The sequence below is a fragment of the Hyaena hyaena genome, unplaced genomic scaffold (assembly GCF_003009895.1).
Source record: "Hyaena hyaena isolate Hyena2069 unplaced genomic scaffold, ASM300989v1 scaffold_110, whole genome shotgun sequence".
NCBI lineage: Eukaryota > Metazoa > Chordata > Mammalia > Carnivora > Hyaenidae > Hyaena > Hyaena hyaena.
Genome location: NW_024080742.1, coordinates 2,402,799 through 2,470,773, shown reverse-complemented (window position 1 = coordinate 2,470,773; position 67,975 = coordinate 2,402,799). Strand labels below are relative to the sequence as shown.

General features: G+C 44.9%; 1 protein-coding gene across 1 annotated transcript; it reads right to left on the bottom strand.

Annotated features, from left to right (window-relative positions):
• Positions 1–22,757: 22,757 nt before the first annotated feature.
• LOC120234525 (cytochrome b5) lies at positions 22,758–60,270 on the bottom strand. Its single transcript, XM_039236416.1, has 5 exons — positions 60,019–60,270; positions 31,230–31,358; positions 29,411–29,440; positions 24,857–24,891; positions 22,758–23,131 (listed from the first exon to the last, which is right to left on the bottom strand). The coding sequence occupies exons 1-5, from the start codon at positions 60,145–60,147 to the stop codon at positions 23,050–23,052; spliced, it is 405 nt and encodes a 134-aa protein (XP_039092347.1). The 5' UTR covers positions 60,148–60,270; the 3' UTR covers positions 22,758–23,049.
• Between the last annotated feature and the right edge of the window lie 7,705 nt (positions 60,271–67,975).

The window sequence follows — 67,975 nt, the reverse complement described above, 5'->3', positions numbered from 1 at the left end:
TGGGTTGCTGTCACCACGCCATTTCGTCCTGTCAGTCTGGATCTAGTGGTCGTTCCATTGTTGTATTCCTACCCCTCCCCGCAAGGACAGTATCCCCAGTTGCTGGCTCAGTATTTTTATGCCTTAAAAGTTAATCAGTTAAGAGGCGCCTGGGTGGCTCAGGCGGTTAAGCGTCCGACTTCGGCTCAGGTCATGATCTCACGGTTCATGGGTTCAAGCCCCACGTCGGGCTCTGTGCTGACAGCTCAGAGCCTGGAACTGCTTCTGATTCTGTGTCTCCCTCCCTCTCTGTCCCTCCCAGGCTCCTGCCCTGTCTCTGTCTTCCAAAAATAAATAAAAGTTAAAGAAATTGTTTAATTTAATCAATTAAAAGTGGGTCCTGGGCCACATTCTCCCTGAAATTCTGCTCCGATAGGAGGTTTCCTGACTCTTAGGGGTTGGACTTTTCCTCCCAAATTCATGTGTGGAAGTCCTGAGCCCCAACACCTCAGAGCAGGGCCTTACTTGGAAACTGGGTCACTGCAGATGTAGTGAGTTAAGAGGAAGTCACACTGCAGTGGGGTGGACCCTAATCCAGTTGTCCCTACACACCGTGAGCACAGACACAGAAGGGGGCACAGGCAGACTGGTGGCACGCGGCGGCAGCCACAGAACACCACGGACGCCAGCAAAGCCCCAGAAGCCAGGACACAGGTCTGAGGCCATCCTGCCTCCCAGCCTCAGGCGGAGCCAGCCCTGCTGACTCCTTGATCTGGGCCTTCCAGCTCCAGACCGGAGACAGATGACAAGTTCCTATTTAAATGGCCCTCCTGTGGCATTTTGTTAAGGCAGCCCTAGCACATGAGCACGTTTACTGACACTGATTTTTTAACTTAAATCTTGGCCACCTAATGAATTATAACCAACTATTCGTATGTAATATATAAAATCCATAAGGAGAGTCCCTTCTCATCACCGTAGATGCTGTGTTTACTTAGAAGGAATGGAAACGCTTCGTCTGTCAGAAACTCTACCTCTGGGTCCTGTGCATCGAAACCTGACTCTTTCTCAGGAGTATCCCTGGCAGTCGCAGGGGGCCCATTTGGTGTGTTTTGAGCCGAAATGACGAAGACGTGGCTCAGCAGACGTTGTGCTGGAGGATACACTGACCTCCAACTCTGCCCCAGGAAAACCAATGGGACAGAATATTTGCCAACTAACTCACGTCCAAATCAAACAGGTACAACATCAGATGCCTCCCTCCCACTCCTCCTCCGTTCTTGGACTCTTCCATGAAAGTGAACTGTAAGGTGGGTCAGCCTTGAATCTGCCCCCTAATAACCTGCCTCTGAACTCTTGGTTTGTAGTAGAGGTTTTGTTATCTACCAGTCGTTTGATTATCGTATGTTTTATTATACTAGTGACTCATGGTGATTAACAATTAGTTCCCAGTTGGCTCTTCCAACTTGCTCAATGATCTTAGAAAAGGTTTCCAGAAAGTTTTCCTGGTATGTTCCGTCAAAAAAGAGCTCAGTTATCTCCCGAAAAGTAAAAGCTGAAAGGTCTATGTCTCCTGAAATTATATAATTATAATTCAATGGTATCATGTGCAAAACTATAATATAAATCTTATTTATCATTTAATTGTTTGGCTGTACTTAAGACCGACTCTTAATGATAGGCATACATATAAGATAGTAAATATATCTTTGATTCTCTCCTGCCCACACAGAGTGAATGGCAGCTAGCACACTGCATGTTAGGCAAGGCACTGGTTTAGACTTTAGCCTCTACGGGAGAGTGGTTACAATGAGAATACCTTCCTCATCCAAATATCAAACACTGCCACAATTCTGGGGGCTCAAATCCCCAGATCAGAAGGGCAAATGCCAAGAGAAGCTTGGAAGCTGATTCTCACCATTAAAATCTCATGCATGGGGGCCTGGGTGGCTCAGTCAGTTGAGCATCCAACTCTTGATTTCAGCTCAGGTCATGATCCCAGGGTCATAGGATCAAGCCCCACATCAAGCTGAGCATGGAGACTGCTTGAGAGTCTCCCTCCCTCCTTCCCTCCGCCCCTCTGCCCTGCTCATGCTGTCTCTAAAATAAAATAAATACTTAATTAAGTCACACAAATTCTGATGCAATCCTTCACTTCACACCCCTTAGAAAGAAGGTGTATGGATTTAATAGCTGTCTGAACTTCAGCCCTGGCAGCGGATGAGAAGACCTCGCTGAGTGTACCAAAGGCTGAGCTGTCCTGCATACACTTAGGCTCAGTAAGGAGTGTGTCCCCCTGTGTCTGGGGACAGGGTTTGAAAGTGACAAATCAGGGGTTGGGGGGGACCATGTTTCACGAATAAACAGAGCTCAGTTAAATCTCCCTGCCTTAAGGGAAGAATTGGGCCTTTGATTTGATAGGTTTGGGCAATGTGTGCCTTCAGACCATGGCACTGAACTTCTCAGATGGCTGGGAAAACAGGACTTGCCAGAGGCACTTCCTTTGTTGAGCTGGGAAAAGCCAGCTCTGCCTTTTTTGGCTTATGAAGCAAGTGTTGTGCCTCCTGGGGTCCAGCTCCAATCCCAGTAGGGGCCCCCAGGGTGGCGGTGAGGCGGGGAGGCACAGGGCCCCACCCCAGGCACTTCGCACCTGCCCCAGGAGCTCTGGGGCCCTGGCACCGTCCCCTGCTCCGCATGATAAAGGTACAGATAGACACAGTTTATAGAAGACAAGGGCACAAACCATCTGACTGAGGACTGGTCTTCTCCCAAACAAGCAAATGCCCATTACCTGATGACACATAACGACTTAATGCTAATTAATCATGGCTTCTCACTAAGCCTGCGGTTCATCAGAGCAGCACTGGCATCAGCAGGAAGCCCCCTGGTCTATAGAATTCACAGTCTAACCTAGAACCTCTGCCTTAGGCCGGCAAAGGGGCCTGGCTCGGCCTCACCCCACCTCGCACAAATCCCTCCAGCTGTTCCCAAATATTCACTCAAAGTTAAAAGACTCAAGCACCCTGTGCACCCTGAGAGCCCCTTGTTTTGGGCCGTGCTAATGTTTTGAGGGGGCATCCATGATGGAGACAGCAGAGGTCCCCAAAGAAATGTGTCCACCCCCCCACCCCCCTGACTGCGGATGGTTCCCGCGAGAAGGGGGCTCCTGAGTGCTAACCTGAGCTGGGATTTGCTCTGAATGGTAACTCTTCCGGGCTGGGGCTGACGGATGTGGGGTTCAGGGAAGCCAAGGGTGCCCACACCTTTGCATCACTGGCACCACCCAGGTACCGGCAACAGCAGCGCAGAGACGGTTTTGAGCAATCAGCACCCGGGGCTCGGTGGGAGAGCTTCTCCTTCCTTAGGGCATGGTTCTAAGTTCCTTACATGTCTTTTGAGTAGCAAGTGAAATACACCTAAAAGTGACTTAGACAATCAAGGGGATTTATGAATTTCAACTCTTGGGCTGAATCGAAAGAAACTGCCATTCTGGTAGGTCAACACTTTGTCAAATTAACAGCAGTGTTCTGCGCTTCCAACCGTTATAAAAAGCCCCACGACAGATCACGGTAGCTTCAGGAGGGGCATGATCCAGCAGCTTAGCAAGTGTCTTCAGGGACTCAGATTCCCTATTCTTTCCAGTCTGCCTCCTTTGGGGACAGGTTGGTCAGACCTCATGAGTCCTCACCCCAGCAGGACCCCAGGTACCAGCCTCATGATGCCAAACGGCTGCGACACTCCAAACACACACATCTTTACACCCTATCGTCCAGGGGGGGAAACATGGTCTCTTCAGAAACACACACAGGGAGAGGGAGTCCACCTGCCCACAAACACCTTCCCCCTGGATGCTCACAGACTGATTTGTTTTTTCGGTACAGCCAGGGGATGGGAATTCTTTTAGCTCGAGCTAGTTAGGGGTCATCCTGGGATGAGGAGGAAGGTCAGTCCCACCCACATCACAGAGCTGAGAGGAAGGGGGCTGGCCTCCAGCCAGTCAAATCTGCTGCTGCGACCAGGTGGGGACGGACCAGGTGGGGAAAGGTTGCAGAGGAGATGCCCAGGACAGGAGGCTAGTGAGCTGTGGGCATGACAGAAGAAGCCTTTATGCTGAACAAGCACCCTCCCCGCCCCCAATAGCAGCCACCCCCAGAGGAAGGCCATGGGGCCAGAGGAACTCACTTCCTGCCACAGGGGGCCTGTGGGGACTCCAGCGGGTGTTCAAGCCGACACTGGATAGTGGCTCTGCCTCCTGGGGACACCAAGCCCGGCCACATGCAACGTCCAACCAGCAGGCATCTCGCACTGCCCAGGCACCTCCCCTCCCCTTCTCACCACATGCCTCCCTCTTCCCTTCCCCACCGCACAGCTCCCCCTCTCCTCCCCTCCCCCACCTCACAGCTCCCCCTCTCCTCCCCTCCCCCACCTCACAGCTCCCCCTCTCCTCCCCTCCCCACCTCACAGCTCCCCCTCTCCTCCCCTCCCCACCTCACAGCTCCCCCTCTCCTCCCCCACCTCCCCCTCACACAAGACAAGACTTGTGGGTTCCACTTTTCCTTTCTCTTCCTCTTTCAGACTCTTTGGGAACATTCTGGCTTCCTTGACCCTTTCAGCCCAGGGACCTATGGCCCCCAGTCAGGCCCCTTCTCCCAAGCCCTCCAGCCCCTGCCCACTGCTAACCCAGGGGAAGATTCCAGTCTCAGCAGGAGCACATGGGTTAGGAGCACAGACTTCAGAGCCAGCCTGATGGGATTTGGGTGACCTTGGATGAGTTCTCAGTGTCTCCCTCTGAGTCTGTTGCTTCATCTTCAACACAGAGATCATAGCATGTGCCACCTCCTGTCTGTGAGGAGGGTTAGATCAGGTAGGAGCGTGCCCCGTCCCCACGAAGCCTGCCAGTGCTCCTGGTTACCCTGGCCGCCCCCCACCCAGGGGCACTGCTGTGGCTCCGGGCCCTGTGCCCACCTGGCCTCGCCCCCACCTCAGTGCCCAGCCTCCCTCCCAGGCTTCCCCCTGCAGGGAGCTGAATGCTCCAGGCCTGTGTCTCCAACCCGGAAGACAGGGCACAGCCACCTCCCAGATACCCAAGCCAGCCTTCTGGAACTTCCCCCACTTGATCTATGTCTTGACTGGCTTTTTCTCCAGGGCTTTCTACAAAAACTGACATCCGGGAGCTTCTTAGTAGGCTGGCTGACTGGCTGGAAGGTCTCTGGGTAGGGGAGTCAGACTCAGAGTTTGGAGTCACAAACTCTCGCTGGTGTCTCGAGAGACCTCTATACTTGAGGTCGAAACAACGGACTTCCTGACCGTGATAGGAATAGAGGAGAGCAGATGGCACAGGGCAGAGCATCATTCAGGGTGTGTGGGGGCGCCTCCTCCATCTGCCCCTCACCGCTGAGATCAGTGCTTCTCCGACCTTCACCCTTCACCTAATAACCTCTCTGATGCTGCTGGTCTGCAGGACACACACAGAGCGCACAGGGTGTAGGCCTCGCTGATTTCCTTTAAAAGTGATTTCTCCAATATTTTACTGCAATAAAAACAGTAGGAGTTCATAATGGATTACATTCAGCAATGATGCAGCCTTTTGATTTTTGATGGAGACAGATCTCTGCGGTTTATTGTTACGGGAAAATCAGTCTCTCCATCTGATTCCTCCTTTCTAAAGGAATATGAGATTTATGGAAGAATACATATTGAAATGCTGATTGTTATTATTTTTAAGTGGCTACCACTGTATTTTCTCTTAATAGATTTCTGATTTTTTATGTCTTGTTTTCTTTTTTCTATAAATATGTGTAAAATAATAACTAACTTAAAAATTCCCACCTTGAAAAGTCTTATTACATAAAAACATATTTATAAAGACATGTATTATTTCTAAGCCTAGGTACCTTCTCTTGGCCACTCATGGTCTATAATCTGCAAACAGATCCCTCAAAATGCAAATCAGATCATGGCTGCTGAAGCCAGGCTGGCCTCCTCGTTCTTCTTCAGACATGCCAGGCACACCACTGCTGCCGTAGGGCCTCTGCCCTTGCTGTCCCCGCTCAGAAAATGCTTTCCAACAGACACCTGCATGACTCATTCCCTCACTTCACGCAGATCCACAGCCAGATGTCTCCAATTCACAGCGGACTTCCCAGTGTCCCTAGGATCACACCCTCTGCACTGCCTACCCCACTTGGCCCTTTTCATAACTGACTGGTTCACTGGCTGGTGCCCCACGCAGGTCTCTTTTACCTTCCCATGGGTTGCGGGTGCTGTGGCTGCAGCTTCCCGAGGGTGGGGACTATGGCATCGTGTTCAGGGCTGTGTCTCCAGGCCCAGATGGCTCCTGGCGATGGCTCCTGGCTCATCGCAGGCACTCACGGCACAGTTGGGGGATAAATTTTAGGGACAGCTGTGACCTGAAGAGGGATGACTTTTCGTTCATGCTTACACTTACAGCCTGTGGTTCTTGATCTTCAGGGAAGAACAGGCCTCCTAAAAATTTAAGGAAACTTACTAATACTTTTATCAGAAAAATACGCATATCAACAAAATGGTTTTGTTTCATGTAATTTCTGAGCCTCTAATGACCTTCTGGAGCTACATTATGACGCTGAAATCTGCTGCCCCAAACTGTGTCACTGATTTAAGCCTAATTTGTTATTCAGCTATAGCAAAAGTTACCAGAAAGATCTTCCTTTGGGGTTTCTTCTCCTGAGAGAGAGGAGGGAGCCAGCTGTTTACGGAGACTGCACAAAGACCAGCACGAATTATAAGCTTCCGTTTACAACGTGAAAAGCCTGAGACGGGTGAGAACAAAGCAGCCAGGTCAGCAGAATAAATTATAGTAGGAGCGCTATCGTCCATCTCCACTTGGTCTCACCACTGGGTGAGCTGTCTCCACGTCCTCTGAAATACATCACACCCAACGCCCACGACACACTGATATGCTCAGTTAAGAGCCTGCCTTCCTGAGTGCCTACATGCCTCACGCTGAGCAGTGGGGTGTTTCTCGGCCATATCTGTTCCCAGTCTATTTATATTAGCTGTATCTGTATCTGCAATCACACTATTTCATTCAATATGAAGCAACTTGAAAAAAATTATGGTGCAAAAGAAGAGATGTTTCTATAAAGACTAAGTTGGATGCATTTGAAAGCCTTTTTTTTTTTTTTTTTAATGTTTATTTCTGAAAGAGAGTGAACAAGGAGACACAGAATCTGAAGCAGCTCCAGGCTCTGAACTGTCAGCACAGAGCCCGATGTGAGGCTTGAACTCACGGACTAGAAGATCATGACCTGAGCTAAAGTCGGACACTTAACTGACTAAGCCACCCAGGCACCTCTTTGCCTCAGTGGGTTGTTAAAAGAGCTGGTTAAGCGTGGACAAGACACTATAGAGGCCGAGTAGAAAATTCTAAAACTCTAGGAAGGCTGTGGTACCACAAGAATGATAGAAACTCTCTCGGCAAGGACAAGGGAGATTTAAGTGATGCATCATTGATACAATTAGTGGACCCGCACATAAAGAAAAGCTCTTGACAAATAAAGAAACACTTGAGTAAACTTAAAATATGTTAGAATAAAGTGATTTTCCACTTTACTTGACTTTAAGTAATCAACCATCCAAACATAGTTAAAGGGGTTTCAACTATGTTCGAAAAATAGGGAAGTGGCCTCCTGAAATCTTTAAGAAATCCTATAAGCATAGTGGAATGAATTTCTGCAAGATGCAAGAACCAAGCAAGAAGGGAAGAACGGGCATAGTGCTCAGCAGGGAGGATTCTGAAAACGAATTAACAACGAAGAGCACTGGCGACAAGAGCAAAGATCTACTCCATGATTTCTCTGAAAGGATTTTGTTTTCTCTAATTTATGTTTCTCCATCACTACCTCCTTCGAGTTATTCCATGTCTGGGGGTAAACCAGTGAGCAAGCTCACACCAAGCGGAAAGAGAAATACGCTTTCTCTCGTTACTAAGCCTCAGTAGTGAGTCTTGGATGCTGAAATAATCACTGTTTTCTGGGTAGGAGAGCGTCACTTGGGGCCCCTCCAACCAACAGGTTTTAGTTAAAAGGAAGGCCTTTAGGTGCCGGGCTTGCTGTCAAGTAAACTTTACTAACCTGGCAGAGTCCACACACTGAGGTCTGGGGCACGTTTGCTGAAGTCACGAGATACTGCAGCTGGCAGAGATAAAGGTACTTTAGCACAAGCGAGTCAAATTCAGATCCAAGAGCACTGAACTTCCCTGACCCTCCGGTACACAGGCAGCCTCGCCCTCCCTCCTGTTTGCTACTGATAACCTTCCACCCTCCCCTCGTCCTTCATCTTTTGGGCAGGCTCCAAGATCTGGGCAGTCCGTAGGGTTTCACCAGCCAACAGGAGCCGTCCTGCAAGTGAAGACCATCAGAGCTTCGTCAGGTAACCTCTTTCTCTACCCCAGGGCCATGCTGAGACACTACCGGAGTCTGAATGCATCTGTGCTCCAATATACAACCCTCAGCCTTCTGGCTGTCCTTCTTAAAAATCACTATCTTTAAAGGCTGAGGAGGAGTGTGTCAAGTGCCTTCTGCACTGCCATGGACTTGGTGAATTGCCAAGGCTTTTGGGCATGAGTGATATCAAACTGGTGTTTTTGTATGAATCATCTGATGGTGACAGGGATAAGAGATTAGAAAAAGAAATGGGGTTGGGGTTGCAGCCAAGGGACTTCATTTATTAACTTAGTTATTCAGTCAACAAACACCTTCTATATTCCAGGAATTGGAAGAGGATCTAAGGATACAGCATGAAACAAAGTAATAGCATGTGATAGCAGGGTGAGACCCATGTGGGAGAAGCCAGTGAGCACTTACAGCAACAATTCAGAAGAGAAGAGCTGAAGCCTGAAACGAAGGTGGTGACAGGGGAGGCAGAGAAAGAAAATGGGTTATTCCAGCAGCTCAATCATTCCAGCTACTTCTTACTATCAATTGCAAAAGTCAAACATTTTCTTTCTTATTTACTTATTTATTTTCAAAGAGAGAGAGAACACACGCACATGAATAGGGGAGGTGGGGGAGGGACAGAGAGGGAGGGAGGGAGAGAGAGAGAGAGAGAGAGAGAGAGAGAATACTAAGCAGCCTCTGTGCTGTCAGTGCAGACCCAAACGCGGGGCTCGAACTCGCAAACCGTGAGATCATGACCCGAGCCAAAACCAAGAGTCGGTTGCTTAACCAACTGAGCAAGTCTCCCCGCAAAGTCAAACGTTTTCATTCAAACTATGTAACAGGACAAAACATAATGAGCCCCTCCTGTAGCTTCACATCCCATACGTTAAAGGAGGTCACTTTTAACAGATGGCTGATTTTAGGAAGAATGCCGAGGTGGGGACAGGATGTGACTTTCCATCTAGGACAGGACCTGGATAAATGCTTCTGAGATCACAAACGAGAGAACAACTATTTCTTAGAGAATGAGTTTACTGTGATCATGTTGAATTTCTTATGTAACAGTTTTACTGAAATGTAATTCCCAAACCATACAGTTCATGCATTTACACTGGACTATAATTCCATTGTTTTTTAGTACATTCACGGATATACACCATCACCACCATCAACTTTAGGACATTTTCATCACCCCAAAGAGAAACCCTGCACAAAGAGCCAGCCTCTCCCCATTTTCCCTTAACCCTCTTCCCCAGACCTAGGCAACTACACTCTGTCTTTACAGATTTGCCTATTGTGAACACTGCATATAAATGGGATTACACAGTATGTGGTCTTTTGTGACTGGGTTTTTTTCACTTACCATCCTGTTTTCAAGGTTCAGTCATGTTGCAGTGTACATAACACTTTTGGTTGTTAAATAATATTCCATTATCCACTCATCTGGTAATGGATGTCTGGGTGGTTTCCACTTTGTGGCTATTATAAATATTGCTATGAACATTCATGCACAAGTTTTTGGGCACCTGTTTTCAATTTTCTTATGCACGTATCTATCAGTGGAGTTGTTGGGCCATGTGTGATTCCATGTTTAACTTAGGGACTTGCCACACTGTTCTCCATAGTAGCTACATTTTACATTCCCACCGAGAGTGCGCAGTGGTTCAATTTCTCTACCTCTTTGTCAACAATTATCAACTGACTTTTTGATTACAGCCTCCTATTGGACGTGAAGTAGTATCTTATTGTGATTTTGATTTGCATTTCCTTAACAACCAATGATACTGAACATCAATTCATGTGCTCAATGGATGGTGTGTATCTTCTTTGGAGAATGTATAATCAGATCTTTTGCCCATTTTTCGACTGGGTTATATTTTATTGAATTCGAAGAGTTCTTTAAGGGTCCCTTACTAAGTTTATGATGTGTTAAGTTATTTTCTCCCATTCTGTGTCATTGTTCACTTACTTGATGGAGTCCTTTGACGTACAAAAGCCATGAACTTTGGTGAAGTTCAGTTTACCTATTCTTTTGTAGCTTGGGCTTTTGGCATCACTATCTAAGAAACCACTGCCTAATCCAAAATCAAACACTTAGGCCTATGTTTTCTTCCATTACAGATCTTTGTGTTCTTGAACTGGTGAACTAAGAAATGCATGGGAAGGTAATGCTCCTTTCCTTTGTAACAATATCAATTTTTTCTATCTGACAATTCTCAACTGATATCTTCCTAAAGAGCTACTGACATGACAAGCATTATCATGAAACCGAAATTCAGTTCAAAGAAACAGGATAAAGATATGAGAGCTTTCAAAATTACTGAGTGTTCACCATAGGACAAACGTCACTCAAAATTATGTGAAAGTCATATTCTTTCTTCTAGAACTTCTAAACGTTCAGTTATTTCCAGAATTCTCCATGGCTCCAAGAACATGAAAATAAACCAGATTTCCTCTCCTAAAGGGACAGCATACGGTTTGCAGGGTTCCTTGCATCCCTTGGTCTGAAGGGGAAACGTTTGCGATCGCACACGTTGGTTTCTCTGGGCGGCCTCAGGCGTGGGAACAAGCACGTTGGTTTCACTTGCTTCTTTCAGGAGAACGGTGCTGGCGGGGTGCACAACAGCCTCGCCCCAGGATGCGCGAGTTTCCAGCGAACTTCAGCCTGGCTCTAGAGGCTCCAAACACCACCAGATGCAGAAACCACGTGTGGGATCAAAAGGACCAACTGCCCCTGATCATCAGGACCTCTGCTCCTAAACCTCATGGAGACTTGGGTTCATACTGAATTTCCCGACTGAGCAGATTCCTTTTTTAAAATGTTTTTTTTTAAATTTATTTCTGAGAGAAAGAGAGAAAGAGAGAGAGAGAGAGAGAGAGAGAGACAATGTGAGCAGGGGAGTGTGAGAGAGAAGGAGACACAGAATCTGAAATAGGCTCCAGGCTGTGAGCTGGCAGTCAGCACAGAGCCTGACAAAGGGCTCAAACCCATGAACTGCGAGATCATGACCTGAGCCGAAGTCGGATGCTTAACCAACTGAACCACCCAGGCGCCCCGCAGATTCTTTGGGTCATCAGCCTCAGCAGGAGAAAGCATGTGGCCAGGAAGCCACCTGGAAGGCTGAGGCAAGGGTAGAGAGAAGCCGGGAAAGCAGCAGTACTCAGCTCTCCATGTGTAGGACTTTCCCAGCCAGATGCATCGTTCCCACCCACGAGCGGGGACTTGGTTTTGATCTCGATGGAAACATTCACATTTGACAATCAGAAAATAACCCTCACTTATGTTTCAGAATTCATGTAATGATTTCATCTCTTTCAATTCTTAAACATTTGTCCATTGCAGGATATGCTTCCTGGTAGAATCCTCTCCTCTTCATCCACCATGGGGGGAAATACCTCGTATCCTTTCCTAGGGTTCTGAGGACTGACGTCCAGGTTTCCTGCCTGAAGAGTCATCCTCGCTTGCTGGGCCTCCCCCAGTGTGTCCCTGCTGAACACGGCAGGTACAGAAGCCTAGCCATGTCTGCCACCGTGCCTTCACTCCCCCCAAGAAGACCGCAGGGCTGGCTGAGGGCAAGGACCGTCTCGCTCCCCTTCTGCTTATAGGAAAGCTCATGTTGCAAAGGCTGACGGCCCAGGAGTGGACCCTGACCTCTCCGGGGGGTGGGGGTGGGGGGGGACTCTGCTATCCTGAGTTCCAGAGCTCCCCACCCCAAAGTGGGGCCAGACCGACCTGTACCTCCAAATAAGGTAACAGTGAACACAAATGTCGTCAGAGAGGATCAGAAAGAGGAGCTGACAGCCTGGGTCGGTCAGCCCAGCCTCACAGATTCTGTCCATGGACACGTTGTGGCTGTTTACTGTGAACATCGCAATTACAATTTGTTCTGCTCAGGTTTTGTGCCAAATACCTCATCCTAATTTAAAGCAATCATTTGTCTAAGAGATCCAGACGGGGGAAGTGCAAACATTCACTGTATGTGTGCACCGGGGAGAGGAGTGCAAATGTGCTCATTTCATCGCGATCCTCACAATACCAGACAGTCTGCTCATATCTGTGGGGCAGGGGAAGTACAAGCAGAGCACACATCGTAGGTCTGAGTATTCTCAGGTTACCAGTTCTGCTAACATCTGCCAATGGCCTAAGAGGCTAGGTGTGAATTTAGGACGCTGAGACCCCTCAAATTTCCACGGCAGGTGGCGGCCCCAGGAGAGCCAGCCCCAGCCCTGGTGAGGCACCTGCCACGTCCACACTCACAGCCCAAGGAGAACGGTGACCGCCCCAAAGATAAACCCAGCCAGGGCACAAGCCATTCCCGCGAAGGTGGCACTGATAATGGATTCAGTCGTAAGGACGGTCCTTTTGCCCATTCACACCAGGGGGCATTGCGGCACATCTGGAAAGTAAATCTCCAAGCCTGAAATAAAGAGTCGTTCTAAATTCCTTGCAAAGATGGACACGGCTGGTGAGATCTTTTCCTGACTGGTCGCAGATCAGAGCAGATAATCATAAGAACATGGGGTGCGTAGGTATCTGGAAAGTATACTTGCAATTGGAGAAAGGCAAAGACAAGGCATTGGATGTTCTGGCCATAAAAGTCAGAGTCTGTGATTTCTGGAAGGCGGGAGTGACTGTAGTGTATGGTGGCATTGGGAACAGAAGAGAAACTGGTTCAGGGAAGACCAAGGTCTCCAGCATCATGGTCAGATCAGAGTTGTTGATGGTCTGCAAGGTCACCTCCCCCGCTCCATGGCAATGGCCTGAGAGATACAGATGGTGGCGTTATCTTTCCAGGCCAATAGCAGAGTGAAGGAAAGACAGGGGAGAGGGTTGCATGTTTAGGTAAAGTGTGAGGTCTTGATCTGGCACGTTGTGTGGGAGCAGCCTACTTTGACATCGACTACTTCTTCTGGCAATCTGACTTTGAGGTCTCGGGGTTTGCACAGGACCACATGTCTGGTGGAGCCCTCTTCAGTTGTGACACACTCACCCCAGAATTGATACTCGGTACTTTGGCAACAGTGTCAGGGACCAAGAGTCCTTAGTGGGTCCTCTCCAACCAACTCATTTTTGTAAAAGCAACAGAATAAAACAGTAACTGTTCATAAATGACAAAAGACTCTAAGATGTCCATTGTTAAATCTGATGAGAGTTCACTTAAAAGGGAAATGTAGTTACTCTGTGATGTATCACATTTTAAGATAATAACCGAAATTATAACTGACAACATAGCAGGACATATCAGATTTCTAGGAACTTTATACAATTTTCTAGAATACTTACAACACATACCTACATAACACAAAGAACATTCACTATTACTTATTTGACATAATACCTCCCTTGGAACTAACATATCAAAAAGACTAATTAGTTACTTTAACACCTCTCTAAAAATGTAAGGAGAGAGAACACACCTTCTGAGACACTACAGGGACTCTAGAAAATTCCCAAGTTATCTCCTACTCCAAAAGACATCAATTAGAATTTGGCTTGGGGGGGGTGGGTGCCTCTGGGGGGTTTAGTGGGTTAAATCCGACTTTTTCACTTAGGCCATGATCTCGCGGTTCGTGGGTTAGGGCCTCTCCTTTCAGAGTGTTTTTTGAATGGTGTCCCGTGGTCTCTCTTGTTGGGACCTTGGTTATTTTATTTTCCTATCTGTGCCTGGGTGGCTTAGTCGGTTAAGTGTCCAACTTTCGCTTAGGTCATGATCTCGCGGTTCGTGAGTTTGAGCCCTGCGTCGGGCTCTGTGCTGACTGCCAACTCAGAACCTGGAGCCTGTTTCAGTCTGTGACTCCCTCTCTCTCTGATCCTCCCCTGCTCACGCTGTCTCTCTCTCTCTCTCTCTCTCTCTCTCTCTCTCTCTCCTAGAAATAAAATATTAAAAAAAAAAAAAGAATTTGGCTTGGGGGAAGCTTGTCAAAAACATCAAAAGGTCCTAAAACACTTGGTCAAACAGGACCACAGGTCACTGAAACACTACTTAGTTATCTATTTAATCATAATGACAAAGACTGCAGGCAAATACGGAAAGTTAAAACAGTTGTGTAAAAAACCTTAGCTCCCTGAACAGAGAAGATTCAGTTCTCTTTAGTCTTTGATTATTAAAGATTTAGTTTGATAAACCCACCATGAAACACAGGAAACTATTTTGATAAAATATAGAATCTTTGGTCTCTAGGCAGATTACTTAAAAAGATAAGGAAAAACTCTTGAGGCACCTGGGGTGGCTCAGTCAATTAAGTGTCCGACTCTTGGTTTCAGTTCAGGTCATGATCTCATGGTTTATGAGTTCGAGCCCCACATCTGGCTCCATGCTGACAGGGCAGACATTCTCTTTCTTGCTCTCTGCCCCTCCCCCGCTCACTCTCTCTGTTTTCTCTCAAAAATAAATAAACTTAAAAGAATTTTTCTTAACAAGAAAAACTCTTTTACGACCTCTTGCCAAAAGTAGACCAAAAGTCCAAGAAAACTTTGTCCTTTTTAACAGAGAGAACAGGAAACATTAATTTTGCAGATTTTGATATTAAACCCATTCATTTAAAAACTAAAACTTCTGATCTTAGCCAGCTTGACCACACATAATATTGTTTTGCAAAGATTCATTATCCACAAACTTCTACAACTTTTTAAACATCCCTTCAGATTTTGTCCTGTTTTTCCTCTTTCTCGTTCTGAAGTAACCAGCCTCACTTTAGGAAAAAAAAATCACGTTTTTCTTTTCCTCAACAAAAATGCATCTTCACTCCTCTTACCTTCTCTTACCACAAACACACATCTCACTTATTGTGTCCCTTACTTACTTGTGTCCCTTATTATTTCTAACACTTTACATAGGTTAAAACTGTTAATGCCTAAAATATTTTAATTTCTACATGACTTTTTTAAGGTTTATTATTTTGAGAGAGCAAGCATGTGTGAGCACGAGGGAGGGGCAGAGAGAAAGTGAGCGAGAGAGAATTCCAAGCAGGCTTCACGCTATCAGCGCAGAGCCTGACGTGGGGCTCGATCTCATGAACTGTTGAGACCATGACCTGAGCCGAGATCAAGAGTCAGACGCTTAACTAACTGAGCCACCTAGGCACACCTAAAATATCTTAGTTTCTGATGAAAATAAGAAGTTAATAATTGTGAGCTGTTTTTGACTTTAGCATTCTATGGCTTGGCAAATTTATAAATACATTTTATATTTTCTAGAAACACGTGCTTTCTCCATGTGGCATAAAACACGTTTACTTGTAGCCTCAAATAATCACTCTGCAAAAATAAGCCAGAAAGTAGATAAACCTATTCATCTTCAGTAATTATGTTTTGATATTTTATTTAGAGATGATCTAGACAGTCAATAACTAATTTAACTTAATAAAACTTTAAGGTTTCAGGTTACCAAAAAGATTCAGGGTAACTATTTTAAAAGTTCACCTAAAAATTTCTGTCCCCACTTAGATGTATTTAGTTCACTTGGTCCCAACAATTGTTTACTTATGTGTCTTGATTAAACCAACAAACTTTCATCAGCTTTTATTTAAAAAAATAATCAGCTTTTATTTTTTAAAAAATGTTTTAATATTTTATTTATTTCTGAGAGAGAGAGACACAGTGTGAGCAGGGGAGGATCAGAGAGAGAGGGAGACACATAATCTGAAACAGGCTCCAGGCTCTGAACTAGCTGTCAGCACAGAGCCCAATGCGGGGCTCGAACCCACAAACTGTGAGATTATTAGCTGAGCCAAAGTCAGACACTTAACCGACTGAGTTACCCAGGTGCCCCAAAAGGTTTTTTGTTGTTGTTTTTCAAGTTTATTTTTTTTTACTGATCTTTGCACCCAGTGTGGTGCTCAAACTCATGACCCCAAGACCAAGAGTTGGAAACTTTACCCACTGAGCCAACCAGGTGCCCCTTCATCAGCTTTAAAAAAATTTTTTTTAATGTTTATTTTTGAGAGACAGAGCATAAGTGGGGGAGGGGCAGTGAGAGAGGGAGACACAGAATTCAAAGCAGACTCCAGACTCTGAGCTGTCAGCTCAAAGCCCGACGCAGGGCTCGAACCCACAAACTGTGAGATCATGACCTGAGCCGAAGTCGAGCACTTACTGACTGAGCCACCAAGGGGCCCCTCATCAGCTTTAATACTGGATATTTTCTCAGATCACATGAACCTGAGAAGCATTTAGGCCTCTACTACATTTTTTAGAATTTTATGAATACTTTATTCATATAGGTGCTTTTCTTTAAACCAATTGAATAGAGCTCTTTTAAAAATTAATTCTGGCAATACTATCTGGAGGTGGAAAATACCACACATGCACAACATATATATAAACATACATATAGACAGAAGTAAACAGAGACCTTATTGCTTTTGTTTTCAATTTTAGCCATGAGACGGGTGTGATAATGCAAAACTCATTGGTTTAAGAAAGAGTAGTTAGATCCAAATTATGTCTCTGGAAGATGAAATAAGTAAAGGTCACCTGCTCAGGTGACTAAAGCCTTTTACTAATATTTGTTTTTCATTTGCCTAAGTTTCAAATAACCTTTTCTGCTTTTGTTTTCCTTCTGATAAGAATTATCTCCCTGAAGTTTTTATTTCAAAGACATGGCCTAGCTAAGAGTCCTGGGAGACCAGGTAGAACATTTACATTCCGAAGGTGCAGGAGGAAAAATCCAAGTACCTCCCAGAAGGAACTCTGTTTTCTAAGGTCAGAAGTTTTACAACACTGGGGGCGCCTGGGTGGCTCAGTTGGTTAAGCATCCAACTTCAGCTCAGGTCATGATCTTGTGGTTCCTGAGTTCAAGCCCCCGTGTCGGGCTCAGTGCTGACAGGTCAGAGCCTGGAGCCTGTTTGGATTCGTGTCTCCCTCTCTCTTTCCCCCTCTCCTGCTCACACTCTGTCTCTCTTTCAAAAATAAACAAACATTTTAAAAAAAAGAATTTTTACAATACTTACAAGTCTTTTGAGATAAATAGAGGTGATTTTAGGATTGGAGACAATAGGTGAACTTTGACTTATTCCCAGAGCTGAATTTCTGGTTTTGCTAAGATTTATAAAATAAGAACAGTTGTTTTTAACTCCTCAAAGAATTAGATTACACCCTAATGATACCAAGGGGCTGATCTGTCCATCTAACCAAATTACCTTCAATTTATATCAGAAGAGAGTTCCAACTAACATCAAAATCAAAGATTTCTATGTTCTGGATTTAGACCAGTTTGTCTTTGGGATGTTTTAGAAATTCCTTTCACAGACTTCAGAAGATTTGGATGTGTGGTTTATTTTAGCTTAGGGGAAAATGACTATATCAGGCATTGAATATCAGCTTCCAATTTGACCAACTTTTGACTGAGCTACTTCACAAAAATCCTTTAAATATTTTGTCAGTTTTCAGCTGAGATGAACAATAAATTATTTTTGGTGATACTGAACAACCCCACTTGGGTATAAGAGGGGTTCCCAAAGTGGAGGCAAAGAATCCTACTTTCCCAAGATCTAGAGTCACTCTGAAATACAGCCAGAAGGAGGAACTGACAACTCTTGTGTCCAAAACCAGCAGAAAGCCAAGCCAAGTTCTCAGGACACAAAACAAGCAAGAAGACAAGAACTCTCCCTGGGGGAGACAGAAAGAGTCGAGAATCAGTGGGTTGGTTCGGAAAGGAAGAGACAACCAGAAGTTTTATTTTCCCCTCTTGACTGGGCCCTGCAGACAGAGATCCTGAAGAGCTGACTGGTAGGAACCCTCACCTTTCACCAGCCTCTGCCAGTCTTCCCAAAACCTCATCCATAGGCTGAGAGTGTAGCTTCAGTATCTACCAGAATCTGGCAAGGTTTTCTGTTCATTTATAGTTTCCCTTGGCTGTTTAAGGGAGTGACAGCCATTTACTAGAAAATTCCTCAGAGTCCCATCAACTATGGGTGGGGCCCATATGGGAGCTCTCCTTTGAGGGTAGATACGGAGGCAACCGTAAGGCCACTCACTTGGCAAACTTTGCAGACGGTGTTGTTCCCAAGTCCTTTCAAAGCAGTTGGCTGCAGTCCTGAGTTCTATCAGATGGATGGGGGCTCAGTTCCATTTTGGTTTGTTTTGTTTTGTTTTTTAATTTCTAATCAGTCTACTAATCTCAGAGGCTGATCCATTTACAAACAGGGCAGCTAGAGCAGGTTGGGTGACCTCATTTTTTGTATGGGACCTGAATGCCATTGGAAGAATGCTTCCAGAAGGGCTTCAACATCCACGACAAAAACAACATGCGTCATTTTTGTTTGCCTGTTTGAACAATAAACCAAATGGTGCATGCACAGAAAACTCCTCCAAAGGATGTCTTTCAAGAGATCAATAGCTATTTTGCGAACTTTTTCTGGCCCACGAGGGAAGTCTGTTTAAGATCAAGGACCCTAACTATCTTTGGTTTTACACGGACCTGTTTCCTGAATCCATTTTTGGGCTTCATCAGGGCCAACCAGCATGTGCAAAAGCTCATAGAGATCTGGAAGCCTGGAGTCTTAGGCCCTGGCAATGACTAAGTTCTTCAGGAAACTTCTCGAGATCCTTCCTGGGTGTTGGAAATTCTGTTACTATGGTGGTTCACTCTTTAATCAAGGAGTTTAAGATTTCTTTAAAAAAATTTTTTTTAATGTTTATTTTTGAGAGGGGGAGAGAGAGTGAGCACAAGCAGGGGAGAAGCAGAGAGAGGGGGACACAGAATCCGAAGCAGGGTCCAGGCTCTGAGCTGTCAGCACAGAGCCCGACATGGGGCTCGAAATCACGAACCAAGAGACCGTGATGTGAGCCAAAGATGGATGCTTAACTGACTGAGCCACCCAGGCACCTCAGGAGTTTAAGGTATCTGAGGAGGATCTCCTGCAACCTAGGGTAACCCATTCTGTTTGTTTGGTTTGGGAGCTGTTGCTTTCAAAATCGTGTCTAACAGCAATGTTTCTTATAATGGCCACTGTAATTCTAGGTTGTTTTTAGTAAGACTTTGTCATTGTTGTAAATATCTACAGCTTCTGGGACCACAGTTCTTAGACCTCAAATAAGTAGTTGTGCCAAAAGATGGTATGCTCAACTCTTTGAGCTAAGGCTTTGGGTCTTTTGTGTGATGTCTGTACCTTACCACTTGGAGACTTTCTTGAGGTTGGCAGGTAACCTACTGTCAGTCTAACCTGTTCTGTGACCAGCCAATGGATGAAGTTAGGTGGCAAGCGTTCTAACAGTTTTTAAGTGCTCAACCCATGCACAGCAATTATGCAGCTTTCGGCTTCCAAGATTTCCATTAGCAACAGCCTTTACATACATGAAACACACTGGGCCCAGGCCACACCTAGTTTGACCCCAGATGACAACCACCAGCAATTCCCAGCATGGGACTGGGCTAGGACTAAGCCAGCCGACCCCAAACAAACAGAGAACTGGGGAGTGAACCACCAGCAGTATGGAATCTGAGATTTGAGCAAGGGTAAGGACTCTGACCATATGCGGACTGCAGACCGGACTCCCAGCAGTTCTCAACATGGTGTCAGGCACGGGAACAAACGAAAGCTCGGAGAGCCAACTAGGTCAGGAGCTTGACACAGAGCAGAGCTCAGAACCAAGAGGAACTTACCCATGGCCCTCGGAAACAGCGAGAAAGACAGAGGGTTTGTGGGTACCATGCCTGCGTGTCTCACCCCCAAAGCCATGAGACTTCCTTCGGATCCCATCACTGCCACCAAATCTGTTAAAATCCCAAATTCATCAGAGTAAAATTTAAAGATCTTATTAGTTTTATTCAACAACTCACAAATGGGGTGGTACCTCATCTGGCAAATAGAAAGAAGCGCCCAGGGGCTGTAGAGAATGTTAGAGTTATGGGCATAAAGGGGTGGGAGAGGGAAGTGATTTTGGCAGAGCCATCTTCCTTTAAGGGGACCGCAGCGGGGAAGGGGGACCTATCAGGGATTACCTCACTAGTGCTGACCAGATAATTCCAGACTGACTGGCATTAGGACTGGGAGAGGCTGACGCTGCAATCAGTTTAGGTATTAAGCCTTTGTTTGGTGATATGGGCTTAGCACAATCTGGGGCCTGTTGCCTCTTTTTAAATAATACTCTCTCATTTAAAAATCCCTTTCCAGAAAAGATAGTTGCATATGATACATCAGATAAAGGGCTAGTATCCAAAATCTATAAGGAACTCACCAAACTCCATACCCGAAAAACAAACAATCCAGTAAAGAAATGGGCAGAACACATGAACAGACACTTCTCCAAAGAGGACATCCAGATGGGCAACAGACACGTGAAACGATGCTCAGCATCCCTCCTCATCAGGGAAATACAAATCAAAACCACACTGAGATACCACCTCACACCAGTCAGAGTGGCTAAAATGAGCAAATCGGAGAACTCTAGATGCTGGCGAGGATGCGGAGAAATGGGCACCCTCCTATACTGTTGTTGGGAATGTAAACTGGTGAAGCCCCTCTGGAAAACAGTGTGGAGCTTCCTCAAAAAATTAACAATAGAACTCCCCTATGACCCAGCAATAGCACTGCTAGGAATTTACCCAAGGGATACAGGAGTGCTGAGGCATAGGGGAACATGTACCCCAATGTTCATAGCAACACTCTCAACAATAGCCAAATCATAGAAAGAGCCTACGTGTTCATCAACGGACGAATGGATCAAGAAGATGTGGTTTATCTATACCATGGAATACTACATGGCAATGGGAAAGAATGAAATCTGGCCACATGTAGCAACATGGATGGACCTTGAGGGTGTTATGCTGAGGGAAATAAGTCAGGCAGAGAAGGACAGATACCATATGCTTGCACATATAGGAGGATTAGGAGGAACTTAACGGAGGACCATGGGGGAGAAGGGGAAAAATAGTGGGGGGGAGGGAGGCAAACCATGAGAGACTCTTGAATGCCGAGAACAAACTGAGGGCTGGGGGGGAAGAGGGGGGTGATGGGTATGGAGGGGGGCACTTGTGGGGATGAGCACTGGGTGTTATATGGAAACCAACTTGACAATAAACTATTTTAAAATAAATAATTTAAAAAAATCCCTTTCCAGGGGCGCCTGAGTGGCTCAGTAGGTTGGGCATCCAACTTCAGCTCAAGTCATGATCTCACGGATCTTGAGTTCGAGCCCTGCATCTGGCTCTGTGCTGACAGCTAGCTCAGAGCCTGGAGCCTGCTTTGGATTCTGTGTCTCCCTCTCTCTCTGCCCCTCCCCTGCTCATGCTGTCTCTATAGCTCTCTCTCAAAAATAAAGAAAAACATTAAAAAAAATTTAAAAATCCCTTTCCAATGTATTTTAGTTATTTCTGAAGAACTCCACCGCTTATCAGTTGGTTAGCATGCCGACGGAAACTCGCAGTCACACAAAACTACAAAGTACTTGGACTCTAATCCATCCTTCCAGTTTCCACATTCAAAAGAAAAATAGCATGAAGCTGAGAATAATAAACAAAGATGGCAGAATTAGTCTACTGGAACTCCAATAAGAAAATGAACAGCGCCATACCAGAGTTCCTCATGGCCCAGCACCCCCAGCTCACTTCCTTAGGAAATCAGATTCCAAATGTCCCATATCTCTTTCAAGTTTTGTTTTTGCAAAGTAGAGAATCAACATTTTCTTACATGAGTACATAAATGGTTTTTGTCTCTGAATGGAGAATTTTTTTTTAACTTTAGAACCTATATGAACTGTGAGCCTCTTCAGAATATTTTCAGTCTGCAAGAAGGGAAGGTGAAAATGTCCTCTTGCGGTTCACAGGTTTTATGTTTTATAGTTCACAGGTTTCTTTCTTTCAATCAAACAAGAGATAGAGTCTTTTTTATAGGCCCTGTAAGCTACTTCTCTTTTTATCATCTATTTCAAGTAGAATACCTAGAAATCTTACATTCTGGGGGCACCTAGGTGGCTCAGTCAGTTAGGCATCCAACTTTCAGTTGAGGTCATGATCTCGTGGTCCCTGAGTTCAAGCCCTGCAAGGGGCTCTATGCTGGTAGCTCAGAGCCTGAGCCTACTTTGGATTCTGTGTCTCCCTCTCTCTCTGTCCCTCTCCCACTTGCATTCTCTCTCTCTCAAAACTACAGAAACATTTACAAAATTAAAGAAAGAAAGAAATCTTTCATTTTTTGAGCCTTTCTTAATTTCCCTCAAAAGGGAAGCTCTGCTGGAAGAGGCAGAACTGCTCATTCAGCGAGCTACAAAGCACAAGGAGAGATCCAAGGACACTCCCCTTCTCACACCAGAGACACAACTTGGGTTTGAACAATTAGTGCATTAAATGACTTAGCTGAATCATCAGATTCTACAGGTTAAAGACAATTATATACCAAATAGACAGGCAAACGTGGTGGTATATTTTAAAAGCCAGATATATTTTTAAAAGATCACACCTACAATAAGTAAATTACGTAGTGATGGGACATCAAACAAAAGTTGATGAACAAAAAGGCACATTCTAAGAGTTCAAGAGTAGAAAGACCAGAAGAGTTCTTTTTGGTTTGGTTCTAAGGTAAGAGAAAAGAGCAATAGGTATACTAAAATTATTGGTCAGGTGAAGGCTTCTGTCAGTTGTCGCAATTAGCACTGGCTTCTTTCTCCCTCGTCCAAAGCAGTCTTTTCTTTCGTTGGCTTCTGAGAATGTGTTTAATCTTCCTTTGTGTAGAGGTGGTACATGAGGGCCACCAGCAGAGCCGAGATGGCCGGGATCACCCAGTTGGTCCACCAGCTGGAAAGAAAGGGCAATGACGTTTGTATGGTGTTCAACACAGGACTCAAAACCTTGCTCCTCTGATCACCATGAGAACCACTGGGGCATGTTTTTCTTACCTCACACACCTGGATGAAAAGTCAGCTAACTTGTTATCAGTGACATGAACACATCACGTGCCCTAACATACCAGCACCTGCTCTACTTTCTAATAAACCCCACCCCTGTTCCACTTAAATCTATTCCTATAAACTTATGCAAAGAGCTATGAACCGCTCACCCCCGCCCCCCGCCCCCTCAGTAGATGCTACCTATGACTAGTGACTTATCTAAGGACATGAACTCTGAGTTACAGATCACAAGTTCACAAAAGCAAATACTCCTTACAGGTTTTATTCTACTTATATACATTAAGAATTTAAAACAGAATGTAAACCAAGAACCAGAAAACTAAACTTCTCATTTTGGGAGAGCCATCCACAGGTCTATAACCAGGAGACAGGCACACCACTTGGACTGTGAAGGTAAGGAGGTTGGATCACAGGGTTATTAGGGTTGCCATAACCACAACTTTACATTCTGTGGTTCTGTTCTGAAAATCTAATCTGTACAAATGTACAGTAGATTTAATGCATGAATAAAGAGCATGCCCAAACTACTTTCTCTGTGGTCCACAGGTGTAAAACTCAGAAAAATCCCTAACTTAGACTCTTTCATTCCTGGTACATACAACATCTGATCTATTATAAATGACAGATTAGAAATCAAATCAGGGATAAAGCTAGAATGATCTTCAATTTAGAGATGAACCTTTAATTTCTTAGAGAACAAAATATGCAGGTTGTAGAATGTGAATTAGGCCAGATAACACCTATGAAGACAGACATTTTCTGACAAAAACTTTCTATCCTGTAAAACTCTTCACACATCAACTCATACAAAATGGAGTTCAGTAATAAGATTTAAACTGCAAGAGGATTACAAATGCAACTTCCATCTTGGTGGGGTTTTCAGTTTTCATTTAGAAGGAAACTGCCCTGTCCATGAAACATAGGAAGAGGTAAGTAGTAACCACCACCTGAAGGCAGGAAATGTACCAGAACACCGACAGAGACTGGGGCAGTTACATTTGACAGGGTGAAGGAAAGTAGGCATAAATGTGTGGCTTTGCGCTTGGGACCAAATATCTCCATCTACCAGATACACAGATACACAGAGTCCCAATGACACAAGTCACTATGGTAGAGATGCCAAAAATGTTAGTAAGATGCTGGACTGTAACACAGAAATCCTGTCCCTACCACAAGGGACTCATGCTACACTTGGGGGGACACAGGACCACGCCTAGGGAGACGTAATCACGACAATGTTAAAAACGGATCATGTACTGCATGAGAAAGGAAAGGAGAGGTTTGTCTGGGGAGTAAAAGATCGTGCGGCCTCAGGACTGCCCTGGAGAAAAGGAGACCATTTGTTCTGTCCCATAGAGCAGGTACAGCTAGGGGGCGATATTCGGGGTTGTTCTCAAGAGGGTCCTGAGTCTGAGCTGACAGCTGAGGAGTGAGTGTCCTGAGTGGTGTGGATGCCAAGTGGGAACAACCATGGGATGTCTACTGGGGGGGGGGGGGGGGGGGGGGGGGGGGGGGGGGAGTCGGTGGGAGCCTGTGCCTCAAATGGGGGAGGGCCCCTCATCCCACCCTGACTCTCCAAGCCTTCTTACTTTAAAAGAAAACTACCACGTACCTGGAATTAGACTCAACAGTAGTAATGAGGGTTTCCTGAAACACGAGAGAAAAAGTAAACATAAAGGGAACATCTGAACATTTATTCAATTGACTAAGAACTTCCTTTAAAATAAGATCACAGTATTTTACTGAGGACATTCTTCAACACACATTGAAAGGGAAAATTACATCATAAACTTTTCACTAAAACACCCAATTTTGCCACTTTTTTCAGAAGAAAAAAATTTTAAGAATCGTCTGTGTTTAAATTACTTACAAACATAACCTAGATAATTTGAAAGAATGTTAAAAATAGGCTATATATAAAATATCCTGTATGCAGTACACATCTGACTACTTTAATGTAGAAACTGAAAACAGGTATCATGTACACATAACCCCACCACTACCTTTGGGAAGAGCAGTTTAATTCTTTAAAAGCACTAATGAATCATTCAATAAAATCCTTAGTTATTTCATTCAAGTAAAGTTACCCAAATTGTATTAAAAGACATGTCAACCAAAAAGAGAAAAGTAAAAACAGTCATTTAAATTATAACATTCTGGGGGCACCTGGGGGCGCAGTCAGTTAAGCATCTGACTCTTGATTTCAGCTCAAATCAAGATCTGAGTCGTGAGATCAAGTCCCCCGTCGGACTATGTGCAGACAGTACAGGGCCTACTTGGGATTTTCTCTCTCTCCCTCTCTCTCTCTCTGCCCCTCCCCAACTACGTGTGCATACTCTCTCTCAAAATCAAGAAGTAAACTTAAAAAATTTTTTAATTAACTAATTAATCATAACACTCTGGGCCACCCTCTTTCCTGGCCTCTAACTCGGACAAGACGGCTCTATAAAGACACTGGGGGCCGTAGGGACTGACTTCCCACACTGTCACTAGCCAAGACCTCTCTAAAAATAAGGATGCCCCTGTGTGTGTATGTGCTGGGGTCTTTCACAGTTGCGGCCTAATTTACCTTCCAGAACTTTCTGAGAGAAGTTCTTCTTGTCAGTACCATGAAAGTGAACTAATTTTGGCTCTGGAAAAATACATACTTCCCTCAACAGCTGAATAACTAAGACCTAAGAAAAAATACACTTTTCTGGGTTTGAAAACTTAAGAAGCATTCTTTTGAAATTTCACACCAGCAGAAGTATTAGTGCCTCAAAGGAAGGTAAGTACGGCAGCTTCCTCAGAGGGTTCACCTCCTCGGTCTCCCAAAGCACAAGAGATAAGCCCTTAGCAAAACAAGCAGCAGTCTGTGGGGAGGCAAAGCCCCACGCAGCAGGGCGCGTTACAGAAAGCCCGCGAAAAGGCAGAAGACTTTTAGGGAAAGGCAAGCAAAGCAGTTAGGAGACCCACAAACCTGGAAACATGGCCTTTAAGATTCCTGACACAATAGGAGGGAAAAAAACAAGTCATTCAAACAGAAAACGTCACACATTTATTATCTTTTTAAGCAATGTTAAATCTTAGCGACTACAAAAAGTATGCACGACTACAGCCAGGTTTTTCAAATTCTGTACATATGAATACAATTAACAAGAATTACCAGAAGTCAGAGGACTATGCGAAACTATTATTCAGCTATTAGAAGACGTAATGCGTTCTGAAAACCGGAGCGCGAGCGTTCATTAAACGGTTCATTAAAGGTAAAATATTATTGTCGCAATAGAAAGTGAAGCCTGGAAGAGTAACACAGAACGTAACACAGATCTGTTATTTTGTTATACCGAGCACGTGCATTTTAGGAAACATGCTGACAAGTCTATGGAAACAAGGTTGGCCTGTCCTTGTGGCTCCAAATACTGCACTGAGCGCTCCACTCTGCTAAAACAGCTTGGGTGTTCGATTCTCTAACTAGCCATACTTGAAAGGACTATATATATATCCAAGTGTTTATTTTCTGGTAGGGTCTTAAAGCAGAGGTGTCTGGGAGTTACAGCAAAAGTTTGAATTACCACTTACCGCAGTGCTGAAAAAGGAAACTGAAACAGCCTTATCCACCGAGTGGTGTGAGGGACCTAAGCTGGGTTTCTATGTGTAACTAACAAATATATCAATGACCAACAGGCAGAAAAGACTATGCCTTTTATTACAGGCTCTGCCACCTGCTCACTCTGTGGCCCTGAGGAGTTCAAGTTCACATAGGCAAGGTCAACAATTCCATCAGTACATGACCTCTATATAAAACCATGCAAAGCAAGGTGCCTGGGTGGGTCCGTCGGTTAAGCATCCGACTTCGGCTCAGGTCATGATCTCACGGTTTGTGGGTTCGAGCCCCGCGTCAGGCTCTGTGCTGACTGCCAGCTCAGAGCCTGGAGCCTATTTCCGATTCTCTATCTCCCTCTCTCTCTGACCCTCCCCTGCTCATGCTGTCTCTCTCTCTCTCTCAAAAATAAACATTTAAAAAATTTTTTTAAATAAATAAATAAATAAAACCAGGCAAAGCACATCAATTCTTTGCAAATCAAAGTCCTCATATTTATACAGTCATCTACCTTAGCCTGTCCCCTAATTGGGAGGTTTTCCTAACCGATGCCTTTCCAGTACAGAGCCCACACAAGAAGCTTAAAGAGGCTGCACCTGCCAAGCTGGAGATGGATGCTAGCCGTGGCTCAGCAGTGTGCGACCTTGAACAAAGTCAACACTTTGAAGGAGGTCTGAGCTTCACTGTTTTCACCCTCCCTGGCAAGGATATCACAAGAACCAAATAAAATCATTTAAACAGCAATGATGTGAAAATCACAACCAAGAAGAAGTATTGACACTACTGATATCTTCCATGGATAGATACCAATTTGTTTAAAACCGCATCATTTCTGTCTACAAATATCTCACTTTGGCAACTAAACACCGTGTTTTCCTTTGGGCAGGTTTAAGCTACTAACCTTTGTTGCATCTTATTTCACAAAAACAACTAGGTATTTTAAGCAGGCAACACTGAAAAAATTCAGAGCACAGCTTCCATTTATCAGTCTGGAGACAGTTACACAGAGGCACAGCCACAGAAATATCTAAGGATTCTCTCCTGGCAAACTAGAAGCACAAGAAAGACAAATCCAGAAATGCGGTCACGAAGTTTCCTTCACAGAATCTGCCTGTGGCCTCTAAGGAAGATGGCAAGTTCTCGGCCGCTTCCTCCACTTCTGCTGATAGAAGCAAAGTCACCTGTGTTCTCAGAGAGGAAAGCGTCTCTTTCAGAAATGCGGCAGGACACCTGCCGACCACTTCAGCCCTGATTTGTCTGTAGGCATCATGGTTTGGGATATGGCTGGACCTACATTAAATCCAAGTTAATGTAACGAGCCTCCTCTAATCCTTGTTTTATTACAGCTGAATGATCTGCACCAAGGCTGTTAACATACCGAACACCTAACAGGAAAAAAAGTATATTTGTTCCCTGAGAGACTGTGGAGAAGAAGCAAAACCTACATGCATCCCAGGATTTCAGCTGTCCCAAAAGTAGCCCCCCAAAAAGCTGCTAATGCTGTATGAAAGAACAGCAGGGACCGAGCGACTGGGACACAGGCAATTCAGTTCTGAAGTCCATTTCTTATCTTCCTCAAGTACGCAGATCACCACTGAACTTAAGCCTTTTGGAATAGGCAAAGATGAGGATATAAATGAAGGTGCTCTGTACAAAAGAGCATGATGCAAGACTTTTACTGTACTACCTGGGGTGTAAAGGTAAGCATGGCCTTCATGCTCTACTGGATTTATTGCTTTGATTTTGCTGTTGATTAAAGACAATGCTTTGTCAACAGCAGCTAGTGTGAATGAGTTCACCAGCTCTTCATACAAGCCCCATGGAGTCTCTCTGTTGTCCTTAATAAAAGCAAGAGCAGAAACCAAAATGGAAAAACTATCCTTTCTTTCTGTGGCTTAAGCAAAACTTTCCTCCAGAGTCCGATAACTCCAGTCCAGCAGTTATACTGTCTGCTTATACTTGTCAGGGATTCTGACTGTTGGCATCGATTCTTACTATGAATTTATCTTCAGACGTGTGAGATGATCAGCTCAGAGAGAAGGGCTAGTGAACCAGGACATAAAATTAGTATCCCTAGAATTGTTTTCCTTCCCTAAGGAAAAAATGCATCAAAAAGTTGCATTTAATTATGTAACTAACATTAAATTCATCCAACCAATATTTATTTAATATAAATAAATAAACATCTACTATGTGTCCCAGGGACACAGAGATGAGGCGACGTGGGTAGTGATCTCCAAGGTTCAAGTACTAAGATCTCTCCTCAATCAGACTTTATGTTCTCTGAAAATCAGATTTGTGTCAAATCTTTCATATTAGAAGCACGGCACTACTTACAAAAAGATTATAATTATAAGAAAAAATATGGATTGAGCATCTTACAGAGAACACACGAGCTGTTATAACGACAATGGCTGGTCGATACACGAATTATTTTCCTGAGCCAACAGGTTACATATTCATCTCATCTACAGAGACCTGTGCTGGCCTCCAAAAGGTACAAGACCTCTGTCCCCCAATGTGACAAATATTAAATACAGTGAAGACATATATGGCCCGAGGAACTTGAGGTGATGCACTTACCGAAGGCTTCATTATCTTTGATCTGTCATCCTGCAATGTAAAAAAAGGCACATTATGGAATGAAAGAACATTTACAAAAGTACCATGTCCAAAGCACTCGCTTTTACTGAGATTTTTTTTTAATTACTATTCAATAATTATTACCATTTTAGGTTCATCTACCTAGGTCGTTATTCACATAGTTTGATCCATCTGAGTTGACTGCAAAAATTAACTGATTAAGTGATTAATTTTCAATCTAGAGCTCCAAGGCTTGAACATTATCCATGATAATATTTCTATGTTGATGTGCATATATATTTATTAGACTTGGATTTTGATCTTCAATTCAAAGAGCAGTGAGGTCTAATTAGATTCTTCCTTTCTATCCTCTAGAATGAGTCTGTGTGTGTGCGTGCGTGTGTGTCTATGTGTGTGTGTATGCATGCAATTCTGTGTGATACCCTTAGTGAATTCCTGCAATCTCCCAATTGCAGTGTCATAATTTTCTTAAACCTCTGGTTGAGGGAGTCCAAATTAAGGGGCATCTAAAGGTGACACAGAGGAGCCCAGGAGGTAGGTAAGGCAGAAATGCTATAGTCACAGACTGAAAACCCATCTGCTCTAAAGCCACAAGTTTTGGAAAGGACAGAATAAGTAAAAAGCATTTTAAGGGAAGGCCCCTCCCATTACCATGAAACTTCCTCACTTCGGTGAAGTATGAAAATGAAGATGATAAAACTATGGGGGTGAATAAACTCTCCGGTTAACAGGAATACTTTCAGAGTACCACCTCCCACCCAGACAACAAACATCACACCCCACCTCTCCATTCAATGGAAATTGCTCTAAGACACATTTCTGACCTCCAGGCCTTCCATAAAAAGCCTGCTTTAAGCTTTCCTTCATCCATGATCTTCGTAAGAAACATCACCCAACAAAACTTTTCATATGGGTTTTCATTTGTCAGGGGTCTCTCACAGTGCCTGCCCGGCCTGACGCTGCTTCTCACAGCCCTCAGCCCCCTCTGGTTGGCTCTGGGGAGGCAGCAGGAGCTAGGAAGCAGCTCAGACCGTGCTGAGAGTGCTCCCCGGAGTGGGAACAGCTGGCTGCCCGCACAGCGCAGGAGCCACTGTGTGTTTGCACAGCTCCACTGCTTCTTCCCAAGTGCTCAGCTATATTCAGATTAGCAGAGTTTCCCGTGGGCATTTACAATCGCCACAGAAGGGCCCAAGTTCACATTATACCCCAGGTTTATATAAAAGCTGAAGTAGGCCAACATTTTCCCAAAATCAGTGCATGGACTGACACCAAAGGTAATATTCTCAAAGTTCTGGGGTAAAGTGAGAAAAAAGGAGGAAAATGTGTTGGTTTTATACAAGGTAGAGTTCATTCATTTAACAGAGGTGAGTTAAAACTTTTTTAAAAATTTTTTTAGAATTAAAATATCCCCAAACTAATGAAAGTAAAAGGGAGTTTCTTAAGTAAAATATTTTAGTCAAAAAAAAAAACAACAAACCCAAAAACTCCAACAAAGTTTGGATCAATGACCCCCACCTTCTAAAATCTGTTGCTCCGAGACACTTCATAGTCAGAGGCCAGTCATGTCCCCAGGCCATGGCCTTGGGGTAGAGTGTCCAGACTTTAAGTGCCAGTGACAGTTACAGCCAGGTGAATACAAAGAAATTTCCAGTTAATTTATGACAAAAATAGTGTCCTAAAATCAGGAGGAATTGTTTTCGCTTTATTCCTTCAATTTCGTAATATGCAAGTCTACAGTTTTGAGCAAGGTCAACGCACAACCTTAAAGAAAAGGAAGGGCCCCCAGAAAGGTACTTACCGGATGAAGCTCCCCAATGATGTATGTTTTGGACAACTCTCTGGCGTCCGTAGAGTGCCCCACATCCTCAAAGTTTTCCGTTGCATCCCCTCCAGCTTGTTCCCTTAACACTTCTTCCCCTCCAGGGTGCTGTTTGAAAGAGATACAAAAAAACAAGGTTTTTCCAAGCAAATGAGTTAAAAGGAAGCAGATAGTTTATTTAACCAAATAGGCTACTTTAGAAGTCGCAGATGACATTGGGTGAGCGCAACTCATCCATAATGTGGGTGAAAACAGCATACTCTTTTGTATTCAATCTCCTTCTTGAAGTGCATAAGAATCTTTCTCCAACAGTCAGGATGTCCATTTCCCCAGGTATTTGTAAGGCAATACAAGCATTCGACACATATTTTTAATCCTTGGGGAATGTCCTCTTTGCTTTTCCAGAAAGCTCTCAAAACTGTTCTTTTTTTTAAATATTTTTTTATTTATTTCTGAGAGAGAGCGAGCGAGCGAGCGCGAGCCTGAGCAGGGGAGGGTCAGAAAGAGAGGGAGACACAGAATCTGAAGCAGGCTCTAGGCTCTTAGCTGGCTGTCTGCACAGAGCCCGACGCAGGCTCAAACCCACTAACAGTGAGATCATGACCTGAGCCTAAGTCAGATGCTTAACCGACTGAGCCACCCAGGCACCCCTCAAAATTGTTCTTCTTAATCTTTACCCAACCTACTTTACTTTAATCTTTACCCCGACCTTTGCCTTCTTCGGTCTAAGTGTAGACTTAACGCCTTAGATGATGAACAGTGATAATTCATCTTTGAAAAGCATCCCGTCTACCCGCCTAACACAGGCAGAGTATAGCCTGTTGGACAGGCAAGACCGTCCCCCGCCTCTTGCAGAACTTAACTTTCTAGGAGAAAGGAAAAGGAAAGCAAGCAGCGGGGGCAGGGACTTGCTGAAGCTGCCGCCGGAGGGACTGATTACAGACGGGGACTGCGGAGACAAGGAAGAAAGAGGACCACCCCACGTGAGGGTCGGGGATCTCTATGGAATGGAAGCATTTCAGTGCTCCTGGTTGGCTGCTTCAAATGGGAAAACAAAGGACGGTAACAATGCAGGGAGGGGACTGACAGAAGTGACAGAGACACAGATGAAGTCCAGAGACATCAGTCAAGAAAGTTCTCATTCAAGTAATAAGAAAGTGCTTGGTCATTAGCATCCTAAATACTTTCACGGGGAAAAAAGTCTTCTTCAACTGAGACTCAGTATTACCTTAGATCAAATTTACCCCACCCTTGAGCAAATCATCTCTAAGTACGTGTCGGATAACTAAATAATTATTTGCATAACTGACTGCAGCCTGTTCTTAATTTCTCCTGGTGATGGAAAACAGAGGCACATAACAAAGAAGGGTACACATTACTCTGTTTTGAAATCCATCTCTCCCCCTACTTTGTGTAAATATATCTACTGCAATACAAATCTACCTGGTTTTTCCCCCTCTACTATAGTAAAAGTTATCTGCCTACATTATAGAAAATTTGGAAAACACAAAGAAATAAATAAAAATCACCCAAATCCCCTATGGTCTTGCCACATCATTAGGGCTGGATATACATACGTGTATATGTGTGAATAATTTTTACAAGAACACTGATCACTATCTTATCCCTACTGTTTTTTAGATAAAAAGCAGATTACAATACACGGCACTGAGGGTACTGCCCAGTGGTTACTTACTACTACTATGTAAACTTAGGAAAATAATGGTATTTATCTCATATAGTTTCTGAAGATTAAACGTGTTGATATATGTATCTGGCACATAACACACGACCAATAAACATTTTTTAAATGTTTTTAAATTTTTAAAAACAGAATTTTTATTAAATATTCTCCAATGACAGCAAGCATCTTTCCTCAACGTGACTTTTTCAACAGCTACATAATACTACATACTGCAGAGATTTCCATAGTTAAGTGTCTTCTATGGAAAGTAAGATCAGAAGTCCACTTTAAATAAACTCGAGAAGCCACACCAGGGTCCGGGCAGCTGACTGGCTCGCTCGGAAAGCCAATCTGAAGCTTCCTGACACACCTCTAAGGCTGTGGCAATGAACACCATGATCTGCTGATTCTCTAACAATCTGTTTACTGTTGGGCAGGGACTGAGGGGTACAGAAGCAAAACAGGAGAGCTATAAAGTGACAAATGTAACTCAGTACGTACAAATTATGTAAGTTCACACACTGTTCTTTCCATGTGGGTGGCTGAACTCATGAGTTCCTTAACTTTTGGTTCCTATTAAGGATATGTGAATATAGACAATCTCCCAGAGGAAGCCATTATGTTCCAGGTACAGCCTATTATCTTCAAAGGAAATTTGCAAATGAGGTTAAAAAACATAGGTTGGCCTTTTAGAAAGCATCATAAAACTACACAAAATTTTAAAATAGAGAATTTGAGGGCGTCTGTATAGCTCAGTCGGTTGAGCATCCAACTCTTGATTTCAGCTCAGGTCGCGTTCACTGGGTCATGGGATCAAGCCTGGCATCGGGTTTCACACTGAGACTGGAGCCTGCTTAAGATTTTCTCTCTCTCTCTCTCTCTTTCTCCCTCCTCCCCACCCCTCCCAGGCTCACTCGCACAAATTCTTAGAGGAACACAACAGTCCTAACCCCCCAAAAAAGGGCAACTTCTCAACTTAATTTCTGACCAAGCAAGGGACCAGGAGGTATGTCTGCCTAGCTTCTACCTAAACCATCTCTGTGAGGTAGCATTTTTAGGGGAAAAAAAAACCCAAAAACATCTTGGGTTACACTGGTTCCTGTGATCACTATTTAAGAAAAATTATAGAATCAATGAACAGACACTAAAATACCTTTGCCCAGGGCGCCTGGGTGGCTCAGTTGGCTAAGCTTCTGCCTCTTGATTTTGGCTTGATTTGATGATCTCAGGGTTCATGAGTTTGACCCCCACATCAGGCTCTGCACTGACAGCATGGAGTCTCCTTGGGAGTCTCCCTTTCTCTGGCCCTCTCCTGCTTGCACGAGTGCTCTCTCTCTCAGAATAATTAAAAATAAACTTTAAAAAAAGTCTAGAAGTTGATTTTTTTAAATGTTTATTTTTGAGAGAGAAACAGAGCACAAGCAGGGGAGGGGCAGACAGGGAGACACAGAATCAGAAACAGGCTCCAGGCTCTGAGCTGTCAGCACAGAGCCCCACAAAGGGCTCAAACCCACAAACTGTGAGATCATGACATGAGCCAAAAGTCAGAGGCCCAACCGACTGAGCCACCCAGGAGCCCCAAAAGTTAATTTTTTTTAACAAAATAACTCAAGTTTTGGTAAGACAGCAAAATATAAAGGACTGGCTTATTGTAATATCAACCATTTTCCCTGAAATATATTTATGATGTGGGAAGAGACGGAGACACATACTTTGTAGAGCAAATCAAGTCTAATCACGACGGTCTGAAACTTGGTGATGCACCGTGTCAGTCTCTTCACTCCTGCGAGCAGATTCATGCTGCAGGCTTAACACACACACATCTCACTGCACACAGCTCCTTTTCAGACCATCGGCATTCTTAAGCGACAGCCCCGGGGACTCTGGCGTTGGTGCCGTCCTGGGTACTCACAGGGATGGTGCATGTCTACAGTTTCGGCCCGGAAACTCGAGAAAACCTACTGCGATCTGCTGGGCAGCGTCTAGAATTGTAAAGTGACTCAAAGAAAAGGCAAGGCTTCGAAAGAGGGAAGCAGTAGAGCAACAGGTGATGAAAATTATCTGACGATTTTCTGAAACACTTAAGGAAAAGACCCAAGTACCTAGTCACACACAGGCAGGATTAGAGGTGACAAAAGAGGTGAGCCTCTCCTGAAGACTGAGCCAAACACTGGTGAATTCTGTACCAAAAATCCGTCCTCACAAAAGCAGCACTCACTGGGGCCCCCACTCATCCACCATGTGGTGGTGGTCGGCAGCTGGAGAGCCCAAAGACAGAGGGATGGGGGGGGGCATCCGGGTAAGGAGGACCCAGGAAGGACAGAACTGGGCGCAGCTATGGAAAAATCAGCCATTTCCACCAGAACTGTGTCCCTCTAACATAAAGTCTCCCATTTTTCCGGAGGAGGATTTCGTTTTCCATTGTGTTATTACGTGCCAAAGTCAACTCACTCAACACACACACAACAAATGTCTCTATGTGACAGACGCCAAGGTGTGCCAGACACGGGGAGCAGAGAAGGTCCCAGCTCCTGCCTGGGGAATTTATAAATTAATATTGACCCCACAGGAATCATCCACAACTGTACAATGTAGGAGAGAATCGATGTTCTGAAACGAAAGAGCACAACACGGACTCAGGAGTGGCTTTGCTGAGCTGAGACACAAAGCAGGGGTCAGGGTCGAGGAGGGGCAGAGACAGAGGGGATGAATGTCCCATGGGAGAGGGAGCACAGTGAGCTTGAGGCTGGCACCGGGGAGGGCAGGCCACATGGGGCTCTAGATCCTTCTCCTACAAGTGACGAGAAGCCATTGAGAAGATCTAACAAGGGAAGGTGACGAAAGCAGATTTAGTTTTAAAAATACAACCTAGGCTTCAGGGTGAACCACAGATATAAGGGCAGAAGAGGACTCGGGAAGGCAGTTCGCTAAGGACATACAGTGATCTAGGAAGAAACAGCTTACAGAAGGCTGGCGGAAGCCATGGGCAGGGACAGGTATAGAAGAGACAGAACGCAAGAGAGGAAGGACGTCTCGGTGGAATGACGACGATGGTGGATGCGGGACGAGATGCCACACGAGGACACAGATTTGGGGCTTCAAAATCGAATGGATGATGACGATGCCAACCTCTCACTGGGAATGGGACCCTGGAGGCAGACCAGCTTCGGTGGGTAGCCTGGCTCCGTCAGCGCCTCTGCGCACAGAATGTGCCCACAAGCCCAGGGAGCCAATCACCCCCTCGTCTGCCTCTGCAAAATCTCCATTACACAAGTTGTCCACATACACCTCGCTCTGACGGCATATGAAGACCCCAGGTACGAAGCAGGGAATACCCTTCAAATAACTGGAACTGGCTTGTGCTCTTGGCATCCATAGCTCAAGGGTTCTTTACAGGCAAATATATTGGAAAAGATACAAGACTAGCACAGTCATAAGTCAGTAGACATTAACGGCCAGAGTCCCACCCCATTCCCAAGGACACTTTTCAGGAAGACACGGTGGATTTCTGTGGTATCGACAGTAACGCTGGCAACCAGGGCCTGAAGTGACATCTACTGCTCACGGCATAAAAGCCCTCGGCGACCCTGGCACAGTGGATCTCTTCTTGAAATGCTGGCTTCTCATGGCTGCGGGGACAGCAGGGCCCCCTGGTTTCCCTTCAACCTCAATGGCCACTACTTTCTAATCTGTTCATCTCCAAGTCTCAACACAGAGCACTCCAGGGCTCAAGGCCTTGGCACCACCCACCCTCTCCCTGGACCACCTTTCCCGGGGATTATCTGGTCTCCAGCCCAGGAAATCACTGTCCTCTGGTGACTGCCACTGCGTATTACCCGACTTCCCGAGCTCCAGAGTCCTCCCCCCTGCAGCCGCCCACACCTCACTCGTCCACTCAGCGTCTGATGCGCGTCCAGCCACAATGTGACAAAAACAAATGTGCTGCTTTACAGAAGTCCCGCTCTCAGCATACAGCGCCGCCACCAGCACACACCCAACTGCTGCCGTCCCAAACTAGAAGTCAAACGTTAATCCTCTTTCGTTCCCGCCCCAACCCACCAGCAAATCCAGGTGGCTTCTCTTCAAAATGTACTCAGGATCCAACACTTCTTCCCACTTCCCACTGCTCCCAGCCTAGACCGAGCCACCACCACCAGGCATGGACATCTACAACGGTCCCCTAACTGGTCTGCTTCCCTTTGCCCCTTCTACAATTAGCTCCCTCGCACTGTCACACCGTGAGGGCTTTTAGAAGACAAGTGAGTCGGGGCGCCTGGGTGGCTCAGTCGGTTAAGCGTCCAACTTCGGCTCAGGTCGTGATCACATGGTTTGTGGGTTCGAGCCCCGCGTCGGGCTCTGTGCTGACAGCTAGTTCAGAGCCTGGAGCCTGCTTCCGATTCTGTGTCTCCCTCTCTCTCTGACCCTCACCTGTTCACGCTGTTTCTCTCTCTCTCTCTCTCTCTCTCTCTCTCAGAAATAAATAAAAAATATTTAAAAAAATAAAAAATAAAAGAAGACAAGTGAGTCCAGGGCGGCTAATCACAGTGGAGGTAAGGAGAGGTAAAAGGGCAGCAGAAAACAGACTTGTTTCAGTGACAGACTGAAGGCAGTGGATTCTGCCCACACTTGCAAATATCCCGAGTCTTTCCAGCTTCCTGGAGAGGGTGAGGGTGAAGGGAGCCAGCCCTCCCTCCGTGCTCAGTCCTGGCCTGTCTGGGGGCAGCTCCCCAGACTGGCCAAACTCGTTCTCCATGTCAGATCCGTCCCATCTGCCTCCGCTTGGAATGTTCCTCTCCCAACTCACATGTGAGTCCTTCTACCCTCATTCATAGTCAAGTCGGCCTTGCAGACCCTTCCAGGATTTCCCCATCTAAAGAGCCCTCCCATACACCACGTTCTCTACCCACTTCCTGTTTTATTTGCCTTCACACCACTTATTACTACCTATACTTATACCAATTTCCTTGAAAGACACAACTGAGGACAGAGACTTCTGTCGATCTTGCTCATCCCACTGCCCTAAAACCCTAGTCCAATGCCTGGCACATGGCAGATATGGAGAAACATTTATACGTCACTATTGGATAAACAGAGAAGATAATCACAAGTCATTACACACCAACACACTGGTTTTGGAACCATTACATAGAACTGGTTATGTGGTTGATGACAACTTTCTCATTTCAACCACTCTGGTTCACACCACTCCCCTTTTCCTGAACTGTAATAGCTCTTACCATTGAGAAACCATATAATTTCATATTTAATTGCTGTCAAATTTATTTCATTGAAATATTTACTGTCTACTCTGAGCAAGACATTGTGTGGGACACCAAAGGTACATGAAAAATCAATGTGACTTGATCCTAAACAATCATGCACTTAAGTTGAGGTTAAAGAAATAAAATAACAGAGGAAAAACCCTTGGTCTTTACAGACACCTCATGGTTCTGACTAATCATGAAGGACCCAACAGGCGCTAAACATTTAGTAATACGCAACACCGCTAACCACGGATTTGAATCACTCTCCTGGAGGGTCAGAAGCAAATGAGGCACTTAGCTACTGTCCAGCATCCACAGCACAGTGCAGCTCCATGATTTTCAACTTCTTTTCAATGCTGCGATTTGTGCCATGTGATAAAAGCTTTCTTCATAACAGATGGCTCTGAAAAAAAGTCACTGGTTACTAATAGTGATGAAAGTGAAGAGAAAATTAGGAAGAGTATAATAAAGCAAGGGGTTTGTTTGCCAGGCTTCAGCAATTTGGACTAAGACGTGAATTCAGAAATGGCTTCAAATTAGGATGCAAATGGCTCCACCAAATACACCATCTACACGGTGACAAAGTGGCTCACACAGCTGCTTTAGCAAGTGTTCGAGACAAGTACCGCCCAAAAGAACTTTTTGCAACGATGGCCATATTCTAGATCTAAACTGTCCAAGACAGTAGCCACTAGTCACAAACGGATACTGATGCGAAATGGGGGTGAGAAACTGAAGGGAAATTTTACTTATTTAAATGTAAATAGCCACGTATGCCCATTAACTACCCTACTGGACTCTGTAGCTACAGAAAACACAAACCTTTTCCCAGATGTAGAGACAACGTAGGTGAAAACTGACAAGGTGTTTCATTTGCAGTGAAAGATATGTGTTTTTATTATATATACACACGGTAGTACACTTCCTCTCAAGGTAAGAAGGCTCACAGGTAAGAGCCACTGGGCAAGAACCAGAGCCCAGCACAAACTAAACTCTTCGGAAGAAAAAGCTTTTGTCAACTGACTCATCCAAGAAGGAGAAGCCAAGATAAAAGCTGATGTTGACCAAGGACCCAACAACTCTTCTCTGTGGTTTTGGCAGGCCGTAGAATTAAGCCTGACTTATTTTACCAACCCCAGGGCACTACAGGATAAGAATACTGAAGTTCTTGTTTGTGTAATGACAACTCAGTAAAGACGAGGATGACATGGAGTACTTTATCACATATTAATTTCACATAAATTACTAGTTTATTGGCTTTAGTCCTTTTATAATCACTAAGGGTCCCAATCCTTTCAGTTACATTTTATTTAACATAAGAAATACAGTTGTAATTGTACTTGTGAATTTGAGGATTTAAAAGGGACTCACAAATATATATAAAAATGAGAGGAAAAAGGCAGAAAACACAAAGTGTTAAATGAGTATCAAAATGCAAGGAAAGAATGGATTATTCCAGGTGGAAGACAGGCAACAACAGAACCTTCCACCTGCCAAATGGCAAATGGGGAGGGTGAGGTCACCCCTCCCTCATTAACGGCATTTGCTGAGCCTATATGGTACTCAATGATCTAATAGGTATATTATCCATTTTCTTAAAAATTTAAGAGCTCAAAAAAGGAAGAAAATATTACAAACATGATCAATATTTCTTCCCTGGACACCAAACATCAATACTAAGTTAATGAGTATTTACAATCCTTTGCACAATACTAACAAATAGAAACAAGGTCAGATTTTCATTTCATCTTCAATGAATGGTGCCATGCTAGTATTATCAGGTAAACACTGCTGAGTCATGTGCTGTAAAAAATCCACACACCCTGGGGCACCTGGCCGGCTCAGTCCATATAGCATGTGACTCCTGATCTAGAGATTCCTGTGTTCGAGTCCCATGTTGTGGGTAGAGTTTATTTAAAACAAGAGGAGGTGGGGGAATGTGGGTGGTTCAGTCCGATGAACATCTGACCCTTGATTTTGGCTCAGGTTCAAGCCCCGTGTCAGGCTCCATACTTGCTTGGGATTCTTTCTCTCTCAAAATAAATAAATAAACCTTAAAGAAAAAAAAGAAAGAAAAATCCATACACTTAAAACCAATGACCAACGTGTCCCTCTTCACCTACAGAGCCAGCATAGCCATGATCCCACCCACCTCCTTTCCAAATATATCCTACTGATAAGAATTTGCTTTAATCTGGAAAACACTCAGGGAAGGTGGAGCTCAAGTACTCTTGCAACTGCTTTGCTCAGGAGGGGATACCAAGGTTATCAGGCTTCACCCCACATTCACAGCCTCCCCTCAGAAACCATGTGATGAGCTTCATTCATAACCCAAGTCTCCATAATCTCACTGAGAAGACATGTGTTCTATTTAACACTAAGGAGTCAATGGTCTCCACCCCAGGTCATGACAAAAAAGAACATGACCCAACCCTGATGGCAAGACTCCCATGAGCCACTGATATCACAGCAGCACCGTACAAGGGGTGAAGGCCAGTCCTAGGAGAGCTTCTCCTTACCCCTTATCCCCTCACCCCTGGATCTTCTTCACTTCAGTAATAACCAGTCACGAGAGATGCCACATACAACATGTAACTTTGTTTATTTTCAAATGAAAATAAGTCTAATTTCCCACACACAGGAGGAAAAAAAAAAAAAAAAAAAAGAGTATCAGAGTAAACTACAAGGTGCTTTCCCAGAGCTCAACAGGACACATATATCCGGGGTCAGGTACAGAGCAAGTGTAGTCAGTGAAGGCAAAGTCTTGGATTATTTCTGTGTTAAGGGGCCGCGAATTCTAGTATCGACATAACGAAAGTGAAGAGCCTCAAGTCCTTTTAAGAATGAGGCCAAAGAGAAATGCTAAAGAAAGGTATACATGCCTAATTAGAGGATTTTTTAAACTGCAGTAAAATTTTATTTCCTATTTAGTAACACACTAAATAATAATAATTATAATAACATGCTAAAAAAAAAAGGGACCTGTAAAAAATGGCAAGATAAAAAAGATAAACTTAGGTGCCTCTCCTGATGCAGATGTTTTCAATAAGTAATAAATTCTTATTACGAAGGCAATAATCTTTTTTTAAGGAATTCTTTTTCTATTTTTTTTCAAGAGTACTTTTTTAAAATTTGAATTTCTACTTTTACCACATGCAATAGAAACGTTTTTAGAAACAGCTTAATATTCTTCAAATGATTATTGTTACTAGTCTTTCTTTTGTTGTTATTTAAACTCCATTAAGTTGGAAAGATCTGTAATATCCTTACTATGCCATAGTGTGACTTGTGAGGTTTTTTTTTTTTTAGTTTTTATGTAAATCCTAGTTAGTAAACATACAGTGTAATATTAGTTTCAAGAATACAACACAGTGATTCAACACTTCCATAAAACACCCAGTGCTCATCTTAAGTGCCCTCCTTAATCTCCACCTATTTAATTAATGCCCCCACAATCCATCTCCCCTGGGAAGGTAATAATCTTAATGAGAAAGATATAAAATCAAAGTCATTCCAGATTCAAATATGCAGCTTGCAATTACTATTAATTCCAAAACAAATTACTGGTGCAAATACTCTCCAGGCCCAATCTGCATGCCTACTACTTGTTTCCACGGCTGTTTCTAGAGTTCCTTGGATTCTCTCTCCTCCCAGAAAATTAAGATGGGTACAAATTATATTTTTAGAATTATTTTTGCTAGTTATATTCCCCTTGAATAAAAACAATTTCATAAATGGGACAGTCTTAGGCTTGATACAGAATAACATTTTTGCTTAGTCTTTGACCTTAACTCCTGGAATTCCTACATTTTAGTGACTCTGGAAAAACACACTGTACAACTTTGTAGTCAAAAGTTAGGTCTTGTTCACCCAACAGGAAAACCTTGCCTTCTTGTAAATAAAACCAGGAATAGTGTCTCACCAAGTTCATGGCTCCGGCCACCAAACCGGTCCTCCTCTCCCTAATCCCTCTCCCATTCTTTTTTTTTAATTTCTTAATGTTTATTTATTTTTGAGAGAGACAGAGCGTGAGCAGGGAAGGGGCAGAGGGAGAAGGAGACACAGAACCTGAAGCCCCCTCTCCCATTCTTACCCATCTTCAGCATCACTGCTAGAATCCTCATCCTCAAATATCGACCGTTTCACATATCCCACTCCAAAATCTACTGTGGTGAATTTGTGCAGGCCACTCAAATGCCTTCTGAACATCCACACCTGTCCAGCACGGGGGGCGGGGAGGGGGGGGAGGCCTCGGCTGCACAAGCACATGTGGGGCCAAAGGCTGCTCACTGTGTCTCTCCCCCCACCCCAACAACATTTAAACTTTTCACTGGGAGACAGCCACCTAGAAGAGAGACTCCCCTCAAGCCTCCCTTATAGCTGCATATACCATGTGATTCAATTCTGGCAGACGGGAGTGTAAGTGGGAGTGTCAGAACCACCTTCAAGAATCTTCTCTTTAGAAGGGTGTGTCCTTTTGCCCTTTCTCTTCATCCTGCTTTCTGGAATGGGAATGCCTCCTGTGAACTGGAAGAGGAGAACCAGACCCCTGGGGACTAGAGGTCTAGTGCCCTGAGGCCTTGACAGAACACAGCCAGCACACCCGGCCTGGACTGCAAAGCTTGCTCCCTGATGACAGATGAATAAATTTCTGATTGAAGCACAGTTATTTGTGGAGTTCTTCTGAGGTTAATTCTAACCACTACATCCATCATTGTGTCAATACCATGTGCCAGGCACTAAAGTCCTAAAGCATATAAAAGATGTGAATAAACATTATTCCCAGTGTCTAGAAACATAAAACCAAGTTAGGACAATGAGCTTCACATACGGTAAACAATTAGAGCAATATTAAGAGATTAACAATATTAACTGTTGACTGAACAGAGAAGTCTAATAAGGCAGGGGCTTTTAAAAAATAATCTAGGCAAGAGTTAGAATCTGGATAAACAGTGGATAAAGATGAATAAGCTCAACAAGAGTATGAATCCCAATGAACGTTTACTGGCTGAAATGTGCATGGCACCCTCGGGTTTGTGAAGAGATAATTCTGAATAAAGCAAAACGTGTAGGGCTGTGTGATGGCTCATTTCATGTGTCAGCGTGACTCGGTCCAGGGACACCCAGAGTTAATAGTGTTTCTGGGTGTGTCTGAGAGGGTGTTTCTGGATGAGATGAGCACTGGTATCAGCGGACTCTAGAGCAGGCTGCCTTCCCTAATGTGGGGGTGGGTCATCCATACACGTAGGGCTTGAACAAAACAAAAAACAGAGGAAGGAGGAATCTGCCCCCTTCTTCCACCTCACAGATCGGGCTGGGACAGGTCATCTTATCTCGGGCCGTCAGACTCGGGCCTTTCCAGGCTCCCACTTCCCCTCAATCCATCCCAGCTCTAGCCTCTCTCAGCTTTCCTGAGAGTCCTCACCCATAGGGGAGCCTGGCATCGAAAGCATAAAACTGAGCTGAAGATCTGGACTCAAAACAGTAGACTGAAGGCTAAAATCGCCGAAGTTCAGAGTCCTAAAGAACCTTCAGAGACTCAACATCTTCAGATTCACAGATGGCGACACCGGAGCCCAGGGAACTTAAGCCCAACATCACACTCACAGACCAGGGAGGAGGCGGGACCAGAACTCCGGTGTCTGCCTTGTAGTTCAGCCTCCCCTCCACCCCCTGGCTTTTCTGAACATTCAAATTATATGACCATTTTTATGTTTCTGATCAAAGTGACCTTAGGTAAGATACCCTTAAAAACAAAGTTTCTCCATAAATTTCTGTTCAGGGAAGTTAGGGGAAAATCTCTCTCACTTTTTCTAGACCCCAAGAGATTCGGTCATCTGCTCCGACTTCCTGGGTCTTCCCAACTAAGACTCCCAGACACACACACTTCTGTCGCGGGGTTCTATCCAGCGTGAGGTTATCCCCTATAAGCCCCAGGAGCATACACAGATCTGCACTACGGTACCACCACGTGTCAGGCCAAAGTCATTTCCTCTGAAAAAAAAAAAAAAAAAAAAAAAAAAAAAAAAAAAAAAAAAAAAAAAAAAAAAACCCGTTTCCACTTAAATGTAATGTTGTGTGGCCCCAAAGTCCACCAGTTCTAAAGTTTCAAATAGGATCTTTCAATCCAAACACTTAACACTGCCAAAGAAAAGGTCAAACAAACATATTGTCCATAAACAATGACTAGGCAAAAAAATTTATTTAAAGAGATTATCTGCAATAGTTAAGCCAAAAATGAAAAAACAATTCAAAGGAGATTGGAACACAAACAATTTATACAAGATTTAGAAGAAGACCAAAAAAAAAAAGATAGCCCAACCATACGTTTTGTATAATTTCTGGACAGTTTTCCGGCACCGCCTGGGGGGTTCTACGTGCACCTTCTCACTGAATCCTCAAAGCCGAAGGACCAGAGGCTTACCAGCATCATCTGAATTATTTGTCCTTGTTTCCGTCGAAGATCATGGGATGAAACTCAAAACCAGGCCTATCCATGCTTTCTCCCCACTAGCCTGAGGTCCAACCTGATACTCAAACATCCGCCAAGTGTCACACCTAGCTCTGTCGTTTCCAGATGGGTAAGCGATGGCCCCCATTCTCAGGGAGCTACAGTCTAGTGAGCAAACAGACCTGTGGACCAACAGTAGCTACGCACAGTTAGCACCCGCTACAGGAGCTGCAGGCACTATAATAACCTGATGTCACCTGTAAAAAGATGCCCCGTTTGACAGTTTCTTCACTTCTTTTTGTTATTGGACTGGGGAGGCAGTTAGAAGAATTAAGCACATTATCACCTCCCATCGACTTTATAAATAATCCCTTCCCGTATCAGTTATCAAAATGCAAAATGAGACCCCTCATTAGTCCCTGCAAGCCCCTTAACCTTCATGACACCTCCCTGACCACCTCTGCGGGCTCCAACATTCACCTTCTTTCCTACCCTCCTCAGGTCCCTGTGTCATGGTCAGTATCCTAGAAGTTGTGATTTGAACCCCAGCTCTCACAGCTTCTGTGTTCAGGCAGGATTATGTAACCCGCACAGGGTCCAGCTTTGCCACACCTTAGTGTCATGACCCAGAAAGGTGCTAGATCTTTCTGAGCTTCCATTTCCACATCACAAATACCTTCCTAGGAAAGCAAACAATACAAGAATGCTTGGCAGGTAACAGGTGTTCCAGTAATGTCGATTTAGCTCCCATCCCCAACACCCCCAATTTGATGCTGACACAGAGAGCCTTGTCCAGGACCTAACACCAGTACCCGGGCCCTGTAAACTGCTGAAGGCCGAGTCCAGCACCAAACCCAGAAGACGCCCTAGTTCTTTCTACCCATCCCTTCACCTTCAAGAGGTTTCTGTGGATTAAATCACAGATATACTCATTGTCCAAAGCCAAAGAACCAAATGACAGGAGTTAGCAGAAACTACATGTTGCAAGGACAATGGACATTGCCTTACATGAAAGCAATCTTAAAAGCCATGGAAGAGGACAGATAGGTGGTGCAGCTGTGACCTTGTGATTATCCCGGGGAATGTTGGTGAGATTTCCTCTCCTTGAAAAAAGAGAACACCCTGGCCAACACTTAATTCTACCATTACTAAACTTCTCTTGGCAGTAAAAATAAAGCAAGTGTGTTAACTACAGACAGAGCTAATCCTCTGACCTCTGAAAGGAACCTAAGTCCCTGATTCTGAGGCAAGGACCTTGAGATAGAGGGCAGGGGACGGGGACAGGACACTGACCAGGGGGAAAGAGCAGGGGACATGGGGGCCAGGAGACAAGTTGTAACAGGATGCCACTGGCCTTGTTGCCCATCCCAGCCCAATGCCCCTCATGGGAATAGGCACAGCTACCAAACTCCAAGGCCCAGGGGCAGGCGGGCTGTGATCTGAGTGGCTATTCCTCAGTCTACCATCTGTGATCCCCTTGGGTTATAAGAGCCCAATGACAAGATGACAGAACAGCCTGCATCGAGACTGGGGGGAAGGAAAGGAGGGATGATGGAGGCACCAGTTACTTCTGTCTTTTCTCATTCTCTCCCTCAAATCTTTGGCCTCTTTTTTCCTTTCACAGCTACTGCTAAGAATAAATTTGGCTCAAACCTGTATCTGAGGGCAAGACAAATAAAACAAGCTGCCAGGAAAGTGTCCAAGCTTGCCCCAGAGCCATTCTACCTCAGTTTTCTAGTAGTTTACACTTATAAACTTTCAATGATTCATTCAATAAATACTTGTTGAGTCCTTTCTAGATGTTGGCATTGTTCTGGTTGCTGGAAAAACGTCTGCTACTATGCTCATGAAGCACACATTCTAGCAGGGGGAGGCAGATAAGCACGACGTATAGTCAGGAAGTTATACAGCTTGTTAGAAGGGGATGCAGCACAATGGGGTTGGGGAGAGTTGGAAGGGACTTCCACTTTTAAATGGGGGAGGTCAAGACAAGCTTATGGAGAAGGTGAAGGGGTGAGCTACGCAGGTGTTTGGGGGAATGAATTCCAGTGCAAGGTATTTAAGGTGAGAGAGGTCGCGGCATGTTCTAGAAGAACAGGGGCATCAGTACACTGGTCACGGACCTAACAGGAAGAAGGCAGCAGTAGGAAAGAGCAGAGACAGAATTCAGCACCAAGTCACGTGGGGCTCGCAGCCATCAAGCTGACTGTGGCTTTACCCACAAAAGAGACGGCGAGCCCCTGAAGGCATTTTCTGCTTTAACTATACTGAAAGAGTTGTCCACAAGATGTTGTGAGAGCAGTACCGAAAGGCGCCACGAACCCGTCACCCAGATGTCCCCAGCGGGTGATATCTCACAGGCCTACAGAGCATCACCCAAACCTAGGCTTCTTGGCAGAACACGGTCCGCCAGACCGACCGTCAGGCAGCTGCGGGGGGCACTTGTGTGTCCGTCCCGTGTGCTGGTGTGTCCTGGCCTGCAGCTCTCAGCCACGTGTCCGTTCACGTAACGCAGAGCGGCTCCCGCACCACTAAGGGCTCCCCCACTGCCCATCTGGCACCCCCATGACTTCTCTGCTCCTCGCTCTGTAATCATGTTATTTGGAGAATGTCCCGTAAATGGAACTGCACCGCATATGATCTTTTGGGACCTCTGCTGCCTTAGCATACTGCCCTTGAGATCCATTCAGGTTGCGCTGTCCCCTTTCTAGCGCTGAGTCATGTTCTACTCCAGCATGGAGTCTAACCATCAGTACACTCAAGAACATCGGAGTCGATTCCGGTTTGGGGCTCTTGCACATAAAGTACTAGCCAACGGCCACTGCATATCAGTTTTCTAGTATTTCACAGTTGTAAACTACTAATTATTCACCTCATAATCACAGAGTCCTCTCCACACACCAGCACTGTTCTAGGCGCTGGGATTTGTGTACTGGCTTTTATGTGGACACAGTCTTCCTCTAAGACAAATACCTACGAGTGTGATTTCTGGGTCATGTGATAAGTGCATGTTTAATTTTTTTATGATGTTTTATTTGTGAGAAAGAGAGAGCAGGGGAAGGGGCAGAGAGAGAGGGTGACACAGAATCTGAAGCAGGCTCCAGGCTCTGAGCTGTCAGCACAGAGCCCCACGCAGGGCTCGAACCCACCAACCGTGAGATCATGACCTGAGCTGAAGTCTGACGCTCAACTGACTGAGCCACCCTGGTGCCCCTATTTTTTATTATTTTTTAAAGTTTATTTACTTACTTTTGAGAGAGAGACAGAGTGAGAGGGGAGTAGCAGAGAGAGAGAGAGGGAGAAAGAGAATCCCAAGCAGGCAAGCTCTGCACCATCAGCAGAGAACCTGATGTGGGGCTCAAACTCTTTATAAACCATGAGATCATGACCTGAGCTGAAACCAAGAGTCAGACACTTAACTAACTAAGCCATCCAGGTGCCCCTATGTTTAACTTTTTAAAAACAAGTTCCAGAGTGTCTGTACCATTCTTCATTCTCAGAAGCAATTCCTGCTGGAGTGAACACTTCTACATCCTCGTCAACATTTGGGTCACCAGTATTTTATCACAGCCCTTCTAACAGGTTTGAAGCGGTATCTCTTGGTGGCTTTAATTTGAATTTCCCCAGGGGCTAATGACGATGGACATCGCTTCATGTATTTATTTGCTATTCATCTTTTTGGAAGAAATGTCTACTCAAGTCTTTTGCCCATTTTCTATTTGGATTGTTTCCTTACTGTTAAATTTAGAGAATTCTTTATATATTGTGGATCTAAGTCCCTTGTCTTGTGAGATTAGAAAATATTTTCTGCCAGGCAGTGGCTTGTCATTTCATTCACTTAACAGGGTCTTTTAAAAAACAAATTGTTCTTCATTTTTATCAAGTTCAATTTATCCATTTGTTCCCGTATGTCATGTCGCTTAGGTCATGATCTCGCGGTTCGTGGGTTCGTGGGTTCGAGCCCCGCGTCAGGCTCTGTGCTGACTGCCAGCTCAGAGCCTGGAGCCTGTTTCAGTCTGTGACTCCCTCTCTCTCTGACCCTCCCCTGCTCACGCTGTCTCTCTCTCTCTCCTAGAAATAAATAAAAAACATTTAAAAAAAATAAAATAAAAAATAACAAATTGTTCTCCATTTTTATCAAGTTCAATTTATCCATTTGTTCCTGTATGTCATGTCTTAAGAACTCTGCTTAAGTCTCTTCAAAATATTTTACATTTTATATTTAGATCTATGATTTCTATTTGGGTTAATTTTTTTTTTAATCTGGTGTGAGGTTTAAGTCAGGATTTATTTTTCAACTACTGATGTCCAATTGTTCCAAAACCATTTCTTGAAAAGGCTGTCCTTCCTCCATCAAATTGCTTTTGTATCTTTGTCAAAACTCAGTTGGAAGGATCTGCATGGGTCCATCTCTGAGTTCTCTACTCTGTTCCACTGATCTATATGGATGTCTCCTGCCAGGGCCACACTTTGACTGTGGCAGCCATAGCTTAAGTCTTAAATCAGCTGGTGTTATTAGCCATGGAAGGGTTTCCACAGGAAAGTGATGTGCTCTGATCTAACATTTTAAAAGATCATTCTAGGGGAGCCTGTGACTCCAACTGTGGCTCAGTTGGTTGAGCGTCCAATTTTGGCTCAGGTCATGATCTCTCAATTCGTGAGTTCAAGTCCGCGTCAGGCTCTCTGCTGACAGCTCAGAGCCTGGAGTCTGCTTCGGATTCTGTGTCTCCCTCTCTCTCTGGCCCTTCCCCACTCACACTCTGTCTCTCTCTCTCTCAAAAAATACAAACACAAATTAGTTAATTCACGGTCACTCTACTATGGTGAGAGTAAGCTGTCCCAGGCAAGAGACACCAGGCGAGGGGCAGTGGAGATAGCCCAGGGAGACAGCAGAAGAGGTGGGATAAAGTAGTCAAAATCGGACTATATTATAAAAGTGGAGCCATGCAGGGGGTGACGTCAGAGAGGGGTCAGATGTGACCTCCAGGGTCTTGACTTGCGCCAATGCAGAGAACGGTCATGGAATGAAGTGGCTATTTGACAACGGAGCCAGTTTTATGAGGGAAGTTCAGCTGGGTTCTCAGTCCGCCGGGCGCGAGGGGCCTAGCGGATATCTACGTGGAGCCGTGAAGCCGAGCGGGAGTGCGAGCATCCGAGTCTAGGCGAGAGGTCTCTCCGCCCTGGAGGTGAAGGTTCACTTTTCAGGTGGGGGCTCAGAGAAAGTGCAACACACAGGCCTGTGGGCACTCCCAGCCCGGGGTTGGAGGGGAGACAGCGAGCAGGACGAGGCGGGTGGAGGAGACCCAGGAGAGAAGGGGGCACCGGGGCCACGTGTCCCCAAGAGAGGGGAGCGTGTCTGGTCCCGGGGTGCAGGTGGACCGGTGGCATCACTGGCAGCCTCAGTGCCAACAGCTCCGGTAAACTGTTTTAAAGAGAATAGCGAGGACGAGCTGGGACAGCTGGCCTAACACGCCTTTCAGAGGGTGTTGCGAAGCAGGGGGGCACACAGGGCCAGGAGGGGAGCAGGCTCAGCAGAGGCTGTGAGGACGTGTTTTAGGACAGCAGCAGTAACAGCAGGCTGGAGCGCCCAGGAGAACCGCCCCGTGGGGGGAGGGCGAGGAGGGGACTCGTTAACGCAGAAGACAAGAGCGGCAGGCAGCTGAAGCAGGGTCACCGCTCTGGGCAGGCCTGCAGTGGACACCCCGGGCTGTGACTCTCCACTGTCTTCTCCTTTCTTCCCAGGCGCGGGGCTCAGGGTCATTCTATTCCACGCTCTGAGGCTGCATCAGAATCTGAACTGCCTAACAAAGACTCACCAGTTTCTAAGTGTCAAGCTTCCGGGACAGACTTCCAGGCAAACATCTGTGGACCAAGAAAGGATCACATCATCATAAAACTAGTGCGTACCATTTCTATGGAAGGAGGAAAAAAAAGAAGATAGCACACTGAATAGGTCTGTGTTCCTCCATCAGACTCAATCCTCCTCCAGCCACTTCAGGAAGATTTACTGAGCACTTACTATGTGCCAGGATAAGACGGACTGGGCCCTGCTGTCTGGTGGGAAGGGCTGCAAACAAGCAAACAAGAAAAGCAGCAGATATTGACTTTAGAATTAACATAAAAGCAAAGCCAGATGATAGGACAGAAGATTCCCCGTCCTGGGAAAAGATACTGAGCTGTGATCTCAAGAGGGTAGTGATCAAGGGAATATACACCACGCAGAGGGGGAGGCAGTACAAAGGTTTGCAGCAGAAAGAAGCCTGACTTCTCTAAGAAACAGAGAGAGGTTGAGCGAGGGGTGGAGGGCAGGCGGATAGCGTTGCTGGCTGAGGCGGGGGCCAGGTCATGCAGACCTTATTAAACCAGGACAGAGAGATGGAATTTTATTATAAAGGCAACAGAAAGCCACTGAAAAGAATTTAACAGAGAAATGGCAATCTATTGCCACTCCACGAAGGTTTCGATTTTCTTCTAGAAATTACATCCTTTAATATAGTAACAACATATTAACAGAGCAACAACACAACATAGCAACAACATTCCTCGAACCGAAAACTCAAAGCAACCACCGATCTGGTGGAAGCAGTGAGATCCCAGAGACTAGCTGGGGCCGCGCTCTGAGGGCTACAGGACACAGGAGCGTCTGGGCAATCCTGCAGCCGTGTGGCAGGGGCAACCATAAAGGCATACGAAGACCGAGGGGAAGAGGCAAGAGAGAAAAAGACCTCCTGGGAGAGGGGGTTCCTGTGTCTGAGACATTAAGTGGGAGGATGACGCAGGCAGACAAGGCAAGGCAGGGTGTCACCGACGGCGCCAAGGAAAAGGACCCACAGTCAGCATCAGCGAGGGGGCGGGAGGGGCCAGGGGATTAGCTGAACCCATGCAGGGATTTTATCAGGGTGGTAACCTCATCAGATTTCCATTCAGAACAAGCCCTCCCGGGGCACGCGCTTAAGAGGCCTTGCCCAAACAACGTGTAACCTCTTTGCACACCTAATATAAACAATCTCTTCCTTGAAAAAAAGGACACGGGTTCGTAAAATTGTCCAGGTATCATCTGTGTGGGGAAGAGAGTTCTTGAAGACTCCACCAAGACCCCCCACAAAACCTCCTGTGAGAAACCAGAATGGCTGCCTATCTCCTTCACTTCTAGAAGGCAACATAGTAAAATGCCAAAAGATGAAAAGGAAGGCACATTACTGCCCTTTGACCTTCTAAGAGTTGTCTTTTTTTGTTCAAATATTTCCATTCCCAGCTTCCCCTTGCTTTCTCCCTGGTTCCCACAGGGTCTCCAGACACGGGGTGGAAATCTCAAAGCAAGTAACAGCAACCGTGTACCAAGTGGATGCTCAGTCTCCTAAAACTCTGGCAATCACCTTAGGTCACATGCCCTGGTCAGGGAGTTAGCTGAAGAACGTGGGCTGCGGAGTCCTGCAGCCTGGACTGAAATCCTGGCTGTGTCCTCACTGGCCGTGTGACCAGAGCAAGACATTGACCTCCCCAGGCACAACTTCCCTTCTCTTTAAAAAGGAGATGGGGTGCCTGGGTGGCTCAGTCGGTTGAGCGTCCAACTTCGGCTCAGGTCATGATCTCATGGTTCGTGGGTTCGAGCCCTGCGTCGGGCTCTGTGCTGACAGNTATTTTTTTAATGTTTATTTTTGAAAGGGAGAGAGAGAAAGAGAGGGAGAGAGAGAGAGAGCACTCACAAGTGGGGGAGGGGCAGAGAGAGGGAGACAGAATCCAAAGCAGGCTCCAGGCTCTGAGCTGCCAGCACAGGGGCTTGAACTCACAAAACAAAAGAACAGGACCTGATGTGAAGTTGGATGCTTAACCGACTGAGCCACCCAGTTGCCTGCCACGTGTTTTTAATGTATCTTTGATATTGCTATTTGAAGGAGAAAAAGGTGTTTTTAGGTTAAGAGAAAGTAGATAGCACTTTTTTGATAACGACTCTTAGAAATCCTGTGAGTGGGGCGTCTGGGTGGCTCAGTCGGTTGAGCGTCCAACTTCGGCTCAGGTCATGATCTCATGGTTCGTGGGTTCGAGCCCTGCGTCGGGCTCTGTGCTGACAGCTCAGAGCCTGGAGACTGCTTCAGACACTGTCTCCCTCTCTCTCTAACCTTCCCCGGCTTGCTCTCTTTCCTAAAAATAAATAAACATTAAAAAAAATTAAAAAGGAGTAAACCCCCACCGACCGAGGAGAATCATTTTGAGGATTAAAAGTGCAAATGCGAAGGAGGGCTCGGCCCTAAAAGCATGCAGCACACTGTCTGGCACATGGTCAATGCCAATCAACGCTCAGTATGGGTCCACGCCTACCCTTCTACCGTTAGTACTGGGATTTCTACCGGGGAAGGGAGTATGATAGGCATTTAGGTAACTCTTTTTGAAGAAGGGAAGAGGGGAAAGCGGGCTGGGTGTATCTGGTGTCCAGCTTTTGACAGAGCTGTGCAAAACTCCATGCTCATGATAAGCAACAGCAGGCACTCGAGAAACGGGTGGAAAATAACAGTCCCCGGGCCTTTACTGCCGAAGAGAGACAGGCTGGCACCCCTAGAAAGTCAGCACAAAAGACCCGTGATGGAGCCCAAAGCCATTAATGCCGCCCTCCCCCTCCTCTCCCACACCCACTGGGCATCCCCCCACCACAGCAGCAGGGCCAGCTCAGTGCCTTCCTTCTGGACTCAGCTCTGGGCATGCCAGAAAGTGACTTTTTGCTGTCATCCACGAGATGTCAGCTGCCACTAACCAGAGGTCACTTACCAATAGGCTGCTGAGACCCAATTCTACTCACCCTGAGTGAACCGAGTCCCACATCTTCAATCCACTCTCCCGGTCCCCACACAGGACTTCGTAAAAGACATAAAAATACACACACCAAGTTCAAAGTTAACAGGGAAGAGCAGCGCACTTCATGAAGACACTGAGAAGGGTAGTGAGCCACCGCCACTGAAGTCCTCCGTCAGGCTGCTGCTACCTCTGGCCACTTTCCTCAGGGCTTCAAAATCGACTAGTGCTGGGAACGCTAGAATACACAAGGCGCTACCCGCTACGGCTGCATTTTGAAGAAAATTTATATGCTAAAGGGAAGAAAAATGCTTCCATATATTACCCCTTCTGAGAAAAATACACAGCCAAGTAATACGGGAAAGGAGGAGGGGAATCAACTAAATTTCTCAGTTACTAAAGAAAACGAAGCCCTGGGGAAGGCAAAGTCCCCCTGGTGTGCAAAAGCCCTGGTCGTGGCCACTAGTGTGAGCATCAGGGGCACACGGGGAAGACGCGATAAAATGTGAAAAGCGTGCAACTCTTCACCCAGCAGCTCCACTTATAAAGACTTACCCAGACAACAAAAGGCACGGGAAGAGAGAACTGCCTACATAGGATATAGAATACACTGGGTAAGGAAGCAACCAGAAAATAGGACTTACTGACATAGAATGGTGCCCTCCCCACACAGGGGAACAGGACAGATTACAAAAGAGCCTGCAGAGCATTTTATCCTTTACGTAAAACAAATCCAAGTTCGAGGGTGGATGTGCACAGAGCTGGCGGCGACCATGTTCACCAAGACGTTCACAGGGTCACCTGGCACAGGGGAAGTCTAGGCAGCTCGGATTTTTCCCTTGCTCTTTTCCACACTGTCCACTTCCTTACAGTAACCATGTGCTCTTTTCCCCAAAAGCAAGAAAGTCAGACTTTTAAAAGCTCCAGAAAAGAGACGACATCCCATCAGGCATAGCATATATTCCTAAATAAATTATATTTCAAGTGAATTATTTGTACTTTGGACCATTTTTATACTTTGATATGTGTACCTCCTTGAGAAATATTGGGCCTTCCACACAACAAAAAACAATTATAATACTTAATTTGTAAGAAAACTTTATCCTAGTCAAACTATACTCTTACAAGTGTTTTCACACATATTCGGATGTTCATGAACCTGATGCAGGAGACAGGATATTCCCCAATTAGGAATAAAGAAAATGATTTAGAGAATTTGCCTGACACCCCCAAATACGTCTAATTTTCTTAACCATCATGCAACACTTCCCCATGACTGTCTCATGGGACCTGGGTTGCCCAGACTCCATCACGTTACAAGGTCTGCACTGGTTGTTTCCTGTGGCTTCGGAGGACTCTGGGAACACCAAACAGCTGCATTAAGTAGAAAGGACCATAATTTACTCCTTGATTTAGCCAAACTGGCTTACATCATCTATTCTCCCTTCCTTTGGAATTTCCACCCACCTTACAGATAAATAAAAAACAAGAGTTAACAACCTCAAGTGATGGTCTGTTGTTTTGAGTGTTTCAAAATAAAGTAACTCACATTCTCGAAACCTCTTCTCAAAAGGAGCAAAAAAGCTATTATAAAAAATAAAAAAGAACAACAAATGTAGAAATATAATAAAAGAGGCCCTGCGCACAGGCTCACATTCCCCAAGTAGCCTTGTGACACGTGGCTCTCCACCTGTATTCCCAAGACGCCTGAGCCACCTTCACCCCTAAAGATCCCTTTACATTTTCCTCCTACCGATTTCATATTTTCTAAGTTTTATTTACCAAACTATGTTATGTGTAATAATAACACTCCCATTTTATAGTCATCAAAGACATATTTGCAGCCACAGTACCAGATTCAGATGATCAAACTTCCTTGAAGAAAGCAAAGGTACTTGGGATTTTAGCCCTTAGTATGTATCACCGCATATCGAGGCTGTATCTTCTGGCTTTCTAAGAACTTCAAGCACCTACACTCTCTTCCTGGGTCCAGGGGAACAGAGGTCCCCCAGGCTCAGAACCACTGATTTCTGCAAAGTAGGTAGGTAGCCATGTCCAAGGAAAATAACAAAAAGTAAACCCCTACAACAAAACTTGGTGTTGTTAAGAACACAAAGTCTCTGAAAGCAAAGATGAGCCAGGAGCCGACAGCTCTGTGAAGCAGGATGCTGTTAGAGAATCCCCATGACGCAGACACAGAGCGTCAGAATCCCAGGACGACCCGAAAAGGTTCTGTGGAAACAAGTTTCCACTTTGGTCCCGTAAAAAAGGGGGCGACTTGACACAAAGGCATCATTCTCTACCACATTTCTCAGGAAGAGATGAATTTCACAAATTAATCTATTAACTGGAACCAAAAGCAAGTAAACAGAACTTCATCAATGCTGAGACAGTCTTCTTGCCCTTCTACAGCTCTTTTAAAAACAGAATATATACTGCTGCCCAAATCACAGAAAGGGAAAAGCAAACTATTTTCTTTTCCCAGCACTAAATGCCTATGTTTTCATTTCTTTTTCTAAAAAAAAATTTTTTTAACGTTTACTTTTGAGAGAGAGAGAGAGAGAGAGCGCGCGTACGAGTATGAGCAGGGGAGGGGCAGAGAGAGAGGGAGACAGAATCAGAAGCAGGCTCCAGGCTCTGAGCTGTCAGCACAGAGCCCATCACGGGGCTGGAACTCACGAACCAGAAGATCATGATCTGAGCCCAAGTTGGCACTTAACTGACTGAGCCACCCAGGCGCCCCACTACGTTTTCATTTCAAATAACCGTCCCCTCAAAGTTCTGTAATCATTGGCCCTGAGACAAATATAATCAAGATGACAAAACCCAACTTCACAAATATAAATTCAAAACCTAGAACTCAGGACTGAAAAACAAATAAACCTAGTTCAAAATATATAGGCAACACAGCTCATAATTCTGCAGGTCAGCATCAGACAGTAACCAAACACCCGCTGCTATTTAACCTGCCGTTAATAATGAGGCCGTCTGCCCTCTCAGGTGTCTACCCTCATCTCGAACAAACCAGTTTTTAAGGCCATTATTTCAAGAGATAGAGCTTGTTACACAACTTAGAAACTTCACCTGTGTTCTCAACTGGAAGGCTAGAATTTGGATAATCCTCTCTCATTTCAACATCACCTGCAAGATTTACACCTTTACCTAAAATCTCCTACTGACACTCAGCGACATAGAATACGACAGCAGAAAAGCCACCAGTCTACCTGGCCCCAAAGTAGCGCAGGCGCTGCGCCTACCTGTGCACGGCCCATGTCTGCTATTGTGTTATGTGTTTAACCAGCATTACTCTGTTTAGTTCTTAAAATAACCCTGTGCAGTAGACACTATTATCATCCTCCCATTTCACCTTAAGGCATGTGCGGCAGACGTAGGCGGCAGAGCGGTGCCCCTTCACCATCACACTACACGCTTCCTTAACTTGAATGGAGATATAAATGTAGGATATTCTGAAAGGAAAACATACTCAGCCATGAAAAGTCTTGTTATCCATATGGATGTGTAAATTCATAGTACAGGGAGACCTACCCACATGGTGGAAAGTTCCGTTTAGAGGTAGGAAGTCCCTCCCCTTCCAAAAAAAAAAAAGAAAAAGAAATACCTTTCATACTTAATACATAAATTAGGGAAAGCAGCACATTCTTTAATTAGCAAACAAAGGCTTCATGAAATCCTGGAGCTTTTCACACGATGGAAGAAAGGGGGCAGAGCAAGGAAGCGAGAGACAGACATCCCGGTCTCCTTTCTGTTTCAAAAGCAGGTAGGAGACAGACTGTACGGGCCTAATCAAGTGGCGGAAACAGGACAGGTCTCGGAAGACATGCAGCTGCCAAGGTCCTGCAGAAGCTCTCTGAGTGACGGGATTTGTGTTTGAGAGGCAGGAAGCATCAGGCAGGGGTCTCAGAATGCGGCATCGCCGCGGAGAGGCCGGCCACCCTGCCAGTCGGTCCAACTTCAAAATGTCAGCCACCTTCCTCGGCGACCTTAACCCACACCCCGCTCTGTGGGCCTGCTCGTCCTTTCCACCTGCCACCGAGGGCCTCAGGCCGTTTACAGAGCCCATGCCCAAGGCCTCACACCACCGCCCCGAGGCCACTCCTGCTGAACTAGACTCAACTGACTCCAGCTGAGCCCTGTTTCCTGTGGTAGTCCTGCTTCTGCCAGCAGAAGCTTCTGGAAACAACATGAGGTCTCTTCCTCTCAGGTTGTTGTTTACTGAGGGAGATGCACCTGTAAGAGTCCAGAAGCTACTGGACTTTAATCACACTTTAATCAGTAAAGGATTAAAAGGAAGAGCATAACTACCAGAGGGCAGTGGTGCTCCATACAGGCTACTATATGGGGAGCATTTTACCAGGTATCAATTGAGGAAAGGACACAGGAACTGCTATAAACTTGTTTGTATTTACCGCACTATAAATAGCTTTTTCCTTATCTCACTGCGTCAGTTATCCAATATTAGTGATGGTGATTCTCACGCTACTTTCAGAGAAAGTACTGAAAACAGAGAAATAAAGGAATTGGCCGTCAGCTAATTTACCCATCCAACAGCTTGTTCACATCCCTTACGATTTTACTTAGAAAATTTTGTGCAATGTCCTCTTTGCTGCCAAATCAGAATGACACGTAAGTGGTTTAAAGTTTAATGCTCTTGTCTTTTTTGTTGTTGTTAAATGTTTTATTTATTTCTGAAAGGAAGAGAGAGACAGCATGAGCAGGGGAGGGGCAGAGAGAGAGGGAGACATAGAATCTGAAACAGGCTCCAGGCTCTGAGCTGCCAGCACAGAGCCCGATGCGGGGCTCGAACCCACAAACTGCGAGATCATAACCTGAGCCAAAGTCCGACGTTTAACCAACTGAGCCACCCAGGCGCCCCATCTTTCTTATTATCTCTTTCTGAGCAATTTACCCTTAAAGTTACGCAGAATACATTTTATGACCGTGATTTTTGACTAGGACGGATTTTGGGGCATTTGGCAACAATATCTGGAGTCATTTTGCTTGTCACAACTGGGGTACGGAGTGCTGACAAGGGGGGAGGGGGTGGGCAGGCCAGGGAAGCCACCTGTAGACACAATGTACAAGTCACAACCCCCTCAAAAGAGGAAAAAGAAAAAAATACTTCAAAAAATGTCCTATTACTCTTTCCTAAATGCTCTTTTCTTTTTTTAAAACAAACAGAAACAAAGCAAGCACACGCTAAATGTTAAAATTCTAGAATTACACACATTCCACCGCCAGGGAACAAGGAGCAGTTGCAAGTAGACTTTTAGCACCAATTAGCCCTGACACTATGCTGCAGCTTACACGCCTGGGGCTGGGTGAAAGGGACAGATTAGATCTGCCTCCCCACTATAAATCACTCCAAAGCAGGGCACTATTTTATCTTCTGGCACGACACCAAATGACGCTTTAGGAGTAAAATATCTTATTAATAAATATCAGCTTCAACTCTTTTCAAAAGTTTAAAAACTTTTTTCTGCAAAAGTCCTCTGATGTAAACTGTGATCCGGCTAAGACCAGGCCTCTATTTTCATTTTCCCCTCCAACTAAGTAAAAACGCCCAGCACTACACGTTCTCTTTTGTCGGGCGGGGGGGAGACAAAGGAGAGGAAGTGCTGCTTTCAGATTTAGGATTCAAACTCCGCACAGAGACAAAAGCAAATCCAGAGGTAGCAAAGAAAAACCTCTTAGAATTTGCAGCAAAACTTATAACCTGATGCAAAGGATCTTATCAAAGAGATGTTTTCCTTTGTTAGGCGAAGTTATTTTACAACTTCCAAAGCTAAGGATCAGGTCCCAGCGGCAGCTGGCACCACCCTATCCTTCCTTCTGCATCAAAGCCTCTCGCAGGCCGCGGGGCCGGCTTCCTAGTTGCAGAGTCCAGCACCATCTCGCTGTAAAGGCCTCACTGGACGCGGTTAACAATCCCGGCCTCCTTCCTGGGGAACAGGGTGGGCGCGATGGTGGGGGTGGGCCTAGGGGGCCCGGGGACAGCGGTGCGGACCACACCCCACCTCTGAACTAGGCTCCTCTCTCGCGGAACCCCACCGTCCTCAGGATGGGAGGTATCCAGCCGGCCTCTACTGGGAGTCCGCTCCCGGTCTCTGATGGGGACCCCGTTTTTGCAAACTCCCAAAGGGATCCCTCACAAGCCTTCCGCAGCTGCGCCCTCCCCTAGGAAAACAGCGGCAGCCGACCTCGCTGCCCGCTCAGGGCCAAGGGGTGGTCTCCCCCGCACCCGCCCAGGGGGGCGGCTTCTGCGCGAGGTGGGCACGCCGCTCGCCCGGCCGCGACGCGCCCCGAACGCTCGCACGTGCGCACGCGCCGGGCTGCGGGCTCCGCGGGCGCGCTCCCAGGTGCGCGGGGCTGGGTGCGTCGGCTCCGCTGACTGGGTTCAGGGGCGCTCCCAGGTGGGGAACGCACAGGTGCGCACACAGGTGTGCAGGGCCGGGGCGCACGCGCGGGCGAGCACACGCCACACTGCCGCCGCGCTGCGAACGGCACACGGGTCGCCGCACGGACCCCCCAAGCCCCAGGCGGCGTCACGCCTCACCGACTCACCTCCTCCAAAAACTTGGTCAGATCGTACACCTTGTGGTGCAGGATCAACCAGGTGCTCTTGCTGTGGTTGTGCTTCTGGATCTCTTCCAGGGTGTAGTACTTGACCGTCTGGTCCGACTGCTCGGCCATTTCGGAACGCGGTGGGCCTCAGGCCGTGCACACACCAGCCGAGCCGGGCGGAGCGGAGCGCGCGTCTCAGCGAGCCGGGCCCGGGACATTCCCGGAGCCCCGGCCCGGCGCCCAGAGCTGGGCGGCCCGCGCTGCGGAGGAGGCGGGGGCGCACGGCCCCCGGTGACTGGACAGAATTCCTGTCACTCAAAGGGCCCGCCCTCGGCCGACACCCTCCGCCAACCCGAGCGCGCCCCCGCCCAGCGCGCGGGAGGTGACTGGCTGCGGAAGGTGCCCTTCCGGAACACGGTGGCTGGAGCGTGCGGAGGGCGTGGCCAGCTGAGGCGGGCCTCGCGGCGGGGCGGGGCTTCTCTTGCGTCCGCGCAGAAGGCAGCCGGGCAAGGGGCAAACCGCGCGGCACGGAGAACGGCGCGTCCCAGGTGCGGGCTCGTGCGCTGGCCGTTCGGGGAGGGTTCGCTGGGGCCAACGCACAGGCCATCCTGTGTATGGCCGCGACTTCGCAGTCAGATCAGCTCAGCCAGCCCCGGCTGTCACTTTGGAACAAAGCCTCCCCGCAGCGAGTCTGTTAACTATTAAACTGTTAACCCGCCTCGGGGACATCAAAACGCGCAGCGCCATCGCTTAGCTTCAGTGAAACCGTGCTGCCCACAACCGTCACTGTAATTTTGCTTGACGCTCCCCGCTCCCCAGGCTTGCCCCCTTCTCACAGGGGGAAAAAAGAACACCAGGGAAATTACTTGTTCTGTATAACGCAAAAACGTCCCAATTATTCCTAAAGCCCTGAAGCACTTCTCCACTTAAGTAAGGTTGGCGAGTATCTGCGTTAATGCCCTGTCTTGTCTCAACAGTGTATCGTTTACGTAAATCCTAAAGAATCCATAGCACTTGGGATGGACTCTGGAATACCAACTCCTTAGCTGATCACTCCTAGGGAGGTTTACAAACGTCTGATTAAAAAAAGGGAGGGGAAGTGAAATCCCAGCATGTTACAAGTCATCAGACATTAAGGCCCTTTTCAGCACTGATAGGTAGTTCATTCCAAAAAGACCTACACAAGTTACACAGGCTGGTCATCGTTCTAGGGACTCAACACAGCTCTTCCGCATTAGAGCCTCCTAAATGTGAGTTCCCTTCCCCCCTCCTTACCTCCTCCATAGGAATGCATGGCCCTGGAGAAGGAAACACTTTTCCAAATATCCCTTAGTCTTTACATATGACAGAATACATTGGATTTCAAATATCCAACCAGCCTTGCATCCCTGGAATAAACCCCACGTGTTTATTGCTAAATCTTATTTTGTTAAGGAGGTTTTGAATACGTTTATGGGAGATACTGGTGTGTAGTTTTCTTTCATGCATTATATTTGTCTGGTTTGAGTATCAGAGTAATAGTGGCTTCTTAGAATGAGTGATTCCCTTTTATCCATTTTTCTGGAACAGATTGTGTAGAATTGGTCTTATTGTTCTCTAAAAGTTTGGTAGAATTCTCCAGTGAAACCATATGGGCTTGCAAATTTCTTTTTTAGGAGATTTTAATTCATGAATTTAATTTCCATAACAGTTCCAGAACTATTCAAATTATGTTTCAGACTGGGCGCCTTGTGGTAGTTGATACTTTTTGAGGAACTGATCCATTTCCCTACATTGTCAAATCTATGTGTGCTGTTGTTTGTAATAGTCCCTTATTATCTTTTTAATGTCTGCAGGGTTTATATTGATACCCTGTTTAATTCCTGATAATAGTAATTGGTGACTCCTCTCATTTTTTGTTGTTGTCAGCCTTACTAGAGGTTTGTCTGTCTTGCTGATCTTTTTAAAGAGCCAGCTTTTTGTCTCTATTTTTCAAAATTTCATTAATTTCTGTTTTTAGTTCCTTCTGCTTACTTTGTGTTTATTTGTCTTTTTTTTTCCCCTAGTTGCTCCAGGGCAAGAGTTTATATTATTGATCTGAGACTTTCTCTTTCCAAATGTATACATTTAGTTTTATACCTTTCCTATACACTTTAAAAATAGTAAACCAGATTATAGTAACAGATGCAGTTCTCAGAACTGCTGAATCTTCCCATGACTTCTAACAGAGCAATGAGCCTCTTGAGGTCATGGCTACGTCTATAATGCAACATCGGTACTGTGCCAGGTTTCAGTCCCAGTTTCAACTCCAGAAGTGGGTTAAAAATAAAACTTCAGCTGTAGTGATCTGGATCCTGCCCCTGGTTAAGTGACTTATCAGATGCATAGCTATTCAGTTGATCCATGAGCTAGTCGGTTAACTATTTAGAGCCACTGCTTATAAGATGCTTAGCACAAGGTTTGGCACAGAGAAATGACTCAATAAATTTTAGCTAGTGCTATGATTATTGTTCAGCAGGACTTCCTTATTCTAAAACACAGGTATGAGGAAACATCTTATCTGGCAGGTACTCCAAAGTGAAGTAAATCTAGGCAAATTGGCAAACAAACCTGAGGAATTAAAGGAACACAAATATTCACAAACTCCTCCTGACTTCCCCTCCAGCAAAGACGTTTTTATGAACCTTTACAAAACCCAAATCCACTCCAAAGTTCCTCAGGTAAAAATATAACATAAAAAGCAGTCAGTCTTCTTCCACTATGAGGCAAAAATAAGCAATCCTGATTATATTTTTTATTCATTTTCTAATTATTTCTGTCACTCATGCATAAGACGTGCTTGAATAGCCTTCTTCTACCTGTTGATAATTACATTTCCCATTATGTAGGTATAACCATAGAGAGCTGGTTCTGTCAAACAAATGGGCACTTCAGCAAAGATAGAATCCCAAAACAAATACAGTATCTAAACATATAATTTGCATTATGTCTAGGTCTTTTTTTTCTTCAAATTTTATTTAAATTTTAGTTAACATATAGTGTAATATTGTTTTTAGGAGAATTTAGTGATTCATTTTACCTAAAACACCCAGTTCTCATCACAACCAGTAGCCTCCTTAATGCCCATCATCCAATTCGCCCACCCCCAACCCACTTCCCTTCATCAACCCTCAGGTTGTTCTCTATAGTACAGAGACTCATAATGGTGTGTTTCCCTCTTTTTTCCCCCTTTCCCATATGTTCATCTGTTTTGTTTCTTAAATTCCACATATGAGTTAAATCATACGATTTTTGTATTTCTCTTTTTGACTTAGCACAATACATTCTAGCTCTGTCCACTTTGTTGCAAGTGACAAGATTTCATTCCTTTTGATGGCTGAGTAATATTCCATTGTGCATAACCTCTTATCCATTCATCAGTCAATGGACATTTGGGCTCTTTCCATAGTTTGACTATTGTTGACATGCTGTTATAAACACTGGGGTACATGTTACCCTTTGAATCTGTATTTTTGTATCCTTTGGGTAAATACCTAGTAATGCAATTGCTGGGTCATAGGGTAGTTCTACCTTTAACTTTTGGAGGGACTTCCATACTGTTTTCCAGATTGGCTTCACCAGTTTGCATTCCCACCAGCAGTACAAGAGGGTTCCTCTTTCTCCTGCATCCTCGCCAACACTTGTTTCTTGTGTTGTTAATTTTAACCATTCTGACAGGTGTGAGGTGGTATCTCATCTTGACATGGATTTGTACTTCCCTGATTGTGAGTGATATTGACATTCTTTTCATATGTCTGGTTAGCCATCTAGATGTCTTCTTTGGAAAAATGTCTACTCGTCTTCTGCCCATTTCTTAACTGGATTATTTGGTTTTTTTGGATGTTGAGTTTAATAAATTCCTTATAGGGTTTGGATAGTAATCCTTTATCAGATGTGCCATTTGCAAATATCTTCTCCCATTCTATATACTGCCTTTTAGTCTTGTTGATTGTTTCTTTCACTGTGCAGAAGCTTTTTATCTTGAAGTCCCAATAGTTCATTTTTGCTTTTGTTACCCTTGCGTCCAGTGATGTGGTTAGTAAGAAGTTGCTACAGCCAAGGTCAAAGAGGTTCCTGCCTCTGTTCTACTATATGTTAATAGTTTCCTGTCTCACATTTAGGTCTTTCACCCATTTTGAATTTATTATTTTTGTGTATGGTATGAGGAAGTGGTCCAGTTTTCCCAGCACCACTTGCTGAAGAGACAGTCTTTTTTTCTTTTGGATATTCTTCTCTGCTTTGTTGAAGATTAGTTGCTCCTATAGTTATGGGTCCATTTCTGGGTTTTCTATTCTGTTCTATTACTCTATAGAATATATTCCTTGTAGGGCTGGTTTAGAGGTCACAAATTCCTTTAGCTTTTTTTTTTGTTTGTCTGGAAAACTATCCAGGTCTTTTAAATACTGTATTAGCATAATTTAACTTTTTTCTTCAAAAAATATCTAAATCTCTAATATGTATAGACTACTTGGTTGATTTCTAAAATAATTTCCTATATATTAGCAATAATATCCAAAATTTTCTAAATTTTGTATGTTTTTATTCATTTTCAAATAAAGCACATATGGTTTGAAGTTGTTTTTATCCATGTATATTTATAACACCAATGTTAATTGAGAATCTCTGATCCACTGGATTGTAGAAGCAGAAGTGAAAAGTAGAGAGCAATGGGTATTATTTGACCACAAATCTCCTACAAATGTCTGAAGCCGATTGCACAGATAGGGAAGTTTTTCTTACTGACTTCAAACAATGACAAGTTAACTAGATGCCAGCTATCTTATTGTAAATACATTCTTAGGTACATTTTCCTTATAAATACATCTTTAGGAGCGGGCAAATAACGAGAGTTAATATTTTATTGTAGAACGTGGCTGCAGTATTAAATTTATTTTTTGAAATCTCTTTTTGTCTCTAGCACAAGTAAATAGAACAAGACTAAGATGGTATAGACCAGGAAAATTCCAGATATCCTATTTAACGTTGTAAAGGGTTTAGGGCTCCAGACAGTTCTATGAAATACAGTTGCCGCTGTATTCCCAAGTCAGAAGCTTGGAAATCATCCAGGTCATCCACAAAACTGATTCTATCACTGCATCCCAGAGACTTTTCCTCCTAAACATCTAATGAGTGCTCTTCTCTTTTATTCCTAGTACCATTCTGCCAGATCTGCCTTTCATGATTACTTGCCTATCTGCTTACCATTACTTAACAGGTTCTTCTACCTTCTAGTCTCCAATTCCTCAGGCCCATATTCCATAGAACAATGAGTCTAAAATTAAAATCTGATCATATCACTTCTTGCCTAAGACTTTCCAATGTCTTCCAATAACTAAAGTTCCAATTCCTTACCAGAGCATCCAAAATCATTCAAAATCTGCCTCTCTCCAGCTTTATCATTTGTCATTTCCACCTCAAACCTACAGCCTAGCAACAGTGAGCTCCTTTTAGATCCCTGGAGATCCAGCATCCTTTGCTCACTTCCATACCTTTGCTCAAGACCCCTTCTCTGCCAGAGTACCCTCCTTACCCTTTGGGACTCAGCCCAAGAGTCACCAATGGAGGAGGCATGTGCTGACCACACTTCCCCCTCCCACTAGCCCCCCTCAGTATTCCCTGACTCTCTGATCACCTCCACCCACACTCGCTAAGTCATCATCCTACACATGTGTCTTTCTCACTGGGCCGAGTTCCTTAAGGGAAGGGACAGTGGTCGTAGCTGTGTCCCCAGCGCAGCGCCCAGCACTTCATATGTGCTCCACAAACTTTTCTGAGCGAATATGGGTATGAATGTGATAGAGAAGGTGGCATGTAAGAACCTGGAAATATAGTTTTATTATAACCATACAGAAAAATGTGAACTAACATATTCATCTGTCACTAGCCAGAGAACTAGCCAAGTTTTCTAAGTTTTCCTGAGACATCTACTAAAGGTAAAATTGTTTTCTTTCTTTCCCAGCCTAGGAAACAGAGAAAGACAGTCTAAATGCAGCAGCAGCATGAAAACAGTTAAAATGAACAGTGTGCACACCTAGGACCTACCCAAACTGGTATGCATCCACGTAAGTGTACAAGTAATGTGAATGACGGAGAGGGCAGTGGAGTTCTTGCAAGCTGGAAGAAACAGTTACCTACCTGAACAAAAATATCATTTAGGACTTCTACGGTTGATGCTAGAAGGAAGTAAATCTTAGTTTCTAGGTATCCTTCTCTCCCTGATTCTTTCCCTGATTACAGTATCGCTCCCTGCCACCTGCTGTCGCCCTACTTTCCTCCTGGGCACTGTGGCCGAAGTATGGATAAATAGCTCTCTCTTTGCTTTCTTACAGCAGGGCCAGAATATTCAAATGAACTTTGCTAAAGGAAGCAAAAAAATGTAATTTTCCACCATGTACAATGATCCTAGAGCCTGATATAGTCTATTCATGTTTAATAAGTGAAGCAGCAATGTAAATTCAGTAAGTTCATCAAATTCTCAAATCTCCTTAAGTGATTATGAGGTGCACACCCAGTAAGAACCCTTTTAAGGGACCCATCATTCTGAGTCACAGACGCTCTCCGTATGTTTGAGGATAGCTGATTATGCTCTACCCATAAACACAATCTTAGACATCCAAACTCTTCAAATTCCAGGCAGAGGTGTGTGGTAAACACAGCCTCAACCATCACCTGGGGCTTATCATCATATGCCAGCTTTCTGACTAAAGATCTGACTCTTCCCCATGTAATTTTTCTTAGAAGTGACTTCATTTCCTGGGGTGACTGGGTGGCTGAGTTGTTTGAGTGTCCGACTTTGGCTCAGCTCATGATCTCACAGTTTGTGAGTTCAAGCCCTGCACTGAGCTCTGTGCTGACAGCTCAGAGCCTAGAGCCTGTTTCAGGTTCTGTGTGTCCCTCTCTCTGCTCCTCCCTCTATCTCTCTCTCAAAATTAAATAAACATAAAAAATCGTTTTTTAAAAAAGAAATGACTTCATTTTCATGTGGTACTCACCTAACCAAAAAAAAAAAAAAAGCCTAATTTTTGTATGTCCAGACAGTTTAAACATGATTTAATACAATGCAATACAATACAACAACCTTAATCTTCATAAAAGAGATACATTCAGTCAAGCTGGAGGGTGGAATCTGGAAGAGGATTCTTTCCCATCTTGAATGCCTATGAGTGATAAACAGAAACATATGTAACTTATATACCTGGTAAATTAGCCTGTCCACAAGCTTGTCATCAAAATGTATCCTGTCAGTAAAGTTTTCCCCTGGATAAAAATTCTGGCTGGTCCTATGACATTTTGTGCTTTTTTATGAATCAAAAATTATGATGTAATGTTTAATGTAAGTGGATGTATATATATGTTTTGAAATATAATACTATAAAGGAGCACCAGTGAACCCTTCACTCAACTTGGGAACTACAGTTCTTCCCATATCCCATCCTTCTGTCACCCAAAAATCATTATTAGCCTGAATTATGTTTATCATTTCCTTGCTTGTGAAAAAAATGCACATATATCAACAAAAAATTCATTGTTCAGCTTCCTTTTTAAGCCTATTTATTTTGAAAGAGACAGAGATAGCATGAGTGGGGGTGGAGGGGCATAGAGAGAGGGAGAGAGAATACCAAGCTGGCTCCTCTGTGCTGTCAGTGCAGAGCCCGACATGGGGGGTTGAACTCATGAAACCATGAGATCATGACCCGAGCCAAAACGGAGTCAGACCCTTAACAGACTGAGCCACCCAGGTGCCTCCATTATTTGGCTTTTCTTGAGGAACTACTGAGCTTTACAAAAATGGGATTATAATGTATGTAGTCTTCTAGGACTTTTTTTCTTAATAAGAATGCTCTTCACAACATTCTTCATAATAATCCCAAACTGGCGGCAATCTAATTGCCCATGTAACCTCAGAAAGGATAAATTGCAGTATATACACACAATGGAA

Coding starts and splice junctions, on each gene's coding strand:
- LOC120234525 (XM_039236416.1), bottom strand. CDS start 60,147: ATGGCCGAGCAGTCGGACCAGACGGTCAAGTACTACACCCTGGAAGAG. Junction 31,359..60,018: donor TGACCAAGTTTTTGGAGGAG/GTGAGTCGGTGA, acceptor TCTTTCAAACAG/CACCCTGGAGGGGAAGAAGT. Junction 24,892..29,410: donor CAAAGATAATGAAGCCTTCG/GTAAGTGCATCA, acceptor CTCGTGTTTCAG/GAAACCCTCATTACTACTGT.